The 72,089-nt window shown below is 43.6% G+C and overlaps 2 protein-coding genes across 2 annotated transcripts; both read left to right on the top strand.

Annotated features, from left to right (window-relative positions):
* The first annotated feature begins 22,438 nt into the window (after window positions 1-22,438).
* On the top strand, window positions 22,439-33,957 carry LOC106598392 (twinfilin-1). The gene is made up of 9 exons (XM_045713802.1): window positions 22,439-22,596; window positions 23,550-23,627; window positions 24,108-24,286; window positions 25,061-25,156; window positions 25,657-25,761; window positions 29,462-29,587; window positions 30,304-30,454; window positions 30,647-30,768; window positions 32,039-33,957. The coding sequence occupies exons 1-9, from the start codon at window positions 22,572-22,574 to the stop codon at window positions 32,201-32,203; spliced, it is 1,047 nt and encodes a 348-aa protein (XP_045569758.1). The 5' UTR covers window positions 22,439-22,571; the 3' UTR covers window positions 32,204-33,957.
* A 607-nt stretch (window positions 33,958-34,564) lies between these two features.
* Window positions 34,565-39,786, top strand: LOC106576507 (pseudouridylate synthase 7 homolog-like protein). Its single transcript, XM_014153724.2, is given in 11 exon segments — window positions 34,565-34,622; window positions 34,990-35,920; window positions 36,339-36,498; window positions 36,816-36,849; window positions 36,851-37,015; window positions 37,302-37,400; window positions 37,507-37,588; window positions 37,910-38,072; window positions 38,233-38,359; window positions 38,560-38,613; window positions 38,828-39,786. Coding segments are annotated over 10 exon segments (2,577 nt in total). The 5' UTR covers window positions 34,565-34,622; window positions 34,990-35,004; the 3' UTR covers window positions 39,605-39,786.
* Window positions 39,787-72,089: the final 32,303 nt, after the last annotated feature.

Raw genomic sequence — 72,089 nt, 5'->3', positions numbered from 1 at the left:
ACCCCCCAAAGCCAATTCCTCCTTTCGTCGTCTTTCCGTCCAGTTCTCTGCTGCCAATGACTGGAATGAACTGCAAAATTCTCTGAAGCTGGAGACTCATATGTCCCTCACTAGCTTTAAGCACCAGTTGTCAGAGCAGCTCACAGATCACTGCACCTGTACATAGCCCATCTGTAAACAGCCCATCTATCTACCTACCTCATCCCCATACTGTATTTATTTATTTATCTTGCTCCTTTGCACCCCAGTATCTCTACTTGCACATTCATCTTCTGCACATCTACCATTCCAGTGTAGTACTGAAACTATCGAGGTTACCTAGCCAGCTACACTTTAAAACAAAGACAACAACGCAGCCACTGCTAGCTAGCCTACTTCAACAGCCAGCAGTACTGTATCATTTTAATCATTTTAGTCAATAAGATTTTTGCAACATAAGCTTAACTTTCTGAACATTCGAGACGTGTAGTCCACATGTCATTCCAATCTCCTTTGCATTAGCGTAGCCTCTTCTGTACCCTGTCAACTATGTGTCTGTCTATCCCTGTTCTCTCCCCTCTGCACAGGCCATACAAACGCTTCACACCGCGTGGCCGCTGCCACTCTAACCTGTTGGTCCCAGCGCGCACGACCCACGTGGAGTTCCAGGTCTCCGGCAGCCTCTGGAACTGCCGGTCTGCGGCCAGCAAGGCAGAGTTCATCTCAGCCTATGCTACCCTCCAGTCCCTCGACTTCTTGGCGCTGACGGAAACATGGATTACCACAGATAACACTGCTACTCCTACTGCTCTCTCCTCGTCTGCCCACGTGTTCTCGCACACCCCGAGAGCTTCTGGCCAGCGGGTTGGTGGCACTGGGATCCTCATCTCTCCCAAGTGGACATTCTCTCTCTCTCCCCTGACCCATCTGTCTATCGCCTCCTTTGAATTCCATGCTGTCACAGTTACCAGCCCTTTCAAGCTTAACATCCTTATCATTTATCGCCCTCCAGGTTCCCTTGGAGAGTTCATCAATGAGCTTGACGCCTTGATAAGTTCCTTTCCTGAGGCTGGCTCACCTCTCACAGTTCTGGCTGACTTTAACCTCCCCACGTCTACCTTTGACTCATTCCTCTCTGCCTCCTTCTTTCCACTCCTCTCCTCTTTTGACCCCACCCTCTCACTGTCCCCCCCTACTCACAAGGCAGGCAATACGCTTGACCTCATCTTTACTAGATGCTGTTCTTCCACTAATCTCATTGCAACTCCCCTCCAAGTCTCCGACCACTACCTTGTATCCTTTTCCCTCTCGCTCTCATCCAACACTTCTCACTCTGACCCTACTCGGATGGTATTGCGCCGTCCCAACCTTCGCTCTCTCTCCCCCGCTACTCTCTCCTCTTCCATCCTATCATCTCTTCCCTCTGCTCAAACCTTCTCCAACCTATCTCCTGATTCTGCCTCCTCAACCCTCCTCACCTCCTCTCCTCTCCCTTTCCGCATCCTTTGACTCTCTATGTCCCCTATCCTCCAGGCCGGCTCGGTCCTCCCCTCCTGCTCCGTGGCTCGACGACTCATTGCGAGCTCACAGAACAGGGCCCCGGGCAGCCGAGTGGAAATGGAGGAAAACTCGCCTCCCTGCGGACCTGGCATCCTTTCACTCCCTCCTCTCTACATTTTCCTGTTCTGTCTCTGCTGCTAAATCCACTTTCTACCACTCTAAATTCCAAGCATCTGCCTCTAACCCTAGGAAGCTCTTTGCCACCTTCTCCTCCCTCCTGAATCCTCCTCCCCCCCCCCCTCCTCCCTCTCTGCGGATGACTTCGTCAACTATTTTGAAAAGAAGGTCGACGACATCCGATCCTCGTTTGCTAAGTCAAACGACACCGCTGGTCCTGCTCACACTGCCCTACCCTGTGCTTTGACCTCTTTCTCCCCTCTCTCTCCAGATGAAATCTCGCGTCTTGTGACGGCCGGCCGCCCAACAACCTGCCCGCTTGACCCTATCCCCTCCTCTCTTCTCCAGACCATTTCCGGAGACCTTCTCCCTTACCTCACCTCGCTCATCAACTCATCCTTGACCGCTGGCTACGTCCCTTCCATCTTCAAGAGAGCGAGAGTTGCACCCCTTCTGAAAAAACCTACACTCGATCCCTCCAATGTCAACAACTACAGACCAGTATCCCTTCTTCTTTTCTCTCCAAAACTCTTGAACGTGCCGTCCTTGGCCAGCTCTCCTGCTATCTCTCTCAGAATGACCTTCTTGATCCAAATCAGTCAGGTTTCAAGACTGGTCATTCAACTGAGACTGCTCTTCTCTGTGTCACGGAGGCGCTCCGCACTGCTAAAGCTAACTCTCTCTCCTCTGCTCTCATCCTTCTAGACCTATCGGCTGCCTTTGATACTGTGAACCATCAGATCCTCCTCTCCACCCTCTCCGAGTTGGGCATCTCCGGCGCGACCCACGCTTGGATTGCGTCCTACCTGACAGGTCGCTCCTACCAGGTGGCGTGGCGAAAATCTGTCTCCGCACCACGTGCTCTCACCACTGGTGTCCCCCAAGGCTCTGTTCTAGGCCCTCTCCTATTCTCGCTATACACCAAGTCACTTGGCTCTGTCATGTCCTCACATGGTCTCTCCTATCATTGCTATGCAGACGACACACAATTCATCTTCTCCTTTCCCCCTTCTGATAACCAGGTGACGAATCGCATCTCTGCATGTCTGGCAGACATATCAGTGTGGATGACGGATCACCACCTCAAGCTGAACCTCGGCAAGACGGAGCTGCTCTTCCTCCCGGGGAAGGACTGCCCGTTCCATGATCTCGCCATCACGGTTGACAACTACATTGTGTCCTCCTCCCAGAGTGCTAAGAACCTTGGCGTGACCCTGGACAACACCCTGTCGTTCTCCACTAACATCAAGGCGGTGACCCGATCCTGTAGGTTCATGCTCTACAACATTCGCAGAGTACGACCCTGCCTCACACAGGAAGCGGCGCAGGTCCTAATCCAGGCACTTGTCATCTCCCGTCTGGATTACTGCAACTCGCTGTTGGCTGGGCTCCCTGCCTGTGCCATTAAACCCCTACAACTCATCCAGAACGCCGCAGCCCGTCTGGTGTTCAACCTTCCCAAGTTCTCTCACGTCACCCCGCTCCTCCGCTCTCTCCACTGGCTTCCAGTTGAAGCTCGCATCCGCTACAAGACCATGGTGCTTGCCTACGGAGCTGTGAGGGGAATGGCACCTCCGTACCTTCAGGCTCTGATCAGGCCCTACACCCAAACAAGGGCACTGCGTTCATCCACCTCTGGCCTGCTCGCCTCCCTACCTCTGAGGAAGCACAGTTCCCGCTCAGCCCAGTCAAAACTGTTCGCTGCTCTGGCACCCCAATGGTGGAACAAGCTCCCTCACGACGCCAGGACAGCGGAGTCAATCACCACCTTCCGGAGACACCTGAAACCCCACCTCTTTAAGGAATACCTGGGATAGGATAAAGTAATCCTTCTAACCCCCCACCCTTAAGAGATTTAGATGCACTATTGTAAAGTGGTTGTTCCACTGGATATCATAAGGTGAATGCACCAATTTGTAAGTCGCTCTGGATAAGAGCGTCTGCTAAATGACTTAAATGTAAATGTAAATGTAAATGTTTAATTGCTATATTGTAATTACTTCGCCACCATGGCCTTTTTTATTGCTTAAACTCCCTTATCTTACCTCATTTGCACTCACTGTATATAGACTTTTTGTTTTCTTTTGTTCTACTGTATTATTTACTGTATGTTTTGTTTATTCCATGTGTAACTCTGTGTTGTTGTATGTGTCGAATTGCTATGCTTTATCTTGGCCAGGTCGCAGTTGCAAATGAGAACTTGTTCTCAACTAGCCCACCTGCTTAAATAAAGGTGAAATAAAAATGTTAAAAATGGTATATCCCACTGTACAGTATAGCCTGCAGTATAGTATAGCCTACAGTATAGTATAGCCTACAGTATAGTATAGCCTGCAGTACAGTATAGCCTACAGTATAGTATAGCCTGCAGTATAGCCTGCAGTATAGTATAGCCTTCAGTATAGCCTTCAGTATAGCCTGCAGTATAGTATAGCCTACAGTACAGTATAGCCCACAGTATAGTATAGCCTACAGTATAGTATAGCCTGCAGTAAAGTATAGCCTACAGTATAGTATAGCCTGCAGTATAGTATAGCCTTCAGTATAGCCTTCAGTATAGCCTGCAGTATAGTATAGCCTACAGTATAGTCTACAGTATAGCCCACAGTATAGTATAGCCTACAGTACAGTATAGCCTGCAGTATAGTATAGCCCACAGTATAGTATAGCCCACAGTATAGTATAGACTACAGTATAGTATATCCTACAGTATAGTCTACAGTATAGCCTACAGCACAGTATAGCCTACAGTACAGTATAGCCTGCAGTATAGTATAGCCTAAAGTACAGTATAGCCTACAGTACAGTATAGCCTACAGTATAGTATATCCTACAGTATAGTCTACAGTATAGCCTACAGTACAGTATAGCCTGCAGTAAAGTATAGCCTACAGTATAGTATAGCCTACAGTATAGTATAGCCTTCAGTATAGCCTTCAGTACAGTATAGCCTGCAGTATAGTATAGCCTACAGTACAGTATAGCCCACAGTATAGTATAGCCTACAGTACAGTATAGCCTGCAGTATAGTATAGCCCACAGTATAGTATAGCCCACAGTATAGTATAGCCTACAGTACAGTATAGCCTACAGTACAGTATAGTCTACAGTATAGTATATCCTACAGTATAGTCTACAGTATAGCCTACAGCACAGTATATCCTACAGTACAGTATTGCCTACAGTATAGTATAGGCTACAGTATAGTATAGCCTACAGTACAGTATAGCCTACAGTATAGTATAGCCTACAGTATAGCCTACAGTACAGTATAGCCTACAGTACAGTATAGCCTACAGTATAGTCTACAGTATAGCCTACAGCACAGTATAGCCTACAGTACAGTATAGCCTACAGTATAGTATAGCCTACAGTATAGCCTACAGTACAGTATAGCCTACAGTACAGTATAGACTACAGTATAGTATATCCTACAGTATAGTCTACAGTATAGCCTACAGCACAGTATAGCCTACAGTACAGTATAGCCTACAGTATAGTATAGCCTACAGTATAGTATAGCCTACAGTACAGTATAGCCTACAGTATAGTATATCCTACAGTATAGTCTACAGTATAGCCTACAGTACAGTATAGCCTACAGTATAGTATAGCCCACAGTATAGTATAGCCCACAGTATAGTATAGCCTACAGTATAGCCTACAGTACAGTATAGCCTACAGTATAGTATATCCTACAGTATTGTCTACAGTACAGTATAGCCTACAGTATAGTATATCCTACAGTATAGTCTACAGTATAGCCTACAGCACAGTATAGCCCACAGTACAGTATAGCCTACAGTACAGTATAGCCTACAGTATAGTATATCCTACAGTATAGTCTACAGTATACTCTACAGCACAGTATAGCCTGCAGTACAGTATAGCCTACAGTATAGTATATCCTACAGTATAGCCTACAGTATAGTATATCCTACAGTATAGTCTACAGTATAGCCTACAGCACAGCGCTGCCTGAAGAGTATGGGACACAATTGTGAAATTTTTGTATAATGAGACAATAGTCACATGACTTCTGCTAGATGCTAGCTAGGCACACTGTCTAACATGGCATCCCTCATATCTTGATTCACAACAAACTCAATGGAGCACAACAACAGGCTGCCATGTTTTCTGTCTCATATACATATCTGAATGGCAGAATTTAGGACGATTCCCATATCTTATGCTGATCTTCTGAGAATACATGACAACTTAACTGAAACTGCCTTGCTAACAGCCAAGAGAGACAGAACAAAGAAAGATCCTGAGTGGCACAGCGGTCTAAGGCACTGCATCGCAGTGCTAGAGGCATCACTACAGACCCGGGTTTGATCCCGGGCTGTATCACAACTGGCGAAAGTCCCATAGGGCTGCACACATTTGGCCCAGCGTCATCTGGGTTAGGGGAGGGTTTGGCTGGTGTAGGCCGCCATTGTGAATAAGAATTTGTTCTTAACTGACTTGCCTGGTTAAATAAAACAAAGAGAGAAGAATGAATGCTTTATAGTGGATGTTGCTCTTTCGGTCTTCAGTCTAGAACTAAAATGGCTGAAAGAGAGGATGTTTCTGTTTGGAAGTCTTAAACTGAAAACAGGTAGTCATCTTGACTCATAGCAAGGCCAAAATGGTCATCTTTGTATTGATGTCCCCAGTCACTGGAGGGTCACAGGATGACTGATTGGTGTCATAGTGTCATAGATCTTCCTGTCCAGGATGGCACCCCCCCTTGGGTTGTGCCGTGGCGGAGATCTTTGTGCGCTATACTCGGCCTTGTCTCAGGATGGTACGTTGGTGGTTGAAGTAATCCCTCTAGTGGTGTGGGGGCTGTGCTTTGGCAAAGTGGGTGGGGTTATATCCTGCCTGTTTGGCCTGTTTGGGGGTATCGTCGGACGGGCCACAGTGTCTCCCGACCCCTCCTGTCTCAGCCTCCAGAATTTATGCTGCAGTAGTTTACATGTCGGGGGGCTAGGGTCAGTCTGTTATATCTGGAGTATTTCTCCTGTCTTATGTCCTGGGTGAATGTAAGTATGCACTCTCTAATTCTCTCTCTCTTTCTATCTTTTTCTCTCTTTCTTTCTTTCTTTCTCTCTTTCTTTCTTTCTTTCTCTCTCTCGGAGGACCTGAGCCCTAGGACCATGCCTCAGGACTACCTGGCCTGATGACTCCTTGCTGTCCCCAGTCCACCTGGCCGTGCTGCTGCTCCAGTTTCAACTGTTCTGCCTGCGGCAATGGAACCCTGACCTGTCACCGGACGTGCCACCTGTCCCAGACCTGCTGTTTTCAACTCTCAAGAGACAGCAGGAGCGGTAGAGATACTCTGAATGATCGGCTATGAAAAAGCCAACTGACATTTACTCCTGAGGTGTTGACCTGTTGCACCCTCGACAACCACTGGGATTATTATTGTTTGACCCTCTTTGGTCATCTATGAACATTTGAACATCTTGGCCATGTTCTGTTATAATCTCCACCCGGCACAGCCAGAAGAGGACTGGCAACCCCTCATAGCCTGGTTCCTCTCTAGGTTTCTTCCTAGGTTCTGGCCTTTCTAGGGAGTTTTTCCTAGCCACCGTGCTTCTACACCTGCATTGCTTGCTGTTTGGGGGTTTAGGCTGGGTTTCTGTACAGCACTTTGTGACACCAGCTGATGTAAAAGGGCATTATAAATACATTTCATTGATAGTGGCAGGCAACTTCTATTGACATGCCATTGATCTGAAGGCCATGGTACCACTCAACCTGGAAGGCCTCAATCAATCTATATAAACTGACTATACCAAACATTAGGAACACTTTCATAATATTGAGTTGCACCCATCCCCCCTCCCCATGGACTGTACAAGGTGTTGAAAGTGTTCCACAGGGAGGCTGGCCCGTGTTGACTCCAATGCTTCCCACAGTTGCGTCAAGTTGGTTGGATGTCCTTTGGGTGGTGGACCATTCTCGATACACATGAAAAACTGTTGAGCGTGAAAAACCCAGCAGCGTGCCAGTTCTTGACACAAACCAGTGTGCCTGGTACCTACTACCAGACCCCGTTCAAAGACACTTCAATATTTTGTCTTGCCCATTCACCCTCTGAATGGCACACATACACAATCCATGTCTCAAATGTCTCAAGGATTACAAATCCTTCTTTAACCTGTCTCCTCCCGTTCATCTACACTGATTGAAGTGGATTTAACAAGTGACATCAATAAGGGATCATAGCTTCCACCTGGATTCACCTGGTCAGTCTACAGGATGTCATGGAAAGAGCATGTTCTTAATCATGTTTTGCGTAGTCAGTGTATGCTGCTGAATAAACACTTCTTCACAGGGAAGATATGAAACTGTATGGTTCTGAGAAGAACATGGTGGTGAATGATGGGAAAGGGGAGGATGAGGAAGGAAGGAAGGAAGAAGAGAGAGAAGAAATGAAGGTGGGAGGAGGATAGAGTTGAGATGAAACCAATAGCAATAAGCTCTCACAGTCTCATGTCAGAATTAGACATTCATCCATGTTTCTTTTTTGTAAGATATTATTATAATTTTTTAACAATACAAAACATACACATTCAAACCGACAACATCACACAAACTTCAACTACATTACACCTGACACGGACCCACATCACCCTCGTCCACATGACCTCAAACTGCACCATTTTGTTTCGTCTCTGTCGCCCACACACTTTCAACATTTACATAATAAATAATTTGACCTTTCCTTTGTGTTAACGACAGAGGATTGGTTGACTTCCAGTTGTTAAGTATACATTTTTTTCATGATGATTGATGAGAAAAGTCCAGAAAAGTCCATCCATGTTTCTCAAATGTCAAATGTCGAAGTTGTTCCAAATGTCAAACTGTGTGGTTACTTCTTTGTATCGTTCCAAGGTTAAGTTTAGGCATTAACACCGGATTCTTAAGGTTAGGCATTAACTCTTGTCATGATGTGGCCCTCTTTGGGTATAGCGAGTGGCTTCCCCCTCTCTCCCTCCAACACCCAGGTTCTGTTATCTCAGGTCGTAAAATCCTGGAGGAGACTCTCTCCTGGCCATACAGAAAGAGACACATAGAGAGAACAAAGGAACTTCTTCTACATCACAGAACTTGAGAACTGAACAATATCCATGTTTTGGAGAATGTGTAAACGGTCGGTGGAGAAGCGAACTACGACCTTCAGTCTGTGACCTCATGAAAGACAATACAGCCACATTACCATAACTCTGTTTATACAGGAGCCTCCGTTATGAGGTTTGCATCTAATTATTGTATAAAATGAATGAGTAAAGATGAAACTATTTGTGAAATGATGTCATGTGATTTTAAACTGTTAATGTGAGAGAATTGTATTCCCTTTAGAGTTGAACTAAGTCATTGGCCCGCCTCCATGAGCACAGACATGATCTGGCTCATGGGACAGCCCTTTTCTACTGTTAGGAATAAAAACCCCACCTGAAGAAACCCTCTGGAGACCATGCGTACCTCGACCACCGAGGGGGCAAAGGTTTGAGTTTAGACCACAGAAACCTCAGTATAAGCTAAGGTTGTAATGGTTGTTGAATTCCTAACCATACCACGTGGATCATTGGCTACACGGGTGGAAATGGTTAAACTCTGAGACTATCGATCCTGACAGAATAAGAGCAAATCTTAGATACTAATTACTAGTCTGCAGCTAGAAATTATGTCAAAGACTGCGAAGACCGACAACCGCCGAAACAACTATTCTATAAGAACATTTCTGAATGGTACTCTGAGGTACCCGTTCTAACCACAAAAGACTTCAGGAAAGCAGAGAGAGATGCGCAGATGAACTTTCCAACAGAAAGACGGACGATTCCAACGACACACTGAGTGTAAATATATATTGATTGCAATTATTCCCGAATGAATGAGCGTTCATGTGCAAAGGTTTAGCATTTCAATCAGTATAATTATCAACTGTGTAGTGACTCTTGTCTTTCCCGCCCTCCTCAGTCCACACCCACTTCCCTTTGTCCACCAAGCCGTCATATCGGCTTAACCCACTAGGGAACCTCCCCTATCATTTCCTTGTAACCATATCTACTCTTTGTTTGTTCATGCATTTCTGTGATTATTTAGTTAGTTAGTAAATAAATGATTAAGACAATTGGTGTATGGATGATTCATAGTAAAGGCTTGGTTCGTGCAGATAGCCAACAATTTACGAAGTTTGGAATGAGACTAACGTGAGGTAAAGAATAAATCATTAATTAGAAGACTAATTGATCAGATATTAAAATATCTGAAAAGTTATATTAGGAAAATGATAACTTTGTAATCTGAAGATTTTTCTTGATGCCCCGACTTCCTAGTTAATTACATTTAGATGATTAGTTTAATCACGTAATAATAATTGCAGAGAAATGATTTGATAAAATAACAGTCTTCAAATTAATGATGCCAAAGACACGACACTCTGAATGGTTAAGGTAAGGGTTAAGGTTTGGGTTAGGCTTAAAACAAAAATAACTTTCTATCACTGGATTTGAACATGCAACATGTGTCCCTTAGGTCACCAACATTTCCGTTCCCGCTATACATCTCTGGTTCTTTTACACCTATCTCCCATACTGTACGAAATCCAAAGCCTACTTGAAGGCCCCTGTTGCCCCTGGTGGTCGGGTTCCATGTCATCTCCCCACCTCCGACATGGATGGACGTCGAATACTTGTATCACAGGTAACCTACCTGACCAATACCCCTTAATTATGTCAATTGTGTGTTTTCAAATCGAAGGACACGGATCATCAATATTTAATGGTCGATACAGAAGTTTTAATCTTCCTTTGTCAGATGAATTAGATCAAATGTGAGCATGTACCATACTGCATACTGTCTCCCTCTGTCCCTAGCTCCTCTCCCCTCATGTACCATACTGTAGACTGTCTCCCTCTGTACCAAGCTCCTCTCCCCTCAGGTACCATACTGTAGACTGTCTCCCTCTGCACCAAGCTCCTCTCCCCTCATGTACCATACTGTAGACTGTCTCCCTCTGCACCAAGCTCCTCTCCCCTCATGTACCATACTGTAGACTGTCTCCCTCTGCACCAAGCTCCTCTCCCCTCATGTACCATACTGTAGACTGTCTCCCTCTGCACCAAGCTCCTCTCCCCTCATGTACCATACTGTAGACTGTCTCCCTCTGTACTAAGCTCCTCTCGCCGCATGTACCATACTGTAGACTGCCTCCCTCTGTCCCTAGCTCCTCTCCCCTCATGTACCATACTGTAGACTGCCTCCCTCTGTACCAAGCTCCTCTCCCCTCATGTACCATACTGTAGACTGTCTCCCTCTGCACCAAGCTCCTCTCCCCTCATGTACCATACTGTAGACTGTCTCCCTCTGTACCAAGCTCCTCTCGCCGCATGTACCATACAGTAGACTGCCTCCCTCTGTCCCTAGCTCCTCTCCCCTCATGTACCATACTGTAGACTGCCTCCCTCTGTCCCTAGCTCCTCTCCCATCATGTACCATACTGTAGACTGCCTCCCTCTGTCCCTAGCTCCTCTCTCCTCATGTACCATACTGTAGACTGTCTCCCTCTGTACCAAGCTCCTCTCCCCTCATGTACCATACTGTAGACTGTCTCCCTCTGTACCAGGCTCCTCTCTCCTCATGTACCATACTGTAGACTGTCTCCCTCTGCACCAAGCTCCTCTCCCCTCATGTACCATACTGTAGACTGTCTCCCTCTGTACCAAGCTCCTCTCCCCTCATGTACCATACTGTAGACTGTCTCCCTCTGTACCAAGCTCCTCTCCCCTCATGTACCATACTGTAGACTGTCTCCCTCTGTACCAAGCTCCTCTCCCCTCATGTACCATACTGTAGACTGTCTCCCTCTGCACCAAGCTCCTCTCCCCTCTTTGACCTTTTCACCCTTGTTCATTTGTACAAGGAAATATTATCAGTGTCTCTGGAATTGCCAGCGGAGAGCAACACACATTGATATGCAGGAGCAGATTTGTTCTATTGTTGGAGGAATGTTTTGTCAATCAGCTGTATCTGGTTGACATTCTTGACCTGTGGTGTTGAATGTGAGAATCAAATTAGAAAGGGAAATATGTCCTCTGGTGGAGCAGGAGATTGATTCAGCTACAAGAGGAGATTGTCTGAATACATGACAGCAGTCTTCCTCCCTTTAGGCTGATGGCTCCATTGATTTACAGTGAGAAATGTTGGAGTGTTTTGGATTGTTGGATTGTGTGTGTGTGTGTGTGTGTGTGTGTGTGTGTGTGTGTGTGTGTGTGTGTGTGTGTGTGTGTGTGTGTGTGTGTGTGTGTGTGTGTGTGTGTGTGTGTGTGTGTGTGTGTGTGTGTGTGTGTGTGTGTGTGTGTGTGTGTGTGTGTGTGTGTGTGTGTGTTGTTCTTTTTCTCTGCTCTTTGAGCAAAACCCTCAAGCCATGTGTTGATGAGCTGATGTCTGCATGGCACCCAAAAATATTATTCCTATTTATCTAAGATTGTGGCCTATTAAATCTAGCAGAACTAATTACCAAATGGATCATTTGCTGTGTAGATTGTCAGATTGTCATATTCTTCCCTCAATTGCTTCAAAGGTTATGAGATGTGTTGGGTGGAGGGTCACCTAGTTGTCCGTCCATCTGTCAACGTGGAAATAAGCTGATCCACACAGGGACAGACAGACGGCTTTCTCTCTAAACCCATTCCAGTGAAAGTGTTGCAACAGATGGGACGTGAATAAACTCACAGTCGTTTTTTCCCCCTCTCTCTCCACAGAGATAGAAGAGAGAGGCGAGAGGCGCCCGTCCATTTGCGTGTGTGTGTGTGCGTGTGTGTGTGTGTGTGTGTGTGTGTGTGCCCGAGCCCATGCATGAACACGTGTGTGCGCCTATAACGCCAAATGGTGGGCGCTTTGGCTTCCAAAATGGTGTCATGCATTTACATTATAACACATCAGTCTCTGAGAGGGTGAACAGAATGGGAGGGTGTAGTATGAACACTGGACTGGTAAAACATTATAACACATCAGTCTCTGAGAGGGTGAACAGAATGGGAGGGTGTAGTATGAACACTGGACTGGTAAAACATTATAACACATCAGTCTCTGAGAGGGTGAACAGAATGGGAGGGTGTAGTATGAACACTGGACTGGTAAAACATTATAACACATCAGTCTCTGAGAGGATGAACAGAATGGGAGGGTGTAGTATGAACACTGGACTGGTAAAACAGTGAATGACCTTAAACAACATTGACAACTGGAGAGGTTGAACGTAATCCATCTTTTTGCACAATCAGACATTCAGTGTAATTATTATTATTATTGCTACCAATTTATCTCCCAGATGTTCCTGAATACATTTCTCACTCTGTTTCCCTCCCCTTTCTACCCCTCCCTCCCTCCCTCTTCCCTCCCTCCATCCCTCCCTCCCTGTGTGTTGTGAGTCACAGTGGTCCAGTCACGCCTCTCTCCCAGAGTACCCTCCCTCCCTGTGTGTTGTGACTGAGAGCCTTTGTTTGTTGTGTCCCTCTCAGAGAGCTATCCCTGCAGCTTGAGTTATGGCCTGTGTGAGTTTGGTCCCTGAACAAACACCCCATGCCAGCTTGGGATTGGTCTATTTATTTTCCCATTAGGGGAAGGACAACTGTCAACTGGAATGGCTTCACGCGCTGCCGGTGCTGGCCTGTAGTGCACACCTCACACACGTATGCACACACACACACACACACACACACACAAACTCAACCCTGCATCTTAGAGGCTGCTTCCCAATGTACATAGACATGGAAGACTGGTCACTTTAATAATGTTTACACACTGTTTTACCCATTTCATATGTATATACTGTATTCTAGTCAAGACCATCCTATTCAACTATTACTGTACATATAGTATTCTATCCAACGTATTCTAGAGATATACTATATATTCTATCCACATACTGTCCATAAAGTTTATACATCTCATCACACATATATATATATATACTATATATTCTATCCACATACTGTCCATAATGTCTATACATCTCATCACACATAGCTACAGTATATATATATTATATATTCTATCCACATACTGTCCATAATTGTCACGATTGTCGTCGGTTAAGGAGGACCAAAACGCAGCAGGTATGTGTACGCTCATCTTGACATTTATTAACTCAGAATGAACACACCAAAACAACACGAACTTACGAAACAGTCTTGAAAGGCACATTCAGCAAAACAAGAAACAATCTCCCACAAATACACAGACAAACACACCCAACTAATATAGGACTTCCAATCAAAGGCAACACCACACAGCTGCCTTCAATTGGAAGTCCACCCCAATTAACTCAACATAGAAACAGATTACCTAGACTAAACATAGAATTACATAAACAAGGAACAGTGCCCAAAAACCCCAGAATACATAAATCAAATGCCCTTTTTAGAAAAACCACCACCCCGAACCACATAAACCAAATACCCTCTGCCACGTCCTGACCAAACTACAATAACAATTAATCCTTATACTGGCCAGGATGTGACAGTACCCCCCCTAAAGGTGCTAACCCGGAAGGACATCAAATTAACAAAAACCCCAAACAACAAAAAAAAATCCCCTAACTAAAGGGGGTGAAGGGAGGGTGGCTGCCATCAACGACGGCACTGTGCTACACCCCCCTCCCCAACCCACCTATATCTGGAGGTGGCTCTGGTTCAGGCAGTTCCGGGCAGACGACCCACCCCGGCAGCTCCGCGTAGACGGGCCACTCGGGCTGACCCTGAAGACAGTCGGGCCACTCGGGCTGGCCCTGAAGACAGTCGGGCCACTCGGGCTGGCCCTGAAGACAGTCGGGGCAGTCTGGCATCGCCGAGCAGTCTGGCATCGCCGGGCAGTCTGGCCACTCTGGCAGCTCCTGACTAGTGGGTGGCTTTGGCGACTCTTCACTGACGGGCGGCTCTGGCGATTCCTCACTGACGGGCGGCTCGGGCGATTCCTCACTGACGGGCGGCTCGGGCGATTCCTCACTGACGGGCGGCTCGGGCGATTCCTCACTGACGGGCGGCTCGGGCGATTCCTCACTGACGGGCGGCTCGGGCGATTCCTCACTGACGGGCGGCTCGGGCGATTCCTCACTGACGGGCGGCTCGGGCGATTCCTCACTGACGGGCGGCTCGGGCGATTCCTCACTGACGGGCGGCTCGGGCGATTCCTGACTGACGGGCGGTTCGGGCGACTCTTGACTGACGGGCAGTTCGGGCAACTCTTGACTGACGGGCAGTTCGGGCGACTCTTGACTGACGGGCGGTTCGGGCGACTCTTGACTGACGGGCAGTTCGGGCGACTCTTGACTGACGGGCAGTTCGGGCGACTCTTGACTGACGGGCAGTTCGGGCGACTCTTGACTGACGGGCAGTTCGGGCGACTCTTGACTGACGGGCAGTTCGGGCGACTCTTGACTGACGGGCAGTTCTAGCAACTTCGGACTGGGATGACACACTTGAAGCCTGGTGCGTGGTGCTGGTACTGGACGCACCAGACTGGGAAGACGCACCTCCAAGCTAGTGCTGGGAGCGGGAACAGGACGAGTCGGACTGGGCTGACGCACTTCCGGGTCCGCACGAGAGACAGGAGCTGGAAACCCAGGGCTATGGAGGCGCACAGGCGGTCTTGATCTTACCTCCTGTACAACCCATCCTGGCAGGATGGAACTAGTAGCCCTGTACGAGCGGGGTGCTTGTACAGGGCGGACTGGGCTGTGCAGGGGCCTGATGGTAGCCGTGCGTAGAGCGGGAGTTGGGTAGCCTGGTCCTTGGAGGCGTACCGGCGACCAGATGCGCTGCGCAGGCATCCTCCTACCAGGCTGGATGCCCGCTCTAGCACGGCACCTGCGAGGGGCTGGAATAACGCGCACCGGACTGTGCGTGTGTATGGGTGAGATGTTTCGCTGAGGAGCGCACTATGGCGCTCTCCACCTCATACGCTCCTCCATATAACCACGGGTAGCTGGCTTCCGGCTCTTCCTAGGCCTAGCCAAACTACCCGTGTGCCCCCCCCAAAACATTTCTTGGGGGTGCCTCTCGTGCTTCACCCTCAGCGCGTCCAAGGCCTCGTACCTCCGCCTCTCTGCCTTGGCTGCCTCAATTTCCTCCCGTGGGCGACGGTACTCCCCAGCCTGGTGCCAAGGTCCAGCCCCGTCCAGAACTTCCTCCCAGGTCCATCTCTCCCGCCAGTCCAACTCGAAATCCCTTTTCCTCTGCTGCTTGGTCCTTAGTTGGTGGGAGATTCTGTCACGATTGTCGTCGGTTAAGGAGGACCAAAACGCAGCAGGTATGTGTACGCTCATCTTGACATTTATTAACTCAGAATGAACACACCAAAACAACAAAACTAAACGAACTTACGAACAACGAAACAGTCTTGAAAGGCACATTCAGCAAAACAAGAAACAATCTCCCACAAATACACAGACAAACACACCCAACTAATATAGGACTTCCAATCAAAGGCAACACCACACAGCTGCCTTCAATTGGAAGTCCACCCCAATTAACTCAACATAGAAACAGATTACCTAGACTAAACATAGAATTACATAAACAAGGAACAGTGCCCAAAACCCCGGAATACATAAATCAAATGCCCTTTTTAGAAAAACCACCACCCCGAACCACATAAACCAAATACCCTCTGCCACGTCCTGACCAAACTACAATAACAATTAATCCTTATACTGGCCAGGACGTGACAATAATGTCTATACATCTCATCACACATAGCTACAGTATATATATATATATATATATATATATATATATATATATATATATATATATATATATATAAACTACATATTCTATCCACATACTGTCCATACATCCCATCTATATATACTCTAGACTCAGACATTGCTCATCCTAATATTTATATGTTTCTTAACTCCATTCTTTTACTTTTAAGTTTGTGTGTATTATTGTGAATTGTTAGATATTACTGCACTGTTGGAGCTAGAAACACAAGCATTTCGCTACACCCGCAACAACATCTGCTAAATATGATTATGCGACCAATTGTATTTTATTTTATTTGAACCTCGCCATGCCACGTATCAAAACACACATGTATTATGGGTTACAACCTAAACACCTGAGAGGTGTTTTACAACAGTATTAATAACAGCTCTCTTCCTTCTGGGATTAGAATGTAGACACAGAGACACAGAAACATCTGCTCTCTATATATTCTGGCCAGTGTTGTGGTCTGGAAGATCTGCTGTAGCTCCAGCAACAATATCATGTAAGAGGACGTCTCCATCTAGTGGCTGAGAACTCCACACACCACAGAATCAATAGGGTTAAAACACTTGTCATTGCAACAAAAACGAACAAACAAATGTATTCTGTTACAGTATGAAGATAAATAAACAATGGCAGTTGGTAGTATTTGGCTCCACAGTGGAAGATAAATGATTATAATAATGAAAAGATTACACAGGACATTTGGAGATTAAAAAAAGTATATATTGTCATTGCATTATTATAATACCAGTCAAGTGTCTTGATATCCCAATGAGTCCATACAGTACATTACCATGCACCTTCGCAACAAACTTCACTTAATTTCCTTGTCTCAAAGCAGACAGGCAGGAATCCTTCCTTAAGGAGCCACAGGCGACAAACTAAAACACTGTCGGGGCAGACAGAAACACAGGAGGTTAACAGAGGAGGAAATAGAGGGGGAGTAAAACAGTTAACCTCTATGAATGAGGCAGTACAGTGGATCCCAACCACATATCACATACATAATACAATACATAATACCATACATAATACCATACAGAATACATACTACCTATATTACAATACATAATACAATACATCTCATACCTACATATTCAATACATAATACCATACATATTACAATACATAATACAATGCATAATACAATACATATTACAATACATAATACCATACATATTACAATACATAATACAATACATCATACAATACATAATACCATACATATTACAATACATAATACAATGCATAATACAATACATAATACAATGCATAATACAATACATAATACAATATATAATACAATATATAATACAATGCATAATACAATGCAAAATACAATACATCATTCAATACATAATACAAGACATAATACAAAATACAATACATAATACAATACATAATACAAAATACAATACATAATACAATACAATATGTCATTCAATACATAATACATAATACAGTACATAATACAATACATAATACAATACACAATACAATACATAATACAATACATAATACAATACATAATGCATCAAAATGTCTGTGTGTTTCTTCACAGTCCATGTCGTGCGTAAGGTGTTCTTCTATCTGGTTTTATTGCTAGCTTGAGTGACCTGGTGTGGCAGAGAGTTCCATGTAGTCATGGCTCTGTTTAAGACTGTTTTTCCCAGCCTCTGATCTGGACCTGGAGACTGTGAAGAGACCTCTGGTTGCATGTCCTGTGTGATACCGATGAGTGTCTGAACTGTGTACCAACTGCTTGAACAGACAGTTGGGTACCTTCAATACATAGACACCTCGCACAAAGACCAATAGTGATGCAGTCAATCTCTCCTGAGGAGAGATTGACATGCATGTCATTGACATTCACCCTCTGTGTACAGCTAAGTGCAATACGTGCTGCTCTGTTCTGGACAAAACGCTATTTACCTATGACCTTCTTTGCTGCACCTGACCACACAACTGGGCAGTAGTCCAGGTGTGACAGAACTAGGGTCTGTAGGACCTGTCTAGTCCACTGAGATATCAAGAAAGCAGAGCAACGCCTTATCACGGACAGACTTCTTCCCATTTTAGTAACCATTGAGTCTATGTTTTGCCATGATAGCTTTCTATCTAGGGTGACGCCCAGCAGTTTAGTCTCCTCAACTTTCTCAATAGCCACATTACTCAATAATAGATCCAGGTGAGGTTTAAGGTTGAGCGAGTGATTTGTTTTGGAGATATTTAGCACCAGCCTATTGCTAGTTACCCATTCTAAAACTGACTGGAGCTCTGTATTAAGGGTGTCAGTTATTTATTTTACGGTTGCAGCCGACGTGTATATGGTTGAGTCGTCAGCGTACATAGACACACAGGCTTATTTCAAGGTCAGTGGAAGGTCATTAGTAAACAGAAAAAACAATAATTGTCCAAGCAGGCTGCCCTGCAGTACACCACACTCAACCAAATTTGCATTAGAGAGGCTTGTTTTAAAGAAACCCCTATGTGTTCTATTGTCCATCCATGATAAGGCAGAGGATGTTCATCCAAAATACCTATGTTTCTTCAGTAATATGTTATGATCAATGATGTCAAAGCCTGCACTGAAGCCTAACAAAACAGCTCCCACAAACGTATTACTGTCCATTTCTTTCAGCCAATCATCAGTCATTTGTTTCAGTGCCGAGCGTGACGAGTGCCCTTCCCTATAAGCATGCTGAAAGTCTGTTGTTAATTTGTTTTCCGTAAAATAACATTGTATTTGGTCGAACACGATGTTTTCGAAAGGTTTGCGAAGCCGAGGTAACAGGCTGATTGGTCTGCTGTTTGAACCATTAGCAGGTGCGTTGCTATTTTTGGGCAGCGGCAGGACCTTTACCTCCCTCCAGACGGCATTACTCCGTCTTCTAGGCTTAGATTGAAGATGTGGCAAATAGGAGTTGCAATGTATTCCGCTACCAACCTCAGTCATTTATCATCCAGGTTGTCGGTTCCAGGTGGTTTGTCCTTATTTATACATAACAATAATTGTTTCACCTCTTCCACACTAACTCTGCGGAATTCTAAGCTACAGTGCTTGTCTTTCATTATTTGGTCCGTTGCTCTGGTACTCCAGAGCTTTTTACTATCATTCTTTAAATCATGTATATGTGTTCCATAGTATAGTTTCTTTTTATTTTTGTTTAGTTTAGTTACGTGATTTCTAAATTTTCTGTGTGTTTGCCAATCTTCTGTGTTGCCAAACTTGTTATATAGATTGAGACGCAGCCAATGTTTTTATGAGGCTAGAGAGGATGCCGACAGAAAATCTCTAGAGACTCATGAAAGCAACTGCAGAGACTTAAAGGCGACTTCATCAAAATCTGCATGACCTTTGATCACATGATTTTTGTAAAGTTCGTGAAGTCGGCATGTAGTCGCAAGTCGTACAATGTAACCATAATGCAACACACTTTGAAAGGCGGTGACCAACGATGGTCACTGACTTGACAAAGTGATCCGCTCGAATGCGCCCATTGTCTTGCAGAAGTTGGCAGCAACCCTACAACCTATGTTTGCTTTACTATTGCTCTACTCAATGCATTTGACCATGTGAGGTACAGCTGACTTTAAAGGCTATGCTTAGCCTAATGCTAACATATTTAGAGGATTTACAGTAAGATACTACTGTTTTGATTTGTACAGTAAATGAACATTAACTACTACTGAAATAGAACGAGAGACATAATGACTAGACAAATGTGGTTTTTTTGCGTGATGTCACAGGCCCAAGCGTATATTCCAAATGGCACCCTATTCATTATATAGTGCACTACTTTTGATCTAAAGTAGTCCACTATAAAGTGAATAGGGTGCCATCTGGGACACTGCCATATAGTGGACATGCAGATACATCCACTGTAAGAGGCTTACTGTGTACATCCATTGAGTATATTGGACTGTTTATAAATCCCTATCACAATTTCTGTTGAAACCATTCTATCTGAATCACAAAATGAATTGTTCTGAATCTAAAGCATATTCTGATTAGGAATGAACTGACATTTTTGAAAGGACTATTCAAAACTCTGACTGTACTGTATGGTGCTGGACATAGTGATGTTGGAGATCAGACACCAACATGATGTATGACAGGAACAACTGGGTACTGTAGGGGAGAATATAGCTGCCAAAACTCTCACCTAAAAAGTTGTTTTTGTGTTTAATAGACTGAAATATTTAGTTTCAGGCTATATTATCAGTAGGTATGAAAACAGATTTCTCCCGGCACACTAATCAGGGTGAACAACCAAACAATGAAGTGCCTGACATCGTTAATACACAGTCAACCGTTGACAAACCATCCAATCTTATCTATAGTAGTTTGAATATATTTGTCTATGAGTCTAACCCATTTGCATGACTGCGACTGTACTACACTCTGTCCTTCTGCCTTCAGGAGAACAGTAGTAATAGCAGGTCTCCCTCTGGGGCAGGGTGTGGTGGAGGTACCCCACCCTGAGCACTCCCTCCCTGGGGTTAAAATTACCCTGCTCTGCCTCTGTGGATCCAGGACTGCAAGAGGAGTGGGTGGAGGTAAAGCTTCAAACAACACGGCTGCTATGAATCCCATGGGGAAATGACATGGTAGAATCTGAGCAGGTCCACTAGATTAGTAGCTGCTGAGGAAAACGTGGCAACACCCAACGTTTTGGTTGGAATCTGTGGTGTAAACTCCTAGGGGCTGTAGCTCTTCTGACAGTTCCTGAAAATATAAATCCCTTGAGGGGTTGAAGGCCTGTTGCAGTATGCATGGTGTACTGATATTGAGCAGTGTTATGCTGGATAGATAGGATACAATTCAGATATTAGAATGAGATAGTTCTTGTTGTGACCTATTTGTTGAAAGACAATTATTAATCTGTTCAATAGTAGTAGTAATGGAATCGATTCAAAGTGTATTTGTCACGTGCGCCGAATACAACAGGTGTAGACCTTACCGTGAAATGCTTACTTACCTAACCAACAGTGCGATTTTTAAGTAAAAAATAGGTCTTAGGTGAACAACAGATAAGTATAGAAATAAAAACAACAGCAAAAAGACAGTGAAAAATAACAGTAGCAAGGCTATATACAGACACCGGTTAGTCAGGCTGATTGAAGTAGTCTGTCCATGAATGTATAGTTAAAGGGACTATGCATATGTGATGAACAGAGTAGCACTAGCGTAAAAGAGGGATTGGCGGGTGGTGGGTGGCGGGACACAATGCAGATAGCCCGGGTGGCCAATGTGCCCCGGCACCCGTTAGTCGGGCTAATTGAGGTAGTCTGTCCATGAATGTATAGTTAAAGTGACTATGCATATACGATAAACAGAGAGTAGCAGCAGTGTAAAAGAGGGGTTGGGGAGAGGGGTTGGGGGGACAATGCAAATAGTCCGGGTAGCCATTTGATTACTTGTTCAGGAGTCTTATGGCTTGGGGGTAAAAACTGTTGAGAAGCCTTTTTGTCCTAGACTTGGCGCTCCGGTACCGCTTGCCATGCGGTAGTAGAGAGAACAGTCTGGCTGGGGTGGCTGGGGTCTTTGACAATTTTTAGGGCCTTCCTCTGACACCGCCTGGTGTAGAGGTCGTGGATGGCAGGCAGCTTAGCTCCAGTGATGTACTGGGCCATACGCACTACCATCTGTAGTGCCTTGCGGTCGGAGGCCGAGCAGTTGCCGTACCAGGCAGTGATGCAACCAGTCAGGATGCTCTCGATGTTGCAGCTGTAGAACCGTTTGAGGATCTGAGGCCACATCTTTTTAGTTTCCTGAGGGGAATAGGCTTTGTCGTGCTCTCCTCAACTGTCTTGGTGTGTTTGGTGCTCTGTGGAAGTCTAACAATCTGTTCACATTCTCCTCCTCATCATAACCAAAAATGTATGATTGAAAAACACTGTATCATAGAGAGACCTGATAATAATAATAATAATAATGATAATATAGTAGTAGTATTCAACATTGGAACGTATCAACTACGTGCGCGTTACTGCTCCATCGTCACATGATACAGTTGCTGCTGCGTGATGACATCACAGCTAGAGGCAGGTCAAGTTACTGTAGTTCGGTTTCTTCTTCCTTGTTCTTTCCCTTCAGTCATCTACCGGCCCCGGCGATCTAAAGCAAAGTAGACAGGCATAATGTCCCATCAAACGGGCATACAAGGTAAATACGCGCATTTTTGCTTATTGTCTCCAGCTGTTGAAACCACAACGGAATAGACGATGCGATCGTCGTCCATGACAGATTTCATTTAAAAGGATTAAAGTCATAGGGGAAAATAATGTTGTATGTGTGTCGTTCTGCATCATCAGCGAGAATAAGCAGTGCTTTCTGCTCTGTGGAAGTTGCTTCGGGCTTCACGGTGCACTGGGCGAATGAGAAGAATCTATGACAAGTGTATTCAGCGATGCGTTGTACTAATATGGTCGTGCTGCTGCGATTCAACTGAGATTGTTACGCCGCATAAACACTAGCAGTTTGTCATCAAGCTCCGTGCTGCTGCAGCAGCAGCCTCTGGTCTGTAACCCTCGTTTCAAAGGTCTTTTACAAGGGAACAAGCCGCCCATTCATCAAATGCCTAAAATTAATCTGGGTGACATTTATGGCCAAGATTACTGTTGCCCTTTTGATGTTTGTTTGTTGTTGGGATGAGATAACGTTTGATGCAACTGTGTCGATTTTTATGTAACAACTGGCTGGTAAAATGTGGGTCATCTATTTTGGCCAGTAGGCTATCAGAGCTATCTTTATTTATCATGGCACGACAACGTGTTATACAATTACTGTACATTGATTCGCCTATAGAAGTCAGGCATGCTTTTTGTTTTGCTCTTATGCGTCTTGAATACTTGACGTTCACTCTGTCTCTATACTATAGTCAATGACCCAAGATAGATCAGCTGCCTGTACTAATCTTTTCTTGAAACCTTTTTTTGATAAACACACCAATCCTTATTTCATTTGACCAGTATATTCTACACGTGATTGTAAAGTAATAGGCTATTCCCCATGCTTGTGTTCCCTGAATGTCCCTGTTGTATGAATAGCCAACGTCTCTCTTGAGCCGATGTGTGTGTATAAAAAAGGTGACCGCTTGGCTTGCTTTGACTTCACAGCTGCGGAGGAAGTGAAAGAGATCTTTGCTAAGGCGAGGAACGGCGCCTATCGCCTGCTGAAGGTCGTCATTGAGATGGGTGAGTATGTAGCCTGCCTAGCCTACAGCTGATCAACTCAATCACACCTATTGATCAGAGATGAGCCCTACCCATGCTGTATGCAACATGATCAATGGGTAAAAAGATAAGTTCAGTAGTTTGTTGATTGGTTACGACTTGTTATATTTACTGTGATGTTGAAGACATACTGTGATCTGAAAAGTAGACTGTATTGTACTGAATTGTATTGTACTGTATTGCAGTGTAGTGTATTGCATTGTACTTTATTGTACTGTATTGTTCTTTATTGTATTGTACTGTACTAGTTATTACACTTCATGTCATTTGTAAGATATCTGTTGGTTGGTTGCCTTTACTGCACTGCAATCTCAGATACTGTATATCTTACCTGAAAAGACAGAACAGAATTGATGTATGTTGATATTTACCTGTTCCCATAGTTACATATTCTATATCACTGTAATAAATCCACCATATCCCTCCTTGTTCTTATTCCAGAGACTCTGGTGCTGGGAGGCACCAAGCATGCGTCTAAGAAGTGGGACCAGGAGTATGATGCCTATGTGCTGCCTCTCCTACAGGAGGACATGCCCTCCTACCTCCTGTACAGGCTGGACTCTACTAACAACCAGGGATATGAGTGGATCTTCCTGGCCTGGTCACCTGACCGCTCACCTGTATGTTGATATGTTTATCTCTTTCTTTCTGACTTCATTAATTTATCAATATATTGGTTGGGAGCAAATTCTCTTCTTTTTTTTGTTAGTCAAGACTCCCTCTGGAATGCCATAGACATGACAGTTTTTACTTCACTTAAGCAACTGTTTCACCTTCTTAACACAACTGTCATGGTGTCAGTTAGGGCATTTAAAAGTCTCTCTGTTTATTCCATAGTCTAATAAGCCAGAATACTGTCTACAATAAGACTCTATTTAGAGAACTACGAACCCACAGTCTAGTCCACACTACAGGTAATGCACAACAGGGAGAATGTAACAGGCCTCACACAGTGCTGCTTTCAAACACACATCTGGTCTGTGGTTGGCTAACTATAGAGTAGGAACCCTTACCACTGGGTGAGAGAACTGTTTACTTTAAACAGGTTTTTAGATGAGGGAAAATCCTCTTATGGTTCATATAAGGATGTCAAATGCTGCCCCCATTGAAAAAGTGTTTATTTATGCTTAGCTAATGCCAACATTTTGAAGAGACTGTTGAGCAAAAAGGCTAGCTTATTGTTGTGCTAAACTAGCATATTTGCAATTCTAATGTTAGCTAGCAGGAAGCATGAACCTGGCTTCCATCCCAAACCTCAATGAAACAGCCAAAATGGTCGATGTTTCTGAGATGTCTGTATGAAATAGCATTGTGTTCTTGTTTAGATTGCAATCTACAGTCATATTTAGCAGTTAGTGCAGTACTAAAAACATGAATTCCTCCCACTTCTATAGGTTAGACAGAAGATGTTATATGCTGCTACAAGAGCTACACTGAAGAAGGAGTTTGGGGGTGGACACATCAAAGATGAAATATTTGGCACAGTGGAGGTATGTTGACGAATTTGAAGAAACTCATCATTATTTTATGGCTTATTGGCCTAAGTGGGCTTGCAGTTTTGGCAATAATGTTTCAAGGAAAGTTGCTGTTGGTTGCTCCATTTGTCGCTAGATGACATCATGATATGTTTATGCTGTCCCTCCTTCTCTCATGACAAATTATCCAACGCAAAACCAAATAAAATCCTTTTAAGGACAACAAAAAGGAAACCATTTAAATAATTAAACACCACACAAAAAATAGAGTAGATAGCTTTTTGAGAAAATGCAATTTTTTTAAACTTTCTTTTAATTATTAATATTATGTATGCCTTGGAGAGCTGTGGGGTCATTTAACAACAAGGAAGTGATTTAATAAATTCACTTCACTCTCTGCAGCAGTGGGGAGAGGCTGGGGAGGGAGTGAAGAGACGATCCTATATAAGCACTGCTACTCTAAATGCGGACCCTGAGTTCCAGTACACCCCTCTCACGGTCCTCTCTTTCACCAGGATGATGTGTCTCTGAGCGGGTACAGGAAGTACCTGATAGCACAAGCTGCTCCACAACCACTGACTGCTGCTGAGGAGGAGCTGAGGCAGATCAAACTGAGTGAGGTAGAGAGACACACACAGATGTACATACACTCTTAGGTTCTAGATAGCACTTTTTTTTCCTAAAAGTGTTCTTCGGCTGTCCCCATAGGAGAACACTTTGAAGAACCCTTTTTGGTTCCGAGTAGAACCCTTTTAGATTCCTTGTAGAGCCCTTTAAAAGAGGGTTCTTCATGAAACCCAAAAGGGTTTTACCTGGAAGCAAAAAGGGTTCTCCTATGAGGACAGCCGAAGAACCCTTTTGGAACCCTTTTTTCTAAGAGTTTACACACACACACACACACACACACAAAATAATTTCCACAACACACCCAAGGACTTTGCAGCTGACATGTTTAGATTTTTTTTAAATGTATTAGGCTTTAGTGGAGAGAGAGAGGCATAGAGCAATTTACAGCAGGCAATCAATAACAGATCAATGAAGTGGAAATATGTTTGCACACTAGACTAAACAGCCCAACTTCTGCCCCAGATTCCCTTGGCTGCATGCATTCATAATAATACTATGAGGCGTTTTTCTATTCATATCGGTGTGATGATGTCACACACACACACGTTTTGTTCTTCTTTCCTCGTGGGGGGCCAACAATTCAAAATCCTATTTTCCCTAACCTGAAACCTGAACCGTAACCCTAAACCTAGCTCCTAAATCTAACCACCAACCTCTTAACCTAACCCTAATTGCAACCCAAACCTAACCCCTAAGGTTAAAATAGCCTTTGTCCTCCTCATGGGGATGTGGGAAATGTCCCGACGAGGGAGACTTTTCCTTGTTCTGCTGTCCTTGTGGGGTCTTTTGGGGATTTTCGGTCCCCTATCAGTGGAGTGTAGCTTCCTATATCGGTGAAGTGTAGCTTCCTGTATCAGTGGAGTGTAGCTTCCTATATCGGTGGAGTGTAGCTTCCTATATCGGTGGAGTGTAGCTTCCTATATCGGTGGAGTGTAGCTTCCTATATCGGTGGAGTGTAGCTTCCTATATCGGTGGAGTGTAGCTTCCTATATCGGTGGAGTGTAGCTTCCTATATCGGTGGAGTGTAGCTTCCTATATCGGTGGAGTGTAGCTTCCTGTGCCGGTGGAGTGTGTCTACCTGTGTCGGTGGAGTGGAGTGTAGCTTCCTGTATCGGTGGAGTGTGTCTACCTGTGTCGGTGGAGTGGAGTGTGTCTACCTGTGTCGGTGGAGTGGAGTGTGTCTACCTGCGTCGGTGGAGTGGAGTGTGTCTACCTGCGTCGGTGGAGTGGAGTGTGTCTACCTGCGTCGGTGGAGTGGAGTGTGTCTACCTGCGTCGGTGGAGTGGAGTGTGTCTACCTGCGTCGGTGGAGTGGAGTGTGTCTACCTGCGTCGGTGGAGTGGAGTGTGTCTACCTGCGTCGGTGGAGTGGAGTGTGTCTACCTGTGTCGGTGGAGTGTGTCTACCTGCGTCGGTGGAGTGGGTTGTCTACCTGCGTCGGTGGAGTGGAGTGTGTCTACCTGTGTCGGTGGAGTGGAGTGTGTCTACCTGCGTCGGTGGAGTGTAGCTACCTATGTCAATATAACTACAGTGCCTTCGGAAAGTGTTCACACCCCGTGACTTTTTCCACATTTTGTTACACTACAGCCTTATTCTAAAATGTATAAAAAATGTTTTTTTAAACTGTGCAATCTACACACAATACTCCATAATGACAAAGTGAAAAGTACTTTTTTTACACTTTATCAGATGTATTAAAAATAAGAACAGAAATACCTTATTTACATAAGTATTCAGACCCTTTGCTATGAGACTGTAAATTGAAGTTGGGGGGCATCCTGTTTCCATTGATCACCCTTGAGATGTTTATACAACTTGGAGTCCACCTGTGGTAAATTCAATTGATTGGACATGATTTGAAAAGGCACACACTGTCTATATAAGGTCCCACAGTTGACAGTGCATGTCAGAGCAAAAACCAAGCCATGAGGTTGAAGGAATTGTCCGTAGAGCTCCGAGACAGAATTGTGTCTGTAGGAAACCTGGCACCGTCTCTACGGTGAAGCATGGTGGTGGCAGCATCATGCTGTGGGGATGTTTTTCAGCGGCAGGGACGGGGAGATTAGTCAGGATCAAGGCAAAGATGAACGGAGCAAAGTATAGAGAGATCCTTGATAAATCTGCTCCAAAGTGCTCAGGACCTCAGACTGGGGTGAAGGTTTACCTTCCAACAGCACAACAACCCTAAGCACACAGCCAAGACAACGCAGGGCAGGGAAAAGTATCTGAATGTCCTTGAGTGTCCAAGCCAGAGCCCGGACTTGAACCCGATTTGATCATCTCTGGAGAGACCTGAAAATAGCTGTGCAGAAACGCTCCCCATCCAACCTGACAGAGCTTGAAAGTATCTGCAGAGGAGAATGGGAGAAACTCCCCAAATACGTGTGTACCAAGCTTGTAGCATCATACCCAAGAAGACTCTGCTGTAATTTGGGGAGTTTCTCCCATTCTCCTCTGCAGATACTTTCAAGCTCTGTCAGGTTGGATGGGGAGCGTTTCTGCACAGCTATTTTCAGGTCTCTCCAGAGATGTTCAAATCGGGTTCAAGTCCGGGCTCTGGCTTGGACACTCAAGGACATTCAGATACTTTTCCCTGCCCTGCGTTGTCTTGGCTGTGTGCTTAGGGTTGTTTCAACAAAGTACAAACAAGTTTTTGCTTTGTCATTATGGGATATTGTGTGTACAGTACATTGATGAGAAGGGAAAAATTATTTAATCAATTTCAGAATAAGGCTGTAACGTAACAAAATGTGGAATCCAGGGTATCCGTAGACTATATTGCTTGATGTGTATACACCATCATAACTCCATAAAAGGACAGGGTCATTCTTCATCTGCCCTATAGGCCTATTTCATAGAGCCACCCTCACAAATACAGTAGCCTCAGCCAACTGGGAAGGTTTATACTGAGATCCCCTTCCCAGTCACCAGCTGTATGGGCAAGATGATTATCCACTAATCTACATGAGAGTAAAGAGGCTTTCAGATATTTATTATTCATTTGCTGAGAGACCCGTTGCTTGTAATAAGTAGATGGATGAAAAAACAGCAGCCCAATCCTTTAGGTACAAGAGATGAACAGGTCAGTGGCAATTTCATTCAGTCAAGCCGAACATCATATATCTGGAGTGTGAATGTTATGAGGGCTGTACTAACACATGAAAGGGCAGTGTAGACCTTTTACATACTGATGTTATTCAATTATTGTTATTTGTATTGGATATTATATTGGATAATATTATCATTATACTATTATTGGATATTATTATCATTATATTATTATTATTGGATATATTATTCAGAACGGTTTATTTATCTCATATCACACTGAGATCGTTCTGTCACCACAAGCTTTATCAATTCCTTTTTTTTCAAGTTAAATGTTTTTTGTGCCTTTTCAAGAATGTATCTTTCTGTTTATCTTTTGCAAATGATTGGTGACACAAATACAAAATTGGGGTAAGGATAGACTTCCTGTTATAGTAGTGAGTCTAGACTAGCCCGGGCCCTTCTCAAACCACAGCCTGGTGACCAATGTTGGGGTTGTCTTAGAGTGTGTGTGACACCTAATTACTGTTTTTGTTGTTGTGTTATTTTAGTTTCAGACCATTAGTCTGGGCCTAGGCCCTTCTCAGGAAGAAAGCCTGGTGATTTAGTTAAAACAACACCAAGTGACCGTGTGTCCGTCCGTCCAGGTACAGACAGACATCAGTGTGGACACTAAGCAGCAGACTCTGACGGGCGTGGCCTTCCCTATGCAGCGAGACGCCATCCAGGCTCTGGAACAGTTCAGAGAGAAGAAGATCAACTACGTACAGCTGGTGAGTATAGTACATTATGATATATTACAGTACATCATAGTGTATAATAATATAGTATAGTACATCATAATATAATATAGTATATACTAATATAGTATAGGACATCATAGTATAGAATAATATATTATAGTACATCATAGTGTATAATAATATAGTATAGTGCATCATAGTCTAGAATAATATAGTATAGAATGATATAGTATAGTACGTCATAGTGTATAATAATATGGTATAGTATAGAATTATATAGTATAGAATTATATCGTATAGTACATCATAGTATATAATAATACAGTATAGTATATAATAATACAGTTTAGTATAGAATAGAATGATATAGTATAATACATCATAGTATATAGTAGAGAGACGCCACCCAGTATCTGGAACAGTTAAGAGAGAATGGCACCAACAAGTACAGCTGGTGAGTGTCAGTACTGTCTGGCAGTCTCACCTCCTTTTATTGGAGCACAGAGACAGACAATCACTGTGTTGTTTCATTAGCAGTAGGTGTCTCTGACTAGCATGTTTCTGGATTCAACAATGCCATATAACTGCCAGAGAAGACTACAATGTGATGTCTAAAACACAAACTAACTGGCACCATGTTGCATGAAACATGATACTCAAAACCTTATTGTATTGGATCGTTTACATTACAAATCTTATTGAGGATTGTTTATGAAAAAATGCATCATCATCATCTGTATCAACAGGAGATAGATTTTAGGAATGAGTGTATCAAGCTGTCCAGCACCACTCCTACAGAACTGAAGGAACTGCCCAAGAGGATCCCCAAGGATGCAGCCCGATACCACTTCTTCCTGTACAAGCATTCCCACGAGGGAGACTACCTCGAGTCTACAGGTAAAGACAACACATTAAAACATTATGAGAAGAGACTTCGTATTACGGCATGTTTTTTTAATACGTTGATATTATACCACACAATTATTATTTTGCTTGATCTACTCTTATTCATAATTGTATTATGTTATTTAAATGTAATAACAATGTGATAAGGTGGTATTTTAAAGTGGTTTCCTATGTGTGTTGCAGTGTTCATCTACTCCATGCCGGGGTATAAATGTAGCATCAGAGAGAGGATGCTCTACTCCAGCTGTAAGAACCCTCTCATCGATACTGTGGAGAGCAACCTGCACATCCAGATAGCCAAAAAGGTAAGAGCTGGGTCATGTTCATTATACAACCTGCACATCCAGATAGCCAAAAAGGTAAGAGCTGGGTCATGTTCATTATACAACCTGCACATCCAGATAGCCAAAAAGGTAAGAGCTGGGTCATGTTCATTATACAACCTGCACATCCAGATAGCCAAAAAGGTAAGAGCTGGGTCATGTTCATTATACAACCTGCACATCCAGATAGCCAAAAAGGTAAGAGCTGGGTCATGTTCATTATACAACCTGTCCATCCAGATAGCCAAAAAGGTAAGAGCTGGGTCATGTTCATTATACAACCTGTCCATCCAGATAGCCAAAAAGGTAAGAGCTGGGTCATGTTCATTATACAACCTGTCCATCCAGATAGCCAAAAAGGTAAGAGCTGGGTCATGTTCATTATACAACCTGCCCATCCAGATAGCCAAAAAGGTAAGAGCTGGGTCATGTTCATTATACAACCTGTCCATCCAGATAGCCAAAAAGGTAAGAGCTGGGTCATGTTCATTATACAACCTGCCCATCCAGATAGCCAAAAAGGTAAGAGCTGGGTCATGTTCATTATACAACCTGTCCATCCAGATAGCCAAAAAGGTAAGAGCTGGGTCATGTTCATTATACAACCTGTCCATCCAGATAGCCAAAAAGGTAAGAGCTGGGTCATGTTCATTATACAACCTGTCCATCCAGATAGCCAAAAAGGTAAGAGCTGGGTCATGTTCATTATACAACCTGTCCATCCAGATAGCCAAAAAGGTAAGAGCTGGGTCATGTTCATTATACAATCTGCACATCCAGATAACCAAAAAGGTAAGAGCTGGGTCATGTTCATTATATCACACTGTAGCTAAATGTTTTGCAACAGAACATTTAAACATGCACTTCACATTCTATTCATATCAAGTCAGATAGTCCATCCATTTCAGTCTGTTTTTTTTCTTTATTTGGAACCTGATCTCTCGTGGACAGACTGTGTAAACATAAGCATCTGACCAAAAATATGTGGGCTTTTAGTTCTGGGTTAACCCATATTATTTGGTACCTAATGAATACAACTGAGGTTCACTGCAGTGTGTCACATGAGTGACTTTCAACAGTTTAAAACACTCCTGTGAAAATACTGTAACATTATGCCAATGTAGACTGGATTTTTGCTGCAATGTATTTTTTTATAGAATAAGTCTAGTATGCCCCTCAGTGATGTGATTTATTGTATTCCTATTAGTGTAAGTATCCCTACTAAGTGATGCATTCTGATTCCCTCCCCTAGCTGGAGATTGATAACGGTGATGAGCTCACCGCAGAATTCATGTACGAAGAGGTCCACCCTAAGCAGCACGCACACAAGCAGGCCTTTCCCAAACCTAAAGGCCCCGCGGGGAAGAAAGGGGGGCGCCGGATCACTAGACCACCAGGAGATGGGGAAGAAGACTAATAAAACACCCCTCCATTTTAGTCCACAATGGAACATTCCACTTAGTATATAAGAACCCTTTATCTGGTTGAGTCCCAAATGGCCCCCCTATTCACTTTATAGTACACTACTGTTGACTAGGACCTATAGGGCTCTGGTTAAAAGGAGTGCACTATATAGGGGATAGGGTTCCATGTAGGATATAGACCATTGACATGAATCCCTCCTAATGCCCTTTAACCTCATAGACAACCAGCCTGTAGCCTATATGAACTATGCACACACAGACCACCACACTAATATAAGCCATGACACTCAAACCTGTGAACTTACTTACATTAGTAGCTTGTTATTTAGACAGACAGTAGGTGCTGTGTTTTCATGATGAGAGAGCAAGAGAGAGAGCGTGAACATTTCCCTTTAGAGCTATAGCTAATGTTATTTTATTTCTCATATTATTTGACAATGTTTTTAAGATATATGGTTTCCAATGCTGGTTCTGGAGAGCTGGATGTGTTTTTAAAATATATGGTTCCCAATGCTGGTTCTGGAGGTTCCGGAGGGCTGGAGGTTCTGGAGAGCTGGAGGTATGAGAGGAAAGACCTTGTGGTTTTTCTAGTGAGCATGTGATACTGATCTGACCACTTCACCTTGTTATTAGTGCTGATTCAATGCCGACAATGTTGTAGCAGTTCTGTAACGCGTTGTGTAAAGTCAATCAATAGAGAATGTTGTTCCACAACCGCTAGCCCTTCAGGATCACAGTTGAGGACTGGGTCCTATTCATGTGACACTAAATGGAGAAAACAGAGAGGGACCACCTAGCCTTGTCCAGTAAGAATAGCATGTTTTCGCTTTCCGTTGATAAATGTTTGAAAACGTTTTGCTATGGTGTGCCTAATGAATAGCACCATGCTGATGTAGAAGCTTGATTTGGGAGAGAAGAGAGGCCATGTGTGGGTCTGTGGATGTTGTTAAGAAGCCTAATGCTTTTGTATACATTTTACTGTATGCATCTAATTTGTACTACCAATACCATGTCCATAACAACTATATGATTACGAGTCAGTCCAAAATCTAGTTAGTGATTTCTCTTTCCATGTTCTTTTTAGTGAAGAATGAAAAATCCTATAGAAAGTATTTTTCTAGGTCTGTGATGTACTGTATGTGTGTATGGTGATCTGCGACTGAGAGGTCACAGCCTGAATCAGTTGAGTGTCAACCGTTATCTGTTTGTCGGTCTGTTTGAGAGAGAGAGAGTGCCTGGGTTCGTCCGGAATGGCACCCCATTCCCTATATAGTGCACTACTTTTGACCAGAGCCCATCAGAAAAGGCACCCTATTCCTTATATAGTACACTACTTTTGACCCAGGTGCCATTTCAGACGCAGACGTGTTTGTCAATCAGGGTTGCTCGTTTGTGCATTTCACATCAGTGATATTAATCCCACATAATATGCAATGCTTTTCAACCACAATGCTGCAGGTCTTTCCCCACGTGACACTGTGTGTATGCATGTCATGTTTATTAGAACCACAATGAAGGGAAGGGACTGTGATTCCCAGGTAAAATGTCATGGAGGATCTGTCTACTGATTCCATGAAAAGGCAAACCACTATGACATGTTCGTCCTGTACTAGATTACTATGACATTACGCAATTCTGAAGGAGTCCTAGTATGTTGAAACTATCATGTTATGTTTCAAATGTTTTTTTTCTATGAATTAAATTGTGTAAGGAAATGAAATAAATTAAAATATTTAAATTACATTCACTAATGTGTTTCTTGCCTGATTTATTATTAGTAGCAGTAGCAGAACTACTATGCAAGCCTATTGACCACTGAGAGGTGTGAGTTTACTGAATAAAGCATTGCTCTCTGAATAGAGTTGGCAGTGAAGGGGGAAATAGTAGGCCAAATCTGCATTTCCCATCACGTTGTAATCCCACTCATTGGCACTAGTGGTAAGGGTAAACCTTTGGCCTGGCACATAAAAGATTACAATTAATAAGTAATGTTGGCTGGCTGCAGATCAGCTGATGTCAGATGATACAAATTAAAGGCATACCTGCTACATGCCTAATCTGTAATAAACCTTTGTAGTAATGTAGACCTCAATTAATGAAAATGTCTTTCCATTTATCTCAGAACATTATTTTACTGTGACTCACATAACTTAAATACAGAGTAGCCTATTCATACAGTTCAGCAAATCAGAAATGACCTTTTAAATGCAAATTGTTTGTCAAAAAATGCTAATGATTTACTTATGATGTATCTCTCTAGTCTATACTATGCAATATAATTATTAACAGGTGATTAGTCATCAGAAGACCAGAACAGTACTGTTTGAGACAAATAAAAGAGCACTTTCCCTTTAAGAACTTGTCACATGACATGATGCGGAAGAACTACAATCTCATGCTATAGTTGCACAGGTGTTTGTTTATTAGACATTTATTGCTAGAAATGTTCCTTTTTAGCACATTTATTATTGCATTCATTTATAATTAGATGATATAAGTGAAATTACAAATTTCTTAAATACTATGTTTTCCGCTGTTGGTAGAGCTTGGTAAACAGTAACGTATCCTAACAGTGTTCGCTAGCTAGCTACAATGTTACAGTGTGTTATGGTGTCACATTGATTCATTTAGCAAATGAAACCTTTTGTAGCACTGACACTTCACACTACATAACTGGTAAGACCGTTAATCTGTCTTAATACATGGCTTCTGCTTATCAATTCATTGATTTTACATAACTTGGGGTGTAATATTGGTTTTATTCCTTTCTTTGCGACAGGACAGTCTATCTACCATGACTATGAAGGAGGAAGCACCGAGTGTCCCTGAGTGTTACATCTCAGAACATGAAGGGTTCTATGGAACCATCAAGAACTCCACCAGAGACTTTGTAGTCACAGAGATAGACATCCATGGCCAGATGGTCACTAAACCCAGTGTATCTGATGTTCCTCAATCATCCAACATTACTGAGGCATGCCCAGGTGCCAAGTCTGAAGGAAAGACAAATATTATTAGCCCAAAACATCAACACAACCTCAAAGAAGAGAATTGTCCTCCGGTTGTAAAGGATGTGGATTCAGAACCTGGACCCGGTCAGAATGGTGACATCACATCCACCGCCAGCCAAGACTGTTTTGACCTGAGAATGATACTGGGTCAGGTTGCCTGTGAAGAGCTAGAGCAGTTCACTGCTTTATTGAGAGAGGTGTCATCAAGTCCCAATGATGGCGTTGAGAAGAATCTGGCCAACCAAGAATCATCCAATGGCAGTGAGAAGAAGATGGCCAATCAAGAGTTGTCCCTGGGTTCATTCCCAGACAAACACCAAAGAGCTAACGTTCACCGTGCTGTCCGACACAACTTTCCCTTCCTGTTGACAGTAACCAACCAATCAGAGATCAGGGTTAAGGAGGACCCTGCCTTTAAGCTCCTATCAGGTTTGGTCTCTGAGGAGGAGGCCGAAGACTTTATCAGGTTCATCGACACCAAGATGCCTAACTCTGTGTACACGTTCAGGGGTGATGACAGTAAGGAGCACAGGACGGCAGTGCACCACTTCCTCAGTAGACGGTTTGGTAAACTGGTGGAGACCAAGAGCTTCAGTGACCAGCAGCAGAAGACTACAGCCATTACGGTGAGGTTGAGAGAAAAAGGGAAACCCAGGAAGAGGACGGCTGATGAGAGTAAAGATGAAGAGGTCTATACAGGTGAGAGGTCTATAGAGAACTTCACAGACTATGTTTCTCTCCTATATCTCTCTCTGTTTACTCTGTCTCTCCTATTTCTCTCTCCTACTTGATATGTTTTTCTCTTATGATGCTGTATGTACAGCAAGAAGAATGTTATTAGCCCAAGTAAGCATGGCAAGTAAGCATTTCACTGTTTATATCTGCTTTAAACTGTACATGACAAATAAATGTATCCTTTGATTTATCCTCCCCAAATCCTGAACATGGACCCCACAAAACTGACCTTAAATCAGTGTCTAAGACCAACCTCATCCCACTCATAACACTCTATTCCCTTGGCCATACTTGCATACTACTTAGAATGAAGCAATGTGTTGGGCCTGTAATCTAGGAAGTTAGTGTGGATACTGTTGTCATGGGTTTCCTCCCACTGCAGCGTTCACTCTGAGGAAGGAGAGCCAAGAGACTCTGGAGGCTATCAGCTACATGGCAGCTGTCCTGGGGGTGCTGCCCTCTGACTTCACCTACGCTGGCATCAAGGACAAGAGGGCCGTCACCTACCAGTCCATGGTGGTCAAGAAGATCTCACCACAACGGTAGATACAGTACAGTTGTTAGATAGAATGTGTTGCTGTTTCCATTCAAAGTCCTTGGCTCAGCCTATGTGCTGTGGTCAACTCCCCTAGACTACAAACAGAGAGTTGACTAAAGCACTAACAGACTGGACCACCAGGCTATCCTTGGCTATGGTTTGATGATAATGATGGATATTTACAAAGTGCTACATTCTATTGGGGGCAGACTCAACTCATCCACCACCACATTCATGCATTTCTAACATGCTAGTCCAGTGAGTTCACTGTCCACTGGGACCGGTCAGACTAGTGCTGATGGGAGGGATGTGTGTTGTCAGGCTGAGAGAGAAGACCAGTGAGTTTGAGAAGAGGGGGGGTGGTCCTCTCCTCCGTCCGCTCCGTCTCTGAGCCTCTTCATCTGGGTAGACTCCAGGGGAACCACTTTGACCTGGTGGTACGGGATCTGAGACCACACCAGGGTCATGGCACACTGATGGAGCTGGACTCACTGGTGCAGGAGGCTGTGGAGAACGTACAGGTGAGACACTCCTATTCTGTGGCCTCCATTCAACCCTGGTCCTGGAGAGATGCAGGGTTTTGTCCAGTCCAACACTGAAACACTCAGTGTAACTAATCAACCTAATCACCAAGCGCTTGATTGGCTGAATAAAAACATCAGACCCTGTTGGCCCCCAGACCCAAACTTGGAAACAAATGTAGATTTCTCGGTGCACTTTGATAGTCATTTCCACTGCACTGTGAGTAATTGAGGAGTGTTGTTCTCTGATCTGTAGTGAGACGTTATTAAATGTCAATTCTTTTAGGTCAAGGGGTTTGTGAACTACTATGGACCTCAGAGGTTTGGGACTGGACAGAGTGTTCAGTCTGACTGCGTCGGACTGGCCCTGCTCAAAGAGGAAATGGTACATTTAGGTCTTCTGTGTTCTTATATTACAAGAAACTTTGGATGTCAGTGTTTGTATTTGTTCTGTCTGACTTGTGGTGTGGGTTGTCTTTCATGTGTCTCAGGTGGCAGCTGTCCGTCTGTTCTTCACACCAGAAGAGGGTGATGACTCTCAGAACGTTGCCAAGAGACACTTCCTCCAGACTGGTGAGAAATTCCTGTTTACACTAGTCACCATTTCCTGTTTACCATGTTCTCTGTTTTTATGGCCCCAACCTTTTTTCAGATACATTTTTTAAAATATTTTATTTCACCTTTATTTAACCAGGTAGGCTAGTTGAGAACAAGTTCTCATTTACAACTGCGACCTGGCCAAGATAAAGCAAAGCAGTTCGGCACATACAACAACACGGAGTTACACATGGAATAAACAAACATACAGTCAATAATACAGTAGAAAAAAATAATTTTCTACTCTTCTCCATTCTAACCCTGTTCCTCCACCCCTCTCCTCCCTCATCTCCTCAGATAATGCCAAGGAGGCCCTGTCTCTGATGCCCATGTCCAAGGCCAGAGAGAGGATGATGCTGAGGGCCCTACATCGCTATGGGACAGGCCCAGAGGGCTGCACCCGTGCCTGGCTCAGCCTGCCACATGGGATGAGGGTCTTCTACCCCCACGCATACTGCAGGTCTGGGATTTATATCACCTGTTTTATTGCTTTAAATATTCTGAATCCTTTATTCTTTATGGTTCTATTTGTATTCCTACTTTCATTTGCATTTCCTTCTTCCTCTTCACTCACTTTGTTTGAAGTATACTATATCAATAAAGATTGTTTTGATTTGCAGCCGGGTCTGGAACGAGGCGGCTGCACACAGGCTGACCACGCTGGGCCACAGGGCCAGGCAGGGAGATCTGGTCTGGAAGCAGAGGGGAGAGGAGGGGATAGAGGCGGGAGAAACCAGCTTACCTCAGGTAGTTCAGTTACAGGATGACTTAATAACAGAGTCAAATAAACAGTCAAAGTCACTTGTGTAAATCATTTTTAATCGGTGCTAGAGAGTTGGCCACTAGGCTCTATCTTTGAGTATGACACCTAGTGATACTCTCTCACTGAGATTGAACCAGTCATAAAGATGGTACTGAGATGGACCTTGGCACTCTCTACTCCCCAGATTCATGTTGTTACTGCTGCAGAGGAGGAGGAGGAAGTCTACTCACTAGGACAGGTATGTACACACACACACACACACACCCTGTCCACTCCCCTGTTCTACAGTACCTTGTACCATTTTAACTATTAATCTACTCTGCAAACATGGGTGTGTTGTCTGAGTGCGTTGCCGAGCCCGGTGGAACCTACATCCACAAAACACTACACAAATCAAATGGGTTATGATTCTATTGAATCCATTGTTCACTTCTGCTGTGCTCTTCCATCAGGTGGTTCTTCCCATGCTTGGCAACAGTGTGAAGTACCCAGAGAACCCTGTAGGGGGCTGGTACCAGGAGAGACTGGCGAGGGACGGACTACAGAGCTGTCGTTTCAGAGTCACTCCTCTCAAACTGAACCTCCCTGGCTGCTACCGTCCCTTACTGGCCATCCCACATAACCTGACCTACAGGCTGGAGCAGGGCCAGAGAGCTGGGGAGAGGCAGCAGGAGTGTAATGGAAAGTCACAGGCTAGTGGAGCGGTACCACAGCATCCCGGCACAGACACACCTAGACCTGGAGGTCTGGAGAGGCAGAGAGGAGGGGAGTCAGCGGTGCTGTACCCTGACACAGACACAACTAGACCTGGAGGTCTGGAGAGGCAGAGAGGAGGGGAGTCAGCGGTGCTGTACCCTGACACAGACACAACTAGACCTGGAGGTCTGGAGAGGCAGAGAGGAGGGGAGTCAGCGGTGCTGTACCCTGACACAGACACAACTAGACCTGGAGGTCTGGAGAGGCAGAGAGGAGGGGAGTCAGCGGTGCTGTACCCTGACACAGACACAACTAGACCTGGAGGTCTGGAGAGGCAGAGAGGAGGGGAGTCAGCGGTGCTGTACCCTGACACAGACACAACTAGACCTGGAGGTCTGGAGAGGCAGAGAGGAGGGGAGTCAACGGTGCTGTACCCTGACACAGACACGCCTAGTTTGACGTTGAACTTTGACCTGGACTCTTCCTGCTACGCCACCGTCTGCCTCAGAGAGGTCATGAAATGTGACCCTTAAACTGGAGTCTCAGATGCTGTATGTACTACTGTGTACAGTATTTTGATTAGTATTGTGTTGTGTACACAGTCTGGCCTCTTTTGTGTAGATGTAAGATACTGCTACAGTATTGTGATCAGTTTGCTGATTCGTTGCCTGATTTGTCAGACATGTCGTTAATAAAAGAATGCTTTGTTAATTTACTGACTGGATGAGAAAGAATCACATTGAATGTTGAAGTGAATTTAGTTGTGTGAATGTAGAAGAACCTCAGCCTACACAGCATGGCCACTAGATGGTGATCTCAGCCTGCACAGCATGGTCACTAGATGGTGATCTCAGCCTGAACAGCATGGCCACTAGAGGGTGATCTCAGCCTGCACAGCATGGCCACTAGATGGTTATCTCAGCCTGCACAGCATGGCCACTAGATGGTGATCTCAGCCTGAACAGCATGGCCACTAGAGGGTGATCTCAGCCTGCACAGCATGGCCACTAGATGGTTATCTCAGCCTGAACAGCATGGCCACTAGAGGGTGATCTCAGCCTGAACAGCATGGCCACTAGAGGGCGATCTCAGCCTGCACAGCATGGTCACTAGATGGTTATCTTAGCCTACACAGCATGGCCACTAGATGGTGATCTCAGCCTGAACAGCATGGCCACTAGAGGGTGATCTCAGCCTACACAGCATGGCCACTAGATGGTTATCTTAGCCTACACAGTATGGCCACTAGAGGGCGATCTCAGCCTGAACAGCATGGCCACTAGAGGGTGATCTCAGCCTGCACAGCATGGTCACTAGATGGTTATCTTAGCCTACACAGCATGGTCACTAGAGGGTGATCTCAGCCTGAACAGCATGGCCACTAGAGGGCGATCTCAGCCTGAACAGCATGGCCACTAGAGGGTGATCTCAGCCTGCACAGCATGGCCACTAGATGGTGATCTCAGCCTGCACAGCATGGCCACTAGATGGCGATCTCAGCCTGCACAGCATGGCCACTAGAGGGTGATCTCAGCCTGCACAGCATGGCCACTAGATGGTGATCTCAGCCTGCACAGCATGGTCACTAGATGGTGATCTCAGCCTGAACAGCATGGTCACTAGATGGTGATCTCAGCCTGCACAGCATGGCCACTAGATGGTGATCTCAGCCTACACAGCATGGCCACTAGAGGGTGATCTCAGCCTGAACAGCATGGCCACTAGATGGTGATCTCAGCCTACACAGCATGGCCACTAGATGGTGATCTCAGCCTGCACAGCATGGCCACTAGAGGGTGATCTCAGCCTGCACAGCATGGTCACTAGATGGTGATCTCAGCCTGCACAGCATGGTCACTAGATTACGATCTCAGCCTGCACAGCATGGTCACTAGATGGTGATCTCAGCCTGCACAGCATGGCCACTAGAGGGTGATCTCAGCCTGAACAGCATGGCCACTAGAGGGTGATCTCAGCCTGCACAGCATGGCCACTAGATGGTGATCTCAGCCTGCACAGCATGGTCACTAGATGGTTATCTTAGCCTGCACAGCATGGCCACTAGAGGGTGATCTCAGCCTACACAGCATGGCCACTAGAGGGCGATCTCAGCTTGCACAGCATGGCCACTAGATGGTTATCTTAGCCTACACAGCATGGCCACTAGAGGGTGATCTCAGCCTACACAGCATGGCCACTAGAGGGCGATCTCAGCCTGAACAGCATGGTCACTAGATGGTGATCTCAGCCTGAACAGCATGGCCACTAGATGGTGATCTCAGCCTACACAGCATGGCCACTAGAGGGCGATCTCAGCCTGAACAGCATGGCCACTAGAGGGCGATCTCAGCCTGAACAGCATGGCCACTAGATGGTGATCTCAGCCTGCACAGCATGGCCACTAGAGGGCGATCTCAGCCTGAACAGCATGGCCACTAGAGGGTGATCTCAGCCTACACAGCATGGCCACTAGAGGGCGATCTCAGCCTGCACAGCATGGCCACTAGATGGTTATCTCAGCCTGCACAGCATGGCCACTAGAGGGCGATCTCAGCCTGCACAGCATGGCCACTAGAGGGCGATCTCAGCCTGCACAGCATGGCCACTAGATGGTGATCTCAGCCTGCACAGCATGGCCACTAGAGGGCGATCTCAGCCTGCACAGCATGGTCACTAGATGGTGATCTCAGCCTACACAGCATGGTCACTAGATTACGATCTCAGCCTGAACAGCATGGCCACTAGATGGTTATCTTAGCCTACACAGCATGGCCACTAGAGGGCGATCTCAGCCTGAACAGCATGGCCACTAGAGGGCGATCTCAGCCTGCACAGCATGGTCACTAGAGGGCGATCTCAGCCTACACAGCATGGTCACTAGATGGTGATCTCAGCCTACACAGCATGGTCACTAGATTACGATCTCAGCCTGAACAGCATGGCCACTAGATGGTTATCTTAGCCTACACAGCATGGCCACTAGAGGGCGATCTCAGCCTGAACAGCATGGCCACTAGAGGGCGATCTCAGCCTGCACAGCATGGTCACTAGAGGGCGATCTCAGCCTACACAGCATGGTCACTAGATGGTGATCTCAGCCTACACAGCATGGTCACTAGAGGGCGATCTCAGCCTGAACAGCATGGCCACTAGATGGTGATCTCAGCCTACACAGCATGGTCACTAGAGGGCGATCTCAGCCTGAACAGCATGGCCACTAGAGGGCGATCTCAGCCTGCATGGCATTGCCACTAGAGGGTGATCTCAGCCTGAACAGCATGGCCACTAGAGGGTGATCTCAGCCTGAACAGCATGGCCACTAGAGGGTGATCTCAGCCTGCACAGCATGGCCACTAGAGGGTGATCTCAGCCTGCACAGCATGGCCACTAGAGGGGGATGTTGCCTCATGAGTTGTTTATCAGTTGAACAAGTGAATTAATACCTACTTGAAGGTACAGTTACTGAGTAAAACATGTTAATACTAGTCTGTCTCTCTTTAGATGCCAGTAGTGGACAAACTCTTGCCAAGCTATAGTAGGATAATGATCATTTGATCTGATAGAACAGGTTCTATCAGATAATAATTCTCATAAACTGATTCCTAAGTCTATGCCTGTCCGTACCCAACAAGTTATTGCTATGCTAATCTTTAATCTGCAACAGCAGCTGTGGGAATATTCAAGGGAACTCATATGAAATGTAATGAAGCATACACCCAATATATATAATATAATTCTCCCCTCATCATGCTCCAGCCTCTGGCTGGCCCTCTGAAATCTGAATAAAATTCAGACAGCTTTGCAGCATCTCAAATATGTTCCTACTACCTTTATGGTGCCAGGGCTCTGGTCAGAAGAAGTGCACTATAAAGGGAATAGGATGCCTTTTGGGACAGACAGCGTTTCTCCTGTGGGTCATTGGTAGATTTCAGACTATATTTTTTTTAAAGGCAGGACCATATCAAATTTCTGTCATGAATCATTTAATTTGATTCTTCACTTCCATTTTTAGCTTCTGTTAGTGATGTGAAAGCATTACCGTTAGAGAGTAAGTGTGGTATGTCTGAGTTTGGGTTTGTGGGTTCTGACTTGTAGTCGAGACTCAGGCCAAAGCAGCGTTTGGTGAAGTACCTGCCTGTAGGGTTAGGGCAGAGTGTCTGAGTGCCAGAAGGAGTGTACAGCAGGCAGTATTAACTCCTCCTGAGGAAATCTCAAATGAAATGTGGCTTCTGAATATTTTCTGTACTAGTGACTTTTCCCCTGATCAATGGAATCTATTTATCTTTCAGGACCTCTATGTTGCAAGTCAAGCCCTTGGAGGGAATAGACGGACGTGGAAGGTGTTGTTTTGGATATGACAGGCTGACATAAGGCTACATAATGGGTCATAGCGTCTTAATAGCGTGTTGGTACACCTCCCCCTCCCTGTAGGCTAGTACAACTGGAGAGCCTTTCCAAAGTGACTACATGGTGTTTAGAGGTCAACCATCAAGCAGTCTTGGTTGTAGGTGGAGTTTTGATTTGGGGTTTGAAGTCTGAACTGGGATGGTTCTGTCTGTGTCCTGAGATGTGAATGTCCCGCTAACCAGCCTGAACTCAACAGCCCTCGTGGAGCATGAAGCCTACATCCCTGGGCCTCAGACACTTCCCTCTCATCAACCTGAATGTGTTTTAACTAGTGGATGTTATGTCAGGCCCATCCCTGTTCTTCACATACTGAATAGCATCTCTTAACCTAAAATACGGGCCTGAATTGCCCAGGAGTGTCTGTGAACTACTTTGACTTCACCACCATAATAGCACTGTCTGAGCAGTGATGTGCGTGCGTGTGTGCGTGCGTGCGTCTGTGTGTGTGTGTGTGTGTGTGTGCGTGCGTGCGTGCGTGTGTGTGTGTGCGTGTGTGTGTGTGTGTGTGTGTGTGTGCGTCTGTGTGTGTGTGCGTGCGTGCGTGTGTGTGTGTGTGTGTGCGTGCGTGTGCGTGCGTCTGTGCGTGTGCGTGCGTGCGTGTGTCTGTGTGTGTGTGTGTGTGCGTGCGTGCGTGTGTGCGTCTGTGTGTGTGTGCGTGTGTGTGTGTGTGTGTGCGTGCGTGCGTGCGTGCGTGCGTGCGTGCGTGCGTGCGTGTGTGCGTGTGTGTGTGTGTGTGTGTGTGTGTGTGTGTGTGTGTGTATGCGTGCGCCCGTTCAACTATGGTCTCTCTATGCAGATAGACACAGAAGACTGAATATTGTCCCACTCAGTGAATCTCCGGCCAGCTGATTGTGCTTGGCATTGACCCTGAAGTGTCTGGACTACTTTGACTCCACAGCTCAGTCACAATCAAGTACTGCCTGGTCTGGCCTGGCCTGGCCTTGCCTGGTCTGGTCTGGTCTGATCCCTCTATACAGATAGATAGACACTGATGACTGGCTGAATAAGTCACACACACACTGAAACACAAACACAACACACATAACAACAACACACATCAGCCTGTGAAAAGTAGTACAATTATGAGGGGGAAGAGGGGACGATGTTGGGGGTAGACAGCCTGGTCGCTGTTGAGGGGTAGACATCCTGGTCGCTGTTGAGGGGTAGACAGCCTGGTCGCTGTTGAGGGGTAGACAGCCTGGTCGCTGTTGAGGGGTAGACAGCCTGGTCGCTGTTGAGGGGTAGACAGCCTGGTCGCTGTTGAGGGGTAGACAGCCTGGTCGCTGTTGAGGGGTAGACAGCCTGGTCGCTGTTGAGGGGTAGACATCCTGGTCGCTGTTGAGGGGTAGACAGCCTGGTCGCTGTTGAGGGGTAGACAGCCTGGTCGTTGTTGAGGGGTAGACAGCCTGGTCGCTGTCGAGGGGTAGACAGCCTGGTCGCTGTCGAGGGGTAGACAGCCTGGTCGCTGTTGAGGGGTAGACAGCCTGGTCGCTGTTGAGGGGTAGACAGCCTGGTCCCTGTTGAGGGGTAGACAGCCTGGTCGTTGTTTGATTTGTAGACAGCCTGGTCGTTGTTGAGGGGTAGACAGCCTGGTCGCTGTTGAGGGGTAGACAGCCTGGTCGCTGTTGAGGGGTAGACATCCTGGTCACTGTTGAGGGGTAGACAGCCTGGTCGTTGTTGATGGGTAGACAGCCTGGTCGCTGTTTGATGGGTAGACAGCCTGGTCGCTGTTTGATTGGTAGACAGCCTGGTCGCTGTTTGATTGGTAGACAGCCTGGTCGTTGTTTGATTGGTAGACAGCCTGGTCGCTGTTTGATTGGTAGACAGCCTGGTCATTTTTTGATTTGTAGACAGCCTGGTCGTTGTTTGATTGGTAGACAGCCTGGTCGTTGTTTGATTGGTAGACATCCTGGTCGTTGTTTGATTGGTAGACAGCCTGGTCGCTGTTTGATTGGTAGACAGCCTGGTCATTGTTTGATTGGTAGACAGCCTGGTCGTTGTTTGATTGGTAGACATCCTGGTCGTTGTTTGATTGGTAGACAGCCTGGTCGTTGTTGAGAGGGTGGTAGTTGAGGGGTGGACAGCATGGTGGTAGTTGAGGGGACGTTTAGTCCGGGGAGTTAATTAGCTAAATGAGAAGTGTATGTTTCTCTTCTCCACTTCTCCAAGTTCACGGCACGGCAGGTGAGTTCAAGTTTCATGTTGCCTTTTTTCGTCCATAACAAAACACTGCTGTAATTTACAGGTCATAGAATGTCATGACACACTCAAGTTTGGTGTGGACACACACACACACACACACACACACACACACACACACACACACACACACACACACACACACACACACACACACACACACACACACACACACACACACACACACACACACACACACACACACACACACACACACACACACACACACACACACACACACACACTCTCCCAATAACAAGTAGCCTGGTTGGTGGCTGCACCTTGGTGTGTTGTGCTGATTGGACCTGGTTGGTTCTGTAGGAGGTTTTGGAGAACAGAGGCTTTCATTCATCAGAGATGTAAACACTGCTGTGAACTACGACCCTGTCTTAATTGTCTGCCTTCTTACCCCCAGACACTGGACCGGTGAGTGTTGCTCATTGAAGCAAGGGAGGCTTTATTTCACAGTTAATACATACATAGAAGAGTCATAAGATTATAGATGTGCAAAAGTGAACTATGTGATATTTAGTCTGTCTTGCCTTTATGTCTTGCAATATCTATGTCTGTATACCAAGTAGGCCAGGGTTTCCCAAACTGGGTCCCGAGGCCCCCCTGGGTGCACCTTTTTGGTTTTGCTCTAGTACTATACAGCTGATTCAAATAACCAAATCATCTTCAAGCTTTGATTATTTGCATCAGCTGTGTATTTTTAGGGGAAAAAAAACAAGATGTGCACCCGGGGATACATAAACCATTTTTCCCAATCTCCCTGCATGTGTAAACATCCTACTTCAATTCATCTGACTGCCTTCTTGTACTGTACTACAGAGAAGTGTTTCTCCTATTGTTATTCATTGAGTTTTTTATTTGTATTACTCTTTATAGTCACTAACTTACTTCGACTATTGTTGTTGCATTGTCGAGAGGTGAACCTGCAAGTACGTATTTCATTGCACTGTATTCATATTTATTATGTACCTGCCAAGGCAGCAGCTATTCTTCCTGGGGTTTATTATGGATCCCCATTAGTTCCTGCCAATGCAGCAGCTACTCTTCCTGGGGTTTATTATGGATCCCTATTAGTTCCTGCCAAGGCAGCAGCTACTCTTCCTGGGGTTTATTATGGATCCCCATTAGTTCCTGCCAATGCAGCAGCTACTCTTCCTGGGGTTTATTATGGATCCCTATTAGTTCCTGCCAAGGCAGCAGCTACTCTTCCTGGGGTTTATTATGGATCCCCATTAGTTCCTGCCAATGCAGCAGCTACTCTTCCTGGGGTTTATTATGGATCCCTATTAGTTCCTGCCAATGCAGCAGCTACTCTTCCTGGGGTCCAGCAAAATGAAGGCAGGTATATACAATTAAAAACATTCCATTTCACAACACAGGCCAATACTCTACTACCACACATCTACAACACAAAATCCATGCGTACGTGTGTGTGTGTGTCTGTGCCTGTGTGAGTGTCTCTTCACAGTCCCCACTGTTCCATAAGGTGTATTTTTATATTTTTTAAATGTGATTTTATTGCTTGCATGAGTTACTTGATGTGGAATAGAGTTCCATGTAGTCATGGCTCTATGTAGTACTGTGTGCCTCCCATAGTCTGTTCTGGACTTGGGGACTGTGAAGAGACCTCTTGTGGCATGTCTTGTGGGGTATGCATGGGTGTCTGAGCTGTGTGCTAGTAGATTAAACAGACAGCTCGGTGCATTCAGCACGTCGATAGTTCTCACAAAAACAAGTAGTGATTAAGTCAATATCTCCTCTACCAGGAGAGATTGACATGCATATTATTAATGTTAGCTCTCCATATATATTTAAGGGCCAGCCGGGCTGCCCTGTTCTGGACCAATTGTAATTTTCCTAAGTCCCTCTCTGTGGCACCTGACCACATGACTGGACAGTAGTCCAGGTGCGACAAAACTAGGGCCTGTAGTTCCTGCCTTGTTAATAGCATTGTTAAGAAGGCAGATTTAGTGTTTAGTGAATGATTTGTCCCCAATACAATGCTTTTAGTTTTTGAAATATTTAGGACTAACTTATTTCTTGTCACCCATTCTGAAACTGACTGCAGCTCTTTGTTAAGTGTTGCAGTGATTCATTTGCTTTGTTAGCTGACGTGTATAGTGTTGAGTCATCAGCATACATAGACACACAGACTTTACTCAGAGCCAGTGACAGGTCATTAGTAAAGATTGAAAAAATGAAGGGGCCTAAACAGCTGCCCTGGGGAATGCCTGACTCAACATGGATTATGTTGGAAAGGCTTCCATTAAAGAAGACCCTCTGTGTTCTGTTAGACAGGTAACTCTTGTTCCACAATATAGCAGACGATGTAAAGCCATTACACATACATATTTCCAGCAGCAGATTATCATCAATAATGTAAAAATCTGCACTGAAGTCTAACAAAACAGCTCCCACAATCTTTTTATTATAAATTTCTCTCAGCTATTCATCAGTCATTTGTGTAAGTGCCGTACATGTTGAATGCCCTTCCCTATAAGCGTGCTGAAAATCTGTTGTTCATTTGTTTTCTGAGAAATAGTATTGTATCTGGTAAAAAAAAAAATCTAAAAGTTTACTAAGGGTTGGTAACAGGCTGATTGGTTGACTGTTTGAGCCAGTGAAGGGTGCTTTACTATTATTGGGTAGCAGAATTACTTTTGCTTCCCTCCAGGCCTGAGGGCACCCACTTTCCTGTAGGCTTAGACTGAGGAGATGGCAATTAGGAGTGGTAATATCGTCCGCTATCATTTTATTTTTTATTTTTATTTCACCTTTATTTAACCAGGTAGGCTAGTTGAGAACAAGTTCTCATTTGCAACTTTGACCTGGCCAAGATAAAGCATAGCAATTCGACACATACAACAACACCGAGTTACACATGGAATAAACAAAACATACAGTAAATAATACAGTAGAACAAAAGAAAACAAAAAGTCTATATACAGTGAGTGCAAATGAGGTAAGATAAGGGAGTTAAGGCAATAAATAGGCCATGGTGGTGAAGTAATTACAATATAGCAATTAAACACTGGAATTGTAGATGTGCAGAAGATGAATGTGCAAGTAGAGATACTAGGGTGCAAAGGAGCAAGATAAATAAATAAATACAAATCATCTTAAATAATTTTTTATCTAAGTGTACCCCATGTTCTTTGTACCAAATGTGTACGCCATGTTGTGCATATCATGTGTATATGATGAATAAACTTGAACTTGAACAATGTAGAAGCCTAATATGTAGGCTTCATATTTTATCCGTATTTTCTCAATATAGGCTTTATATACAATCAGAATTGCAGCAAGGATTTTACAAACGTTATTGTGGGACTGTCACTGTTAGTTAGTTTGTTTCTGTGGGTACATACCAGGTTGAGTTTTAAATGGCTTGTGTTTTTGCAGTGGCCGTCACTGAATATTGTCAAGATGTGACAGTTTGTGTACACAGGGTTGTCAACTGGGGTCAGAAAAGGTTGGATAAGCACATGCAATATTTTGGTTACCATGTCCCCACCAAAAAAATGCAGTTTGCAGAGAGAAATAAAGCAATGCCCATGAAGTAATATATTTGTTATTTTTCAGAGTTGCATTTGGTTTGTGTTTCTGAATATGATAGACTGCAGTTCATTCTCAGGTTAAGAGCTTTCAATGTTTTTATACAGTAACTATGACTACAGCCTGGAAAACATCATTTACTTTTTTGTTTTATCTTGTGAAAACAGCTGAGATTTAGTATTAAACCAGAAACTATACATACTGCATGCTTTCCCATTTGAGGATGAATAAATAGCAGAAGTTATTGAATCTAAAATCTATTATATAGCCATGTAGAACGCAGTAGTCACTTATAATACCTCATGTGTTAAATTTCCTCTGTTATAATCTGATCCAGAGCATAGAAGCTGTGTTCTTCATTCAGCCTGCTGAGCCTGTCATACCAAATAGTGTCCGCTTGCCAAATGGTGTCCCTCTCTGCATCACAATAGGATTCGATTAGCTGTTAGCGTTCGTTGACTACACTGACCCCGTAGCTTGAGCTTAGGCTAGATATTGAGCTCTGGAAAATAATGCTTTTGTGGATTGAGTTTATTGATTAACATGTGGATGCAACGCTGCATGCCACTGGAACATAATTTGTTCCTGTGGTGCCTGTCTATTATATCTACGTAAGGGTCCAAAGCAGTGGTGTAAAGTACTTAAGTAAAAATACTTGAAAGTACTACTTAAGTCGCTTTATTACTCTTTATATTTTTGACTACTTTTACTTTTACTTCACTACATTCCTAAAGAAAATTATGTACTTTTTACTCCATACATTTTCCCTGACGCCCAAAAGTACTCGTTACATTTTGAATGGTTAGCAGGACAGAAAAATTGCCTAATTCACACATATATCAAGAGAACATCCTTGGTCATCCCTACTGCCCCTGATCTGGCAGACTCACTAAACATATGGTTTGTTTGTAAATGATGTCTGAGTGTTGGAGTGTGCCCCTGGCTATCCGTAAATTAAAAAAACAAGAAAATGATGCCATCTGGTTTGCTTTATATAAAGAATTTGAAATGATATCTTAAGTATATTTTAGAAGGATGATATCTCTCTCTCTGTAAATGAGAGGAGCCAGGCATTTAAAATATGTGTGTACTGTATGTGTTGAAGAAGTTTTGGCCCTTTATCATAAAGAGAGAGAGAGAGAGACAGAGAGACAGAGACGGAGAGACGGAGAGATGGAGAGACAGAGAGACGGAGAGAGCAAGACAGAGAGAGAGAGAGATGGTTCATCAGTGTGAAAAATGAGAAAAGATGGAGGGAGGTGAGGTGAGGTGAAGTGAAGGAAAGATCATTATATTTAATAGCCTATGCAACGTCACAATAGGCACCCTATTCCCTAATCCCACTACTAGTTCCCTATTCCCACTACTTTGACCAGACCCTATTGGCCCTGGTCAAAAGTAGTGCATTATATAGGGATTAGGTTGCTATTTGCGATGCAACCGTACTCCCCAGCAGTAACAGTGTTAGCAGTGTGTGAGCAGCACTAAACAGTAACACAGGCTGGAACACGCTGCCTGGGCTGCTAACTGGCTGGCTCCAGTCTGGAAACATTCAAACATTAAAACCTCACAGCAGAGAGGAGCAGGATGAATGAATGTGCCTGTTCAGTTCTACTGACTCTGGCTGAGGAAGCCCCCGTCCACAGGCCTGTCTGTCTCATGTCAGGAATCACACATTAAACACACACACACGCACGCACGCACGCACGCACGCACACACACACACACACACACACACACACACACACACACACACACACACACACACACACACACACACACACACACACACACACACACACACACACACACACACACACACACACACACACACACACACACACACACGCACACACACACACCAAAACGTTAACACAAACACATTTGTAGTGCACACACATGCCAGGATGCACATCCTGATAAATGGTGATAAAAACAGCTAAATGGTGATGTGTACATTTACTAACAGCTAAATGGTGATGTGTACATTAACTAACAGCTAAATGGTGATGTGTACATTTACTAACAGCTAAATGGTGATGTGTACATTAACTAACAGCTAAATGGTGATGTGTACATTAACTAACAGCTAAATGGTGATGTGTACATTAACTAACAGCTAAATGGTGATGTGTACATTAACTAACAGCTAAATGGTGATGTGTACATTTACTAACAGCTAAATGGTGATGTATACATTAACTAACAGCTAAATGGTGATGTGTACATTAACTAACAGCTAAATGGTGATGTGTACATTAACTAACAGCTAAATGGTGATGTGTACATTAACTAACAGCTAAATGGTGATGTGTACATTAACTAACAGCTAAATAGTGATGTGTACATTTACTAACAGCTAAATGGTGATGTATACATTAACTAACAGCTAAATGGTGATGTGTACATTAACTAACAGCTAAATGGTGATGTATACATTAACTAACAGCTAAATAGTGATGTGTACATTTACTAACAGCTAAATGGTGATGTGTACATTTACTAACAGCTAAATGGTGATGTGTACATTAACTAACAGCTAAATGGTGATGTGTACATTTACTAACAGCTAAATGGTGATGTGTACATTAACTAACAGCTAAATGGTGATGTGTACATTAACTAACAGCTAAATGGTGATGTGTACATTAACTAACAGCTAAATGGTGATGTGTACATTAACTAACAGCTAAATGGTGATGTGTACATTAACTAACAGCTAAATAGTGATGTGTACATTTACTAACAGCTAAATGGTGAGTGTACATTAACTAACAGCTAAATGGTGATGTGTACATTAACTAACAGCTAAATGGTGATGTGTACATTAACTAACAGCTAAATGGTGATGTGTACATTAACTAACAGCTAAATGGTGATGTGTACATTAACTAACAGCTAAATGGTGATGTGTACATTAACTAACAGCTAAATGGTGATGTGTACATTAACTAACAGCTAAATGGTGATGTGTACATTAACTAACAGCTAAATGGTGATGTATACATTAACTAACAGCTAAATGGTGATGTGTACATTAACTAACAGCTAAATGGTGATGTGTACATTAACTAACAGCTAAATGGTGATGTGTACATTAACTAACAGCTAAATGGTGATGTGTACATTAACTAACAGCTAAATGGTGATGTGTACATTAACTAACAGCTAAATGGTGATGTGTACATTAACTAACAGCTAAATGGTGATGTGTACATTAACTAACAGCTAAATGGTGATGTGTACATTTACTAACAGCTAAATGGTGATGTGTACATTAACTAACAGCTAAATGGTGATGTATACATTAACTAACAGCTAAATGGTGATGTGTACATTAACTAACAGCTAAATGGTGATGTGTACATTAACTAACAGCTAAATGGTGATGTGTAAATAAAGAGTTTGTCTTTTTATTTACCATCTCTCCATCTCAGATCAGTCAGTGTCTTGGTGGTCGCTGATTTAAAGTGCCAGCCTTTTCTTTAGCTTGTTGATTCTGTCTAAGACTACACATGCATCTCAAATGGCACACTATTCCCTTTATAGTGCACTACTTCTGACCAGAGCCCCATGCGCCCTATAGGGCCCTGGTGAAAAGTGGTTTACTATATAGGGAATAGGGTGCCATTTGTGACGCAGCCTGCATCAGTCTGGCCAGGAGAGATAGATAGATAGGAATGGGAAGCAGGCAGAATGTAGCAACAGCTGTATCAAGCAGTCAGTGGTTTCCTCCCAAATGGCATCCTATTCCCTACATAGTGCACTGCTTTTGAACAGAGCCCTATGGGTTCTGGTCAACAAGAGGGCATTATGTAGGGAATAGGGTGTAATTAGGGAAACGGCCTCAGTAAGTGCCCTGGGAGGAGAATGGTGTTTTAAGAGAATCAGGAAATAACCCAAGTCCCCTAGCACCACTCCATAACTCTGACAGGAAACAGCCCCATCAATCACTCTGGAGACAGATAGGCACCCAGCCCTCTCTACCTCTCCTGCTCCCCCTTTCTCCTGTCTCCCTCGAGCTGTCTCCTCTCTCTCAAACTCTCTCCCTTTCTCTCTCTGCCAACCTTTCTCACTACCTTTCCTCCTCTCTCCCACTCCATCACTTCCACACTCACTATCTCTTGCTCTCTCACTCTCACTCTCACTCTCTCTCTACCTTTCCTCTGTTCTCTCACATTCATTCCAACTTCCCCCAACTCTCTCTCTCTCTCTCTCTCTCTCTCTCTCTCTCACTCCCCTGGTCTTGAAGTAATGTTAGATAGTGCTGTTTAATGCCTGATGGTAAATGCTCCATATCAGCCTCTTACATCTGACTGTGCTTACATTATGACATCATTCTGAGAGAAAATTTAAAGCTCAGTTCATCTTCAGTAGTTGATTTACTGTAAAACAGCCCCGCTCTATACACCATGGTTACTGTAAAGCATCCCCATTCTATAGACCATGGTTTCTGTAAAACATCCCCATTCTATAGACTGTGGTTACTGTAAAGCATCCCCATTCTATAGACTGTGGTTACTGTAAAGCATCCCCATTCTATAGACCGTGGTTACTGTAAAGCATCCCCATTCTATAGACCATGGTTTCTGTAAAACAGCCCCATTCTATAGACCATGGTTACTGTAAAGCATCCCCATTCTATAGACCATGGTTTCTGTTAAGCATCCCCATTCTATAGACCGTGGTTACTGTAAAGCATCCCCATTCTATAGACCGTGGTTTCTGTAAAGCATCCCCATTCTATAGACCATGGTTTCTGTAAAACAGCCCCATTCTATAGACCATGGTTACTGTAAAGCATCCCCATTCTATAGACCATGGTTTCTGTAAAGCATCCCCATTCTATAGACCATGGTTTCTGTAAAGCATCCCCATTCTATAGACCATGGTTACTGTAAAGCATCCCCATTCAATAGACCATGGTTTCTGTAAAGCATCCCCATTCTATAGACCATGGTTTCTGTAAAGCATCCCCATTCTATAGACCATGGTTTCTGTAAAGCATCCCCATTCTATAGACCATGGTTTCTGTAAAACATCCCCATTCAATAGACCGTGGTTTCTGTAAAGCATCCCCATTCTATAGACCATGGTTTCTGTAAAGCATCCCCATTCTATAGACCATGGTTTCTGTAAAGCATCCCCATTCTATAGACCATGGTTTCTGTAAAGCATCCCCATTCTATAGACCATGGTTTCTGTAAAGCATCCCCATTCTATAGACCATGGTTTCTGTAAAGCATCCCCATTCTATAGACCATGGTTTCTGTAAAGCATCCCCATTCTATAGACCATGGTTTCTGTAAAGCATCCCCATTCTATAGACCATGGTTTCTGTAAAGCATCCCCATTCTATAGACCGTGGTTTCTGTAAAGCATCCCCATTCTATAGACCATGGTTTCTGTAAAGCATCCCCATTCTATAGACCATGGTTTCTGTAAAGCATCCCCATTCTATAGACCGTGGTTTCTGTAAAGCATCCCCATTCTATAGACCATGGTTTCCGTAAAGCATCCCCATTCTATAGACCATGGTTTCTGTAAAGCATCCCCATTCTATAGACCATGGTTTCTGTAAAGCATCCCCATTCTATAGACCATGGGTACGGAGAGCCACCCTCAAAGTTTTATATATTTCCTTATCCAATTGTGCTACATTTTCGCTGAAAAAAAGCCTTGTATTTTATTTATTTGTATTTTGGTCAACCCCCCCGTGGGCTTTATGTTTGACACCCCTGGTATAAACCATTACATACTACCAGACCATTACATACTACCAGACTGTCCTGGCATATGAATTCAACAACACGTCAGGCGTATGATACATGTCTTCACACACAAACAGGATTCCTTAAATTAAACTGAAGCGTAACATAATGTCCTGCCTGTGCCCATATGGTCCTGTGATTCAAAATACACCTTAGTTCAGCTGCAGCCTGACAACTAAATTACTGCAAGTCCCAGCGCTCGTCGGCAAGACAGACACACACACCACACACACACACACACACACACACACACACACACACACACACACACACACACACACCGCCTGATGGATGCAGTGGTGGAGGAAACTAGGAAGTGATGCGTCTCTGACAGGATGTTCTTCAAATTCTACTGTAATTGGATTTATTGTGGGAAACATTTGCTAAGAACAGGGTTCCATTGTTTTGGTTTTGGTATATCCTATATTTCATTTAATTGCATTCAACAGCCTGGGAAAATCCCTCAAGACATGTCTTGAAATGTTATGTTCTAACAGATAGCAACGGAGATGTACAGTATGTACTGTATAGTTAGCAAAGGGGAAAGTAGTCTGTTAGGAGTTACAGTACTAAAGAGGCTGGCCCATAGCGTTGACAAGTAGAGCCAATTGGAAAGTGAAAGTAGAGAAAGAGGGAAGGAGAGAGAGAGAGAGAGAGAGAAAATGTGTGTATGTGTGGGAGAGTGTGAGGGTGTGAGGTCTGAAAACCACTAATCCATCCATCACACATCACTTTGTCTGAGGTTTTGAAATATGAAAGTCTAGCTTCGTGAAGTGACCATGCGTGTACTTTTGATGAGTGGCTAGATAAGGGTTTAGTGCAATGAAGGACACACAGATAGAAACACTGAAGCCACACACAGAGAGAGAGAGATAGAGAGAGAGAGAGAGAGAGAGAGAGAGAGAGAGAGAGAGAGAGAGAGAGAGAGAGAGAGAGAGAGAGAGAGAGAGAGAGAGGACTATGGCCCACTATCAAAAAGATGTCACATCAGATAAGAGTGTCAAAACTGTAGTCGTATAAGAAGCATAACCCTTTACCAGTTCGTCCCCAAACACCTTGCTCATTTAACAACATTGTTAAACCAGCTTATCAGCTCTATGCTACGATTCCTCTGAATACATGGCCTCACTGAACCCAGATCTCTTTTTCTCTCACAAAGCCTCCCACATCTCAACCATCTCTGATGGGTGCAAACCCGGGTTCACACCGTATTTAATATATGTAAAATACTTTGACCATTTGTTCTAGTCTGCCTGGAGTCCCAGGTGGGTGAGGATTGCACTTTTGGGACTTTTCTATTGGTTCCATTGTCACAGGCGAGCTCAATCAAGCATAGATTAAGTATTTTACATATATCCAAAAGTATTTGAACCCAGGTCTGACTGGATTTTCCTCCAGGACCTGATGTGACCAATATCCATTCTAGGAGGTAATTTAACCGAGATGTGATTGAAATTTTTACTCCATCGTTGACAACATTTTCTTGTGAAAAACAACCCCCATTATGACCACAGGGTGTCTGGCCTGTTTAGGTGTTATATACTAGACTAACTGTTTAACTGTGTTGTCAGGCATGTAGCCTACATAACAAGACAGAAAAGGGAGAAGATGTGTTTGATGTTTGTAGTGTACGCTGTAGGACATAAAAAAACAGGGAGAAGGATACTTATTATCTGTGGAGACGACATTTACTGACGTGTGATTTATATCAGGTGTAATGGGTGATGGTGCTGGTTGATTTAATGCTTCAGAGGGTGTTCATTGAAGAGCACTAAAGTTGTTGCCAAAATAAGTTGTGTTATTTGTTGTCTCGAATGTGGCCTTCGTTTTGTCTGTGAAAGAGAGAGGGAGAGAGGGGGAGAGGGAGAGAGGGAGAGAGAGAGAGAGAGAGGGGGGGGAGGATTTGGCCAATTGTAGGCAGTTCAGACACTAAATGGATCCAAGACCCAACCTCTATGCCTCTAGATATGCTTTCATCAGTAGGCCATATCCTTTAGAATACTGCCATCTTTACGAGGTATTATATACTATATGATTCTACATATCACAATGTCATGAACAGGTGGAATGGACTCCAGCACATTACACTATACGGTTATATAAAACACAGCTTGGTCTGACACTGACAGACACCGCTTGTCCTGCTGTCACCGCTGAGTAAAGGTCTTGTTTTGGGGGCTGGCAGGGTATGTGATTTTAGGAAGGTCTAGGGGCTTATGTTCTTTTCTTTGCTTAATCAAGCATCATATTTGTGTGTGTGAGTTCCGAAGTGTTCTTAGCCTAAGGTTTATTTCCTAGACACAGGGACATCTGCTGCAGAAACTCAGTGCTCTGCAAAGAACTGTCAGAGTGGGTTTTGAGGACACTCATCCACAACTCTTTCAAAGAACTTCAACCACTATGTTGTCATTCTGTCTGAATCTGAATGAGATATGTCTGTTTCTATTCAAAACCAAATGTTGATGATCTGATAAAGTGATACAATATTTTCTGGTCTTAGAAAGTACAACTAACAGCGGTCTAAGGCACTGCATTTCAGTGCTAGAGGCGTCACTACAGACCCTGGTTCGATTCCAGGCTGTATCACAACCGGCCGTGATTGGAAGTCCCATAGGGCGGTGCACAATTGGCCCAGTGTCGTCCGGGTTTGGCCGGGGTAGGCCGTCATTGTAAATAAGATTTTTTTTCTTAACTGACTTGCCCAGTTAAATAAAGGCTGAATATAAAAACAGACATTGTTATCACAGCACATCCCCACAGTAATAAACTATGGTAACTCACCTGGATGTTTTTCTAACAGATATGACTTTCTGTGGCTTTAGAGCAGGAGCAGGAATAGAAGAGGTATTGGAAAGTACCCTACTAGGATATATTTAACTCTCTGGGATAATATCATTACCTTTGGCCATGTGCCAGATAAGGTTAACAGAAAAAGCAACAAAGTACTTATGAGTTGAATTCTTAAATACATTTCCCAATTCTCAAAGAACTTCTTCTGTGACCAGATTGTTTTGGATCATAGTGCATGCTGTCTCATGTCGCAGAACTCCGGTATATATCTAAAGGAACAGAGCCCAGAGTTTATGCCCACCAGTCTCTCTCTCTCTCTCTCTCTCTCTCTCTCTCTCTCTCTCTCTCGCTCTCTCGCTGTCTGACTTAGTGACTTGATTGACTTTGAATAACTTGTTAAGAGGGCCTGTCTGCTCTGTGCTGGATCAGGCTCCATGTGACTGTCAGGCGGGGGTGGCGTCGCGGACGGGGACTGAGTTTGGGGCCCTCCTCCTAAGGGCCTGCGCCTGTGTGCCCTGCCTGATTGGCTGGCTGGGTCCTGGGCTAGAAGGGATTAAAAACCGCCAGTCATATGTAGTCTATATGTAGTCTATATGTAGTCCATATGTAGGTGTCTGGACGCACCATGCCCATGATTCTGCTCCCTCAAGGCTGAGGAGGTAATAAGCTGAACACTGAGAGTGGCCACCTACCTGACTGTTGTCTCATCTCAAGCCAGTTAGAGCTGGTTTGGATGACATCACATGAACAGAGCTTAGTAGTAAGTGACAACAGTTTAGTTTATGGAGCCTGGGTTTATACACCGATACAGAGAGAGTGTGTTTAAAACACCAGCCCCTGACTGAGCATGCCCATGATTCAATATTTCTCACAATTCATGTTGCCACGATGATCAGATCAGATCAGGACAACTCTCTCCTGGGGTCCTGGTCTCATACACACACACACACACACACACACACACACACACACACACACACACACACACACACACACACACACACACACACACACACACACACACACACACACACACACACACACACACACACACACACACACACACACACACATACACATACACACACGACACGACACACCGCCCCGCAGACACACGCATACACTCACACAAACAAACATTGTCCTTGTGGTTGTTGTGGGTTGCAGATCATATCGTATCACACATTCCCACAGTTTCAGTCATGTGTGTTAGGAAGACGGCACGATCTCTGCTCACACGTGTCTCTCTGCTCTACGCTCGGCTAGTTTGGCCTGGCCAATCTACATTATCTGTCTGGCATCTGGTGACGGCCGACAGGCAAGAAGACAAGCTGAGACCTCAGACCGCCAACCAGGTTGAGACATTTATCAGATCTTTGTGAGAGAAAAAAGGACAAGAAGGGGAGGGTGGGAGGGTCAGATGGAGGGGGAGAGAGAGAGAGAGAGAGAGAGAGACAGAGAGAAAGATAGGGAGCGAGAGAGAGGGGGAGAAAGAGATAGAGAGAGTGATGGATGGATGGATGGATGGAGAAAGAGCGAGAGAGAGGCACAAAGAGGGAGTGAGAGAGAGAGGCGAGAGCGAGGGAGAAAGAGGGAGAGGGACAAAGAGGGAGAAGGACAGAGAGAGAAAGAAAGATGACATGATGATGTTCATTCATGTGACAGGCAGTTCAAACTGCCCTCAGGACATTTTAGTTACACTATATTTGAGTCAATTGTCTTTCAGTGTTCTCTTTGAATGAATTGTAAATGTCCCTAAATGTCTTTAGTTAAGGCGTGGAGTGGAGTAATGTTCAGTCATAAAGTCCCTGTGTTCCATAGTGTCTCTCTCTTTGTCTGTGATGTGTATTTCCCCGTTGCGGTTTCCATTGTAAAACGCCCCTGGGGGAGACATTACACAGGCAGTCTATATAAGTGAAGAGTTAGAGTCTGGGGTCCAGAGGTTAGAGGTCAATACAGTCACATGAATGGAGCGAAAACGTCCATTTAGCCATTGGAAGAAATGTCTCCATACAGTTATTTGGAGAAGACTTACTGAGTGGGTTGGTTGGGGTGAGTGTGATTATTTCATGTTTATTGTTTCTGGCTTCATTTATCACCGTTGTGTACGCAACTACATCTTGGACACGAGGGAGCACAATTGAATCCATGAATTGAAACCAAACACCCTCTCTCCCCTTGGAACACAGTGCTGATGAATGATCACGATTAACAGATGATCCTGTTTGAGGTTAAACTACTGATGACAGAGTAGAAGAGAACTGCTGGTCTGCAGCCATATGCTTCAGTGGAGATCAATACATCATTGGCTTTAGTATGTACATCAGTGTTGGTTATGAAATATAGATCAACTACACTGGGCACAGACGTCAATTCACGTATATTCCACGTTGGTTCAATGTCATTTCATTGAAATGACGTGGAAACAATGTTTTTTTAAATTTAATTATTATTATTATTATTTTAATTTTTAATTTAAATTTTGGATTTTTTTTATTGAATATCCGTAACATACAATATACTTGCAGTGAAGCCGCTCAACATCTACATCATACCAGTCATCCAACAGACTCCCATTCAGAGCGACACACAGAAGCATCCAGGGTCAATGCCCTGCTCAAGGGCACGTTGACAGATCTCCCACCAGGCCAAAAAACGTGAACCCGAACCCTCCAAGATCCCCCCACAGTTCCCCAATAGGTGTCCCTCAACCATTCGAGACCCCTCCCACAGTCCCACCCAGGAATAAAAAAATAAAAAATACCATTAATTCCATTCCCCACCCCCAAGAACCCCCCAATGCACCAACAACCAAGAGAATGAACTAAAGAAAGAAAATGAAAAGACAGAAGAAAACAACAAACAATTCAAAAAAATGTATTAAATTTAAATACATTTAAAACAAAGGACATGAAGGACAACTAAAATCATAACAGCAATGCTAACTGTATATGTTTGTGTGCATGTCTGGCACTATTACATGTATGTGTGTGTTCTTGCATGCGTTTATTTGAATGACAGTGTGAGTATATGTGTGTGTACAAACACCTGCACGGCATCAGCCTCAGGCAAACCAGCATTAGTTGTAAAAAATACTGCCCCTCATTGTCATTCAAACTTACTTTTATTATGTTTCATTTTTACTTTAAAAAAAAACACGTTTATCTTGGACCATCATTCTATCTCCTGCACAGCAACTCCACTCCCACTTGTCTCCAATTCCACATCCCAACCCTCAGCTTCCCTCAGCCATCTATCTCTGCTGACCACCCACTTCGGGTTTCTACGCAACACATATCTTTCAGCTATGCTGTGATGTTTAACATACAATTTCAGTCTATCTAATTGAATTGAATCCACAGATTGCAAGTTGAAGATAGATACTTTTACTAAGAGTATTATTATATTAGTAATTGACTGACCCGGTCTCTCCAGATCTCCTAACAGTACTATTTCTAGGGTCAATTTTAAATCAATGCTATGCATTTCCAGACATTCCTGAACCTGAGACCAGAAACAGGCTACCTAAGGGCAATACCAAAATAAATGGTCTATTGATTCTGTATCCTCACAACAAAATCTGCAGAGCTTCAATGATTTTGTGTCACAAATATTCAACATTTTGTTGGTGGCAGGAATTCTATATAATAATTTTAGCTGAAAAGCACAAAGTCTTGAATCTTGCGTTGTTTTATATATCAACTCATACACCCTGTACCATGGAATCGGTACATAAAAAATCTCTTCCCAACTATTTTGCAATCTGTATGGCATGGTTGTCAACATCCTGGTCCTCAAATGAAACTGGTATACTTTCCTATTTGTGCTATTTTTATTTCTCCGCCAGTTTTGATCCTTCATATTGGGCAGACAGACCAGTTCCCTACCTGCTCCCGCTGCCACCTGCCTCCTCCATTTTTGGGATAATGCTGTAATCAATTGGTTTTACTCTTGGATTGAGCAGACCTTCCTGTACAATTCTGATAACTCCATAAAGGACATAACTCTACCATTCCAATTTACAATATAATTTAAGAACAAAATACCCTTTTCAAACATCTTTCCTAAAAATACAGGTATTTTATCAACCAGCACACTTGAGTTCAGCCACAATATTTGTTGTAATATTTGTTCTATTGTTCTATTTGTTCTATTTGTTCTATATTTGTTCTATTGTTCTTTTCAGGGGGATGAAATTGAAATTGTAGCCAGCTCTGCAATGCTTGTTTGAAAAAGAGAGATACTTTGAAAAAAGTAGCATTTTCAATTAATCGAAAATGTGACATGGCAATCTGCACAAAGGCAAAAATGCCATTTTTAAACAATGGATGAGCTTTTCTTAGTAATCTACTTGAGAACCATTTAGGGTTCAAGTAAAACTTTTGAATAAGTGACGCTTTTAGAGAGAGGTTTAGTGCTTTTATATTTAATAATCTCAACCCACCCAATTCATATTCATTATATAGATATATATAGGCATGTTCTATTTTTTCTGGTTTAGCGTCCCAGATAAAGCAAAATATTTTTTGCTCATATGATTTGAAAAACAAATCATCAGGAGTAGGCAGCGCCATAAGTACGTGAGTAAACTGAGATATGACTAAGGAGTTAATCAGGGCAATTTTCCCTTAAATAGACAGGTATTTACCTCTCCATGGTTGCAGGATCTTGTCTATTTTTAGACAAGTTTTCTATTGAAATTCATTGTGGAGAGCTTATTATTATCTTTTATAATATGAATACCAAGTATGTTTACTTCACCATCAGCCCATTTTATAGGTAAACTGCAGGGTAATGTAAAAGTTGTATTTTTTAAAGATCCAATATGTAATATTGTACACTTATCATAATTAGGTTTTAATCCAGAGAGTACATAAAATGTCTCTAGATCTTCAATGAGACATTGCAGGGATCTAGCTTGTGGACTTAATATAAAACTTGAGTCATCGGCATACATGGACACCTTTGTTTTTAAGCTTTGGACTTCTAATCCTCTAATGTTGTTAATGGATCGGATTTTAATAGCTAGCATTTTGATGGCCATAACAAATAGATATGGTGACAGCGGACACCCTTGTTTAACTCCTCTTGACAATTCAAAACTCTCTGAGAAGCAGCCGTCATTTACTTAATTTACACCTGGGGTTGCTATACATTATTTTTACCCATTTTATAAGAGAATTAACTAAATTGAAAAAATCCACTATAAATACCAGGCCTGGCTTCTTAGATGTTTCATGATGTTCTATTATTTCTAGTAGTTGTCGTATATTATCTCCAATGTATCACTATGTAAAAACCTGTCTTATAAGGATGAACAATACCTGGTAAAACCCTTTTAATTCTGAGTGCTATGCATTTCGCTAGTATTTTTGAATCATAACATTGAAGTGTAAGGGGCCTCCAGTTTTTTAGATAGACTGGAAACAATGTTGATTCAACCTGTGTGTGCCCAATCGCTAGGGACATAAAGTTCTAGAGCAGAACCTGGTTTTATGGTTCGCCACCCATAGCCTCATCTCCCTCCAACCCCACCTCAGGGTCCCATCTGTGGGGGTCTGTTATTTGTTCTCCCACTATCAAAGCTCCAGCTCCCATGGTTCTCTGCCTTAGCCTTGGCTCTGTCCAACCCCAGCTTGTGGCCTCATCTGTGGGGTTCTACTCGGCCTTCTCCCCCTACTAGGTCTCCAACAACTACAGTCCCACTGCCCACCATCAAAGACCCAGGGTGGGTGTCCACTGTCCATGGGAGGCTGAGAGTGCTAGCCAGGGTGGGTGTCCACTGTCCATGGGAGGCTGAGAGTGCTAGCCAGGGTGGGTGTCCACTGTCCATGGGACGCTGAGAGTGCTAGCCAGGGTGGGTGTCCACTGCCCATGGGACGCTGAGAGTTATAGCCAGGGTGGAGACTCCATGGGTGGCTGAGAGTGCTAGCCAGGGTGGGGGGGTGCATAGGTGGCTGTATTAGTGTCAACCAGCATCACCCTCAAGAATATTTAAACCCCTGTAAAGACCTTCAAGGCTGTTGAACAATGAGTCAGATACGACTCGGTGCAGCAGGAGGAAATATGTCTACATTAGTATGTAATGCTCCTGGCTGAGTTTTTTTCCTTTCCCCAGCCGTGTGAAGTGACATGCCGGCCAATACAAGCTGTAACAGCTCATAGTTCAGTCATTAATAGTTAGCCGGCTATTATTATTTGGTGAAGTAGATATTCCAGCCAAGGTCCATAGTTGAATGTGTTAGGCTGCGTTGCTGTATGTATCAGTGTTACCAGGGTAAAAGCCTCTCCAATGTTCCTCAGAGAACAGTCCTTCAGACCTGGTAACGAGGAGTGAAGACAGACTGTAGAGATTTTGAGATGAGCAGATCTCAACTAGAGAACTCTCAGCAGTCAGCAGACATCTTATCAGGCAGGGTGGGACGGCAGATGGGTGTTTGGATTGGGTTCAGGCCGTGTCGAAATCCATTTGTCTAGAAGACGACTACAGAGAAATGCAAACAAGCTGTGGCTCAGTAGGTCCCGTGAGGAATGAACAGAAACACAGACACAAGCTCGCAAGAATGCACGCACGCACACACACACACACACACACACACACACACACACACACACACACACACACACACACACACACACACACACACACACACACACACACACACACACACACACACACAGAGAGAGCGAGAGAGAGACACACGCACACAGTTAAACTGAGAGATTGCTCTCTGCAGGCCTTGCTGCTAAATGTGATAGAGATCTGTACATCCAGGGCACTTAGTCTTGGCAGCCGAACAGACAAAAATACTGATTGCACAGGGCAGGATTTCACTCTGCAGCAGGGGGAGAGGTGGTGACGAATAGAAAGACACAATTAGATCACAGTCAGAGCCTTGAGAGAAGACAGGGACACCAGGGATGTTTCATTACATCTGAAACGGCTGCAATACGTCTTCAAAGGAACGACTTTCACTTTCATTCTATCTTCATGGGCCATGTACTGGAGTGTACGGTCTGGGAATGGCTTCTTCCTTTTGTTTGATTCGATCTACAGCCAAACCGTAGCTTCTTAGAGACTTCAGCACATGCCACTTGGACACTAGAGGAAGCAAGTTATAGAGAGGAAGTTCAGTTAAACAGAGAGATTTATAAACAGACATATTCACTTTATCAGTCAAACAATCCATCACAATCACAGTGTCCCTGAAAATTCAGCCAACAACGCCAAGACACAAACTTCTAATACCACCCCATTCCCCTAAACACACACAAACACGAACCGTTAATCAGAGAATAGCATATGTTTAATTCATCATCCCTCTCCTATCATATCAATATGTTTAATTCATCATCCCTCTCCTATCATATCAATATGTTTAATTCATCATCCCTCTCCTATCATATCAATATGTTTAATTCATCATCCCTCTCCTATCATATCAATATGTTTAATTCCTCATCCCTCTCCTATCATATCAATATGTTTAATTCCTCATCCCTCTCCTATCATATCAATAAGTTTAATTCCTCATCCCTCTCCTATTATATTAATATGTTTAATTCATCATCCCTCTCCTATCATATCAATATGTTTAATTCATCATCCCTCTCCTATTATATTAATATGTTTAATTCCTCATCCCTCTCCTATCATATCAATATGTTTAATTCCTCATCCCTCTCCTATCATATCAATATGTTTAATTCATCATCCCTCTCCTATCATATCAATATGTTTAATTCCTCATCCCTCTCCTATCATATCAATATGTTTAATTCATCATCCCTCTCCTATTATATCAATATGTTTAATTCATCATCCCTCTCCTATCATATCAATATGTTTAATTCATCATCCCTCCCCTCTCCTATCATGTCAATATCCATGACGGGCGATCTTACTGCCAGTGACACTCAAAAGGTCAGCGGCCAACCAATTACATTAATGTGTTTTTAAAAAAAATCTGGGCAGAGTGGGCTTTCAGTGACATCAGCTGTCATGATGGAGGGAGGGGAAGAAGGAAGGAGGGAGAGGAAGAGCGGATTGCTTCAAAGTGCCTGGGACAGATTACCCTGGGAGAGCAATCAATCTTGTCCTCCCAGCCAGCCATTACGGAGTCTACAACGGGCATGAACACAGTCTCCCAGACAGACTGTTCCCTGGGTAAAGGTCAAGGGCGACTGGTGAAGAGAAGGAAACAGGCTGGAGAAGCGGGCTCTCTTATTCTCTCTAATTTCTCTCTCTCTCTCTCTCTCTCTCTCTCTCTCTCTCTCTCTCTCTCTCTCTCTCTCTCTCTCTCTCTCTCTCTCTCTCTCTCTCTCTCTCTCTCTCTCTCTCTCTCTGATGATTAAGTGCTCACATATTTGAAAAGCAAATGTCCACAGATAATGGTGGGTTTGTGAGAGTGGTTGTTTGAACCAACTGTCCCCCTGAGGTATGGCTGTGGTTTCCCTGAGCCCCCGGTTGGGGTTTAGGCATTTTACTGACCAGGGTTCACGGTTCTGGGGTTCTGGGGGGGACATGAGGGTGCATTTATCAGGGTTGGGAAATAATGGTCCGTCCACATGACTGTTTTGAAAGAAAACTCTCTCATCTTCACATGGCAAAATAAGTCAGGAAACAGGACACTGGAAGTCAATGCAGACCAAAGTGAACCATGACAGAATAATATGTACAGTTAAAGTCGGAAGTTTACATACACTTAGGTTGGAGTCATTAAAACTCATTTTTCAACCACTCCACAAAGGTCTTGTTAACAAACTATAGTTTTGGCAAGTCGGTTAGGACATCTACTTTTTGCATGACACAAGTAATTTTTTCAACAATTGTTTACAGACAGATTATTTAACTTATAATTCACTCAGTTCATCTGTACAAACAATAGTACGCAAGTATAAACACCATGGGACCACGCAGCCGTCATACCGCTCAGGAAGGAGACGCGTTCTTGTCTCCTAGAGATGAATGTACTATGGTGCGAAAAGTGCAAATCAATCCCAGAACAACAGTAAAGGACCTTGTGAAGATGCTGGAGGAAACAGGTAGAAAAGTATCTATATCCACAGTAAAACGAGTCCTATATCAACATAACCTAAAATGCTGCTCAGCAAGGAAGAAGCCCCTGCTCCAAAACTGCCATAAAAAAGCCAGACTACGGTTTGCAACTGCACATGAGGACAAAGATCGTACTTTTTGGAGAAATGTCCTCTGGTCTGATGAAACAAAAAATAGAACTGTTTGGCCATAATGACCATCATTATGTTTGGAGGAAAAAGGGGGAGGCTTGCAATTGTTATTCATTTATTTTCAGACTTTTTTGTTTACTCACATGGCAATCAGACTGAAATACTTAATTCTGGTGTGTGGAATAGAGAGGTGGGTGCTGTGTTGTTGGGAGGTTCTGTCTGCCACTTGTTCTCAATAGGAAGGGGGACTTGAAGAGGGAGACAGCGAAGTCCATGCACTGCTGCTCTCTTTGTTCTGTGTGTTTATAGTGCTAGTGTTTTTAGTTCATCTGTGTATCTCACATTATGTGCCCAGTATGATATGGCTAGCAAACTTTATTAGAAGATAATGACAACATGACAATAACAGTAGCTTTAAATGATGTGATGAGATGGAGGAGGGGATGAATGGGCAGATTGTTGGGCAGACGTCACCAGATGCAGAATTTGGTCTGGAGGGTGAGGAGAGAAAGAGTGAAAGGAGGAGGAGAGGGAAGAGGGAGAATCAAGAGACAGGAAGAACTAACCGCAGAACCTATCACTTGTCCTCGACAGGCAGCCAGTCTCAGTCAGGGGTGGTGGAATGGAAAAGCAAACATAAAGGATACTTCATTTTCAATAACATGGGCCTGGTTTAGTTGGAAGCCCTACAGGCTGAGAAGTAAATTATTTATTTTTTTACCCAGTTTAATAAGGCCTTTAACCCTAACTCTATCTTTTTAGTGTTTGACCTGATGGGGCTTGGATAGGTGACGACTCAACCCTGCTGTGTAATGGGCTCCGGGACACTTCTGCCATATTACATACACAAATCTAGAACCTCCAGATATGCAAACACTAACTAGAAACCAATGTCCAATTCTATACCAACCCTGGCCTAAACTTTGATTTTGAATTTGGCACAAAATATTACTGGCTAGGGAAGGACCAGAAAGGAACTGGGCAACTGAACAGTCAATTTCAGTCAGTTGAAAATGGAACTTGCAATGAATACATTTAGTATGCAAATGTCTACATTTACAGCCAATTTGAGCAGGTTTCAAATATTTACCAGCAAACAAAATATAGAAATATTTACATGCCTGTAAACGTTATTGTAAGTAAGATACAGTTGAAGTCGGACATTTACATACACTTAGGTTGGAGTCATTAAAACTTGTTTTTGAACCACTCCACAAATTTCTTGTTAACAAACTATAGTCTTGGCAAGTCGGTTAGGACATCAAGTAATTTGACATTTTTCCAACAATTGTTTACAGACAGATTATTTCACTTATAATTCACTGTATCACAATTCCAGTGGGTCAGAAGTTTACATACACTAAATTGACTCTGCCTTTAAACAGCTTGGAAAATTCCAGAAAATTATGTCATGGCTTCAGAAGCTTCTGATAGGCTTATTGATATCATTTGAGTCAATTGGAGGAGTACCTGTGGATGTATTTCAAGGCCTACCTTCAAACCTGACTCAGTTACACCAGCTCTGTCAGGAGGAATGGGCCAAAATTCACCCAACTTATTGTGGGAAGCTTGTGGAAGGCTACCGAAACGTTTGATCCAAGTTAAACAATTTAAAGGCAATGCTACCAAATACTAATTGAGTGTATGTAAACTTCTGACCCACTGGGAATGTGATGAAAGAAATAAAAGCTGAAATAAATCATTCTCTCTACTATTATTCTGGCATTTCACATTCTTAAAATAAAGTGGTGATCCTAAATGACCTAACACAGGGACTTTTTACTTGGATTAAATGTCAGGAATTGTGAAAAACTGAGTTTAAATGTATTTGGCGAAGGTGTATGTAAACTTCTGACTTCAACTGTACATACGTATGTCTAGTAGTTACAATCCAGTGTCATCAACCTTCTTTCTACAAACAAAACATCCTGCAGTCTTATGGTTTCATATCTACAGCAAATTGATTTACAAAACTGTACATTGTACTATATGTTTCAAACTAATACAACTATGTGATACCACTAAACTAATACCACTAAACTAATACCACTAAACTAATACCACTAAACTAATACCACTAAACCAATACCACTAAACCAATACCACTAAACCAATACCACTAAACTAATACCACTAAACTAATACCACTAAACTAATACCACTAAACTAATACTACTAAACTAATACTACTAAACTAATACCACTAAACTAATACCACTAAACTAATACCACTAAACTAATACTACTAAACTAATACCACTAAACTAATACCACTAAACCAATACCATGAAACTAATACCACTAAACTAATACTACTAAACTAATACCACTAAACTAATACTACTAAACTAATACCACCGAAACGAATACCACTAAACTAATACTACTAAACTAATACCACTAAACTAATACTACTAAACTAATACCACGAAACGAATACCACTAAACTAATACCACTAAACTAATACTACTAAACTAATACCACCGAAACGAATACCACTAAACTAATACCACTAAACTAATACTACTAAACTAATACCACTAAACTAATACCACTAAACTAATACCACTAAACTAATACTACTAAACTAATACCACTAAACTAATACCACTAAACCAATACCACTAAACCAATACCACTAAACTAATACCACTAAACTAATACCACTAAACTAATACCACTAAACTAATACCACTAAACTAATATCACTAAACTAATACCACTAAACTAATACCACTAAACCAATACCACTAAACTAATACCACTAAACTAATATCACTAAACTAATACCACTAAACTAATACCACTAAACTAATACCACTAAACTAATACCACTAAACTAATGCCTCTTAACTAATACCACTAAACTAATACCAGTAAACTAATACCACTAAACTAATATCATTATGTGATACCACTAAACTAATACCACTAAACTAATACCACTAAACTAATACCACTAAACCAATATCAGTTTCATCCATCTTTGAGCGTGCCTACGGGCATGTCAATCGTAGATCAGATACCCACGCTGGGAGGATGACAGCTCGTTATGCAAAACACTGCATTAAAGTGGATGGCTACAGAGTACAGGCAGGCCTGTGATGGAAACCCTTTATACTGTATGCTGTTCCATTCCTCTAAGACTGACATGTGCCTCTTTCATTAAGTCTAATTATCTACATCTGATATGTAGCCCACACAGCTGCACTTCCTGACTGAACACGCACACACACACACACACACACACACACACACACACACACACACACACACACACACACACACACACACACACACACACACACACACACACACACACACACACACACACACACACACACACACACACACACACACACACACACACACACACACAGACACACACACACACACAGAGAATAGATTAAGCCTATCTTGCAGGAATGACAGCTTGTATTACCATCCATCAATACAGCATTGCATTTGGCTACAGTACAGATACGCAGAAAAATGCTGAGAAATGCAATTATCATTCATCAGAGCAGCTGGATGTAAACTGAAATAATTTAAGCCATAGAGAGAGACAGAGAGAGAGACTGAGAGAGACACTGAGAGAGAGACAGAGAGAGAGACAGAGAGAGAGACTGAGATAGACACTGAGAGAGAGACAGAGAGAGACTGAGCGAGAGAGACTGAGTGAGAAAGACAGAGAGAGAGAGACAGAGAGAGATGCTAAAATAGATACAGTGCCCTCAGAGCTGTTTAGACTTTGATGGAGGGCTCTGTGACATCATCATCCGTGAGCAGAAAGAAAAGTGTCAGAGGCCAATGGGAAGCAGGTGTGGGCATGGAGGGATGGCCAACTCTAAAGGTGCTCTTCTACAGTCCCTATGACATCCCGGGGATTACGACTCGGATCCTACCTTTATGAAGTGTCTGTGCAACATGTAGTTTCACCTAAATCATGGCATTGATGTTCAATGGGAGATTTGTGTGAAAGTTCATGGGCTATGTCGTTATGGCTATGTCCCAAATTACACCATATTCCATATGTAGTGCACTACTTTTGACTATGGCCCTTAAGGCCCCCATAGTAGTGCACTATAAAGGGAATAGGGTGCCATTTGGGAGACAACCTATGTCTTTATTGGCTGGGTCAGAGAAAGTGTGTTGGACTGTAGCAAAACTCTTCCATCTGCGCTAGAGATGAACAAAACATCAGACAGACAAGGTCTGCGTCCCTAATGGCATCCTATTCCCTATATAGTGCACAGCATTTTACCAGGGCCCATAGGGCTCTGCCATTTGGGACGCAGATACAGACAGACAGGGCTCCTAACCCACCCCAGATGGCTCACACTCTCTCAACTCTCTCGTCTCTTTATGCTTCTAATTAGACCTCTTTCCTGAGCTCCTATAGTCTGAAACATCCAACCATAGCTGGGGAGACAGTCCCTCCTTACTGGCGGCAGTAGGTCACTGTAGTGTCAGAGGTTAAGAGGCAGTGTTCAGCTAGCCTGAGTCTCAGATCTCTTGGGCCTGTTTTTGCCATACGTGACAATGACAGCAATAGAGTTGGCAAGACAGTACAAATAGATCTTGGACTCAGGCTAGTGTTCAGCATGTTGAGGGCGAATACCCCTCAGTACCAATTATATGGGGGCCTTGATGCCTTGATAGCAACAGCTAATTAAGGGAAATAATGCTTCTCCTTCCTCTTAACTCCAATTGAACAGCTCCACCACTCATTGATGCCTCGGCTGCGTTTAAAACTGACCCTAATATGGAAATAACTTCCCAAAGTTTTTCAAGGCAATTTGCAATCTGATTATTAGCATAAACAGCCCAGAGTAAAGAGAACACATGGGATTTGCCTCTAAGGGAGGGAGACAGATGGAGGGAGAGAGGGAGTGATGAACACATTGTTGCCATTACTGGCCTGGTTGGATCTCTCCCCTTTAACAAACTATAGAGCTGTTATGACACACTCTTCCTTTCTCTGGAAATCTGTGACAGCAGAGAGAGAAAGAGACAGACAGTGAGAGAGAGGGAGAGAGAGAGAGATAGAGAGAGAGAGAGGCAGAGATATAGAGAGGGAGAGAGATACAGAGA

Source organism: Salmo salar, unplaced genomic scaffold (genome assembly GCF_905237065.1).
Source record: "Salmo salar unplaced genomic scaffold, Ssal_v3.1, whole genome shotgun sequence".
In the NCBI taxonomy this organism is placed as follows: Eukaryota; Metazoa; Chordata; class Actinopteri; order Salmoniformes; family Salmonidae; genus Salmo; species Salmo salar.
This window is presented reverse-complemented; position numbering and strand designations above follow the sequence as displayed.

Excerpts from the sequence above, each read along its gene's own strand:
- LOC106598392 (XM_045713802.1), top strand. The coding sequence starts at position 22,572 with ATGTCCCATCAAACGGGCATACAAG. Across the intron at positions 25,157-25,656 it reads AAATATTTGGCACAGTGGAG|GATGATGTGTCTCTGAGCGG; the intron begins GTATGTTGACGA and ends CTCTTTCACCAG. Across the intron at positions 30,769-32,038 it reads ACATCCAGATAGCCAAAAAG|CTGGAGATTGATAACGGTGA; the intron begins GTAAGAGCTGGG and ends TCCCTCCCCTAG.